This window comes from Polistes canadensis, unplaced genomic scaffold (assembly GCF_001313835.1).
Source record: "Polistes canadensis isolate GaletaPanama2010 unplaced genomic scaffold, ASM131383v1 scaffold_23, whole genome shotgun sequence".
Classification (NCBI taxonomy): Eukaryota; Metazoa; Arthropoda; class Insecta; order Hymenoptera; family Vespidae; genus Polistes; species Polistes canadensis.
In genome coordinates, this window is record NW_014569570.1 from 510612 (window position 1) to 568749 (window position 58138).

General features: G+C 28.6%; 8 protein-coding genes across 22 annotated transcripts; 4 read left to right on the top strand and 4 right to left on the bottom strand.

Moving 5' to 3' along the window:
- Positions 1–1227: 1227 nt before the first annotated feature.
- Positions 1228–8310, bottom strand: LOC106783618 (AP-3 complex subunit delta-1). 2 transcript variants are annotated; one of them, XR_001381333.1, is made up of 15 exons: positions 7582–8310; positions 7325–7420; positions 7078–7206; positions 6566–6976; positions 6013–6086; positions 5355–5798; positions 5050–5277; positions 4806–4968; positions 4488–4670; positions 3964–4387; positions 3536–3804; positions 2645–3214; positions 2128–2553; positions 1827–2039; positions 1228–1760 (listed from the first exon to the last, which is right to left on the bottom strand). XR_001381333.1 is itself a non-coding variant. In XM_014742309.1 (14 exons), exons 1-14 carry the CDS (start codon positions 7675–7677, stop codon positions 1947–1949), a joined length of 3606 nt encoding a protein of 1201 aa, XP_014597795.1. In that variant the 5' UTR covers positions 7678–8310; the 3' UTR covers positions 1610–1946. The 2 variants fall into 2 exon arrangements, 1 of the variants encoding a protein (XP_014597795.1); XM_014742309.1 differs by having other exon boundaries at positions 1610–2039.
- Positions 8311–9775: 1465 nt separating this feature from the next.
- Positions 9776–10873, top strand: LOC106794082. Its single transcript, XM_014761503.1, has 2 exons — positions 9776–10003; positions 10095–10873. Exons 1-2 carry the CDS (start codon positions 9887–9889, stop codon positions 10575–10577), a joined length of 600 nt encoding a protein of 199 aa, XP_014616989.1. The 5' UTR covers positions 9776–9886; the 3' UTR covers positions 10578–10873.
- Positions 10874–11635: 762 nt separating this feature from the next.
- Positions 11636–14859, top strand: LOC106783630 (metaxin-2-like). Its single transcript, XM_014742333.1, has 4 exons — positions 11636–11860; positions 12108–12687; positions 13310–13447; positions 13883–14859. Exons 1-4 carry the CDS (start codon positions 11815–11817, stop codon positions 13920–13922), a joined length of 804 nt encoding a protein of 267 aa, XP_014597819.1. The 5' UTR covers positions 11636–11814; the 3' UTR covers positions 13923–14859.
- A 2780-nt stretch (positions 14860–17639) lies between these two features.
- Positions 17640–22475, bottom strand: LOC106783624 (CTD small phosphatase-like protein 2). 3 transcript variants are annotated; one of them, XM_014742322.1, is made up of 9 exons: positions 21302–21654; positions 20938–21197; positions 20552–20786; positions 20028–20168; positions 19667–19910; positions 19003–19571; positions 18578–18934; positions 18409–18504; positions 17640–18336 (listed from the first exon to the last, which is right to left on the bottom strand). In XM_014742322.1, exons 3-9 carry the CDS (start codon positions 20762–20764, stop codon positions 18271–18273), a joined length of 1686 nt encoding a protein of 561 aa, XP_014597808.1. In that variant the 5' UTR covers positions 20765–20786; positions 20938–21197; positions 21302–21654; the 3' UTR covers positions 17640–18270. The 3 variants fall into 3 exon arrangements, with proteins under 3 accessions (XP_014597808.1, XP_014597807.1, XP_014597809.1); XM_014742321.1 differs by lacking the exons at positions 20938–21197; positions 21302–21654 and adding an exon at positions 22134–22475; XM_014742323.1 differs by lacking the exons at positions 20938–21197; positions 21302–21654 and having other exon boundaries at positions 20028–20396.
- A 674-nt stretch (positions 22476–23149) lies between these two features.
- Positions 23150–26571, top strand: LOC106783631 (E3 ubiquitin-protein ligase UHRF1-like). Its single transcript, XM_014742335.1, has 8 exons — positions 23150–23472; positions 23832–24430; positions 24513–24867; positions 24959–25141; positions 25218–25374; positions 25461–25659; positions 25774–26187; positions 26257–26571. The coding sequence occupies exons 1-8, from the start codon at positions 23389–23391 to the stop codon at positions 26474–26476; spliced, it is 2211 nt and encodes a 736-aa protein (XP_014597821.1). The 5' UTR covers positions 23150–23388; the 3' UTR covers positions 26477–26571.
- A 681-nt stretch (positions 26572–27252) lies between these two features.
- LOC106783632 (protein CutA homolog) lies at positions 27253–28370 on the bottom strand. The gene is made up of 6 exons (XM_014742336.1): positions 28123–28370; positions 27955–28014; positions 27807–27852; positions 27683–27732; positions 27571–27613; positions 27253–27438 (listed from the first exon to the last, which is right to left on the bottom strand). Exons 1-6 carry the CDS (start codon positions 28290–28292, stop codon positions 27352–27354), a joined length of 456 nt encoding a protein of 151 aa, XP_014597822.1. The 5' UTR covers positions 28293–28370; the 3' UTR covers positions 27253–27351.
- A 4758-nt stretch (positions 28371–33128) lies between these two features.
- LOC106794087 (RING finger protein 207-like) lies at positions 33129–38565 on the top strand. Of its 11 annotated transcripts, none has more exons than XR_001382494.1 (10): positions 33151–33298; positions 33436–33668; positions 34663–34811; positions 34921–35705; positions 36041–36385; positions 36478–36760; positions 36841–37260; positions 37319–37616; positions 37695–37896; positions 38123–38565. XR_001382494.1 is itself a non-coding variant. In XM_014761516.1 (10 exons), exons 2-10 carry the CDS (start codon positions 33457–33459, stop codon positions 38149–38151), a joined length of 2697 nt encoding a protein of 898 aa, XP_014617002.1. In that variant the 5' UTR covers positions 33187–33298; positions 33436–33456; the 3' UTR covers positions 38152–38565. The 11 variants fall into 11 exon arrangements, 10 of the variants coding, with proteins under 10 accessions (XP_014617003.1, XP_014616998.1, XP_014616997.1 ...); XM_014761516.1 differs by having other exon boundaries at positions 33187–33298; positions 37342–37616; positions 37698–37896; XM_014761514.1 differs by having other exon boundaries at positions 33191–33298; positions 37342–37616.
- Positions 38566–40543: 1978 nt separating this feature from the next.
- On the bottom strand, positions 40544–43436 carry LOC106794089 (speckle targeted PIP5K1A-regulated poly(A) polymerase-like). 2 transcript variants are annotated; one of them, XM_014761520.1, is made up of 7 exons: positions 43066–43436; positions 42679–42851; positions 42245–42481; positions 41954–42163; positions 41667–41881; positions 41382–41602; positions 40544–41132 (listed from the first exon to the last, which is right to left on the bottom strand). In XM_014761520.1, exons 1-7 carry the CDS (start codon positions 43214–43216, stop codon positions 40597–40599), a joined length of 1743 nt encoding a protein of 580 aa, XP_014617006.1. In that variant the 5' UTR covers positions 43217–43436; the 3' UTR covers positions 40544–40596. The 2 variants fall into 2 exon arrangements, with proteins under 2 accessions (XP_014617006.1, XP_014617007.1); XM_014761521.1 differs by lacking the exon at positions 42245–42481 and having other exon boundaries at positions 41954–41967; positions 42675–42851.
- Positions 43437–58138: the final 14702 nt, after the last annotated feature.

Genomic DNA, 58138 nt, shown 5'->3' on the forward strand with positions numbered 1-58138 from the left:
AATTTCATGCAGAAATAATATTATTTTTTTTGCTTCTCTTATCTAGTCGATCAAATTGCGTTTTTGTTTTACTACTTCCATTTAATTTTTTGATAAAGATCTTAGATACACAATTAGTTACATGCACAGATTGGAAGTTTACAAAAAAAAAAAAGGCAAACAGATGAGGTTGTAAACAAAATATACAGTAAGAAGAGTAGGATCTTTTTTAAACCGGTAATCTATTATTTTCAGGACAATCAACGTAAAACATTTTAATAATAGTATAGAACTTGATAGTCATAGAAACTCACATGACTCGTTTTGATGATTATTTCTTATTTTTTTTCTTGAATTATTTAAACACCCTATGAAACATTTCACATTTTATTATTTTGCAATTAATCAATAACTTTTAAATCTTTTTATTTGATCGTTGCTTTCATTGAAATTATATATAAATTCGATCATTGATTAATTCGTTTTCTTTTATTTATTTTCTGTCGATTTTTATAATATGTTTATATGTAACATAGAAAGAAAAAGTGATAGATAGAAAAAGAAAGATAGGATGAGTAAAAAATTTCGAAAATATATTAGATAATTACACATGTAATTATTTTCTCGACGTAGCAACGTTACAAACATAATTATTTTTAACTTGTTCTTTCCTCTATGTTGTGTTCTAATAATTTCATTATTTCTTTTTACAACGTTCACACATTGTAATAGACGTGATTCCATTTTTAGAATAAATGAAAATCACAATTTCTAACAAAAGCATGATAGGTATTTTAAATGCAAAGAGAAAAACACGAGTACGGTGTTTAATTCGGTTCGAAAAATTTCGCATCTTATTTATTCTGTTTCTTTTCTTTTGGATAAAATTCTAAAATGTTATGTAATTTTGTATATCATGCATTCTGATTCTATTTTAGCGAATGAATCTTTAATAAGAGATATTTCGTTATCATATTAAATCAAATTAGAGATAGTGAGAGAAAGAGAGATAGAGAAAGAGAGAAAGAAAGAAAGAGAAAAAGAGAGAAAGAGACAAATTTTTGGCCAATAAAAGAATCTTTGTAAGCATAGATTACAGGCATAAGCTATTTACATATTGTTTCTTATCTTTTCTTTTTTGTTTTTTTCTTCACTTACATTTTATATAAATGGTTTAAGATATAATTTTTATAGATGTATATGAAAAAATATTAATATTATAATATTATTATAAACATAATATCGCGCATGCAGAGAAGTTATAATTATTATCGCCACTAAATAATATTATTATATTTTATACATTCTCACATATGCATGAGATGCAACATGACAATATATAGAAGATAGAGATGATATCTTATAATTTTTACAAGATGTCAAAATTCTTCTTTCTTTTTTCTTTTTTCCTTTTTTTGTTTTTTTAACTTTCTTTTCTTTTTCTTCTTTCGTAAATAAATTTACAAGATCAAAGAGGCAACAGTACAAAAAGTAGACGACTCCGAAATAATATTCAATTAGTTTCCAATTATTTCCTTACTTTTTGTATCGATGTCTTTTGAATTGGTGAATAAATTTGTTCTTTTCCCTGTTTCTTTTTTTCTGTCCTTTTTGTTTTTTTGTTTTTTTTGTTTTTAGAATCCTGATAACCCCACATATACATGTATATATTTGTATGTATTTATCCATGTATATATGTATACATATGTATAACTCTTATATATGTATATTTAACAAATTTAATAATTCTAAATTATACAGTGCTTAGATAATAACTCCATCTGAAAATATGTAATGATTAATGAATTAGCAGGTGAGATTTTCCTATAATCATTGTTGTCTCATACATAACAGATCCTGGAAAATATTTCTTCGCATAATGCAAAGGTTTGTTGATTATGACTGTAATGAATGATAGGAATCATTAGTTGTTTTATCTTTGTTTTAAAACATAGGTACAATTTCTCTTATGTCAAAAGCCTTGTTATCTCATCCGCAATTCCTGATAGGAGAGAGTTATTGTCACCTTTACCTTCGATCAACAAATTACCTGTCGATTTCTAAAACATTGAAATAAACATTAGGGCTAACACATCGAAATAATTAAAATTAATTTTTAAAGTAATATAACATTCTATTAAAACTTACATTATATTTTAATAAAAGGCACACATGATGTCCTTTCAATGAATGACCATACAAAGATGCAGTATCATTTATTTGTTCCACGAGAGTGAGATTACATTTGCAACAGACAGTATTCAAAACTGCATTAAATTCCTGAGACGAAAGAATTTCTTTTCTAATTCTAGACACTAGTTGACCGCTTTTAAGTAACTCCGTTAGTATGTCCTTGTGGGACAAATGTCCAATCATAAATTTACTGCATGATAAGTTTATAGTGAAATCAAGTTTTTCTTGTATTGTTCCATCCAGATTTTCCAGCATATACGTTAATGTTCCTCTCAATTTTTGAGCAAACGTTACATCGGATATTAATATTGTAAATTGTGTCTCTTTACTTGATTGTGGAGGTAGTTGGAATGGTAGTTTCATTCCATATTCTTCACCATCCTGTAAAAATAGAAAAAAGAACATTTAAAATTTTCATTTAACAACACAAACAAATTATATATCTTAATAATAATAAAAGACAAAAGATTACATTTTTCATTAATTTCAATGTTGACGTATCCGTAATATCGAACCTTATTTCTTTAACAAGCTTTTGCCCTATATTAGTAATGAGTATTGATACAATTATTTTACTAGTGTCATCAGCAACTTGCTTTAATTCATACATCATAGAAATAGTTTTATTCTTAGATAATTTTTCATAAGCGATCAATGGTTGAATGGAATTCAAACTATTTTCAGTAATAACTAAATCATTCCTTAATTCTGGCAATATTTCTTTGGAGGGCGTAGATATACCAGCTGTTTCTTCATAATCGGACGATTTTTTTTCTTTCTTACTTTTGGATTTTTTGGATTTTTTATGTTTCATATCGTCATCCTTGACTTTTTTATGTTTCTCCTGATTCTTAGATTTCTTTCGCTTACTATCCTTTCGTATATCTACATTTTCTTTACTATTCACTTCTGTGTAATCTTGAATAGAGGAAGAACCTACTTCTTCAATATTATCTTCTAACCACATATCAGTCATATTTATTTGATTATCAGCCTCTTTTTCTTGAACACATTTACTCTTTCTTTTAGTTTTCCTATGACCCTATTGATACAAATAATAAAATATATATTATATTCTCTTTTATATACGTCATATGTAATTAAACAATCATACATTTATAATATATACAAAATGACTAAAAAAAAATAAGGGATTCATAACTTCTAAGATAGACAGTTTTCGCCAAATGATAAAAAAAAAAAGTCCTAATAAATATGTATCAAAAAATGAATATCTTCAAAGTTAAAAACAATATTTTGTTTCAGTTAAAACAAATATTTGATGAATATTATCTACTCTAGAAGTTATAAACCCTTCTTTTTTATCACCCTATATATCAAGGAAGGAAAAACAAAATATTACCTTATCTTTTTTTATTGTCTTCGCTTCTTTTACTTTCTGATTTGGACTATTCTCTACTACTCTGTGTTCCAAAACCGGTAATCTTTCATCCTCTCTTAAAGGCATGTCTAAATCGATATTTAAAGCTCGATGAGGATCATTTGCATCGATCATATCATAATCATCGCTATCACTTATTTCTGCTCCTGGTGGAAGTTCACCAATACCTGTATTTACAACTTGCATAGGATAACCTTCTTCATGTTCATCTTCCGATGCAGATTGTTTATCTAATAAGAAAATAATAGTAAAAAAAAAAACAAAAAAAAAAAAAAGAAGAAGAAAAGAAACAATGCATAAAAATAATAACATAATAACGTATCTTAATCGATAATTAATAATAAAACATACTCTTGCATAATGTTAATGTGTAAAAGAGAAATATTTACTTTTTTTCGATTTCTTTTTCTTGCCATGTTTTTTATGTCTCTTATGATTATTATCCACATTCATATTGTGATATTTACTGGTATCAGAATAATTCGATATTTTTAAAGATACCGGTATGTCTAATTCAGCAACTGGAATGTTTTCAAAGTCTTCGTAAAGAGACGTTGAATTATGATAAGAAGCGGAGTTTTTAAATGATCCTTTCAAATAATGAGGATTATTTTGCTGTTCCAATTTTCTGGCCTCTCTTCTCTTCTGAAGTTCTTCTACCGTAAGTTCATTAGTTTCTCGTTTCATAAAGGAATTATTAGATTTTTCTGATTTAACAAATATTTCGTTCATATCCATATCTTCAGAATCAGAGCTCTCTGATGGTGGATCGTTAATCCACGAATTTAAATCTAAATCATCAGGGATAGGTACCTAAAAAAAAATGTGTATTAAAAAATTAATTAATATTAAAAGAAAAAATATTTATAAAATATATTTCCTTTTTAAGAAAAATAAATAATATATTGTATACCTTTCTTTGAGCTTTAGGAGCGACCGGATTAAGTTCACCTTCAAATGCTTCCATTAATTCTTCAGCCAAGCCAGGATTTTCTTTCAAGCATTCAAATAAAACTAATGCTGAACTAGATCTTTCTTGAACTTCCAAGTCACCGCTACACACAAATGCTGCTATTTTATCTTTCAATGAAAAAATCTAGAAAATCAAAGAAAGATTATAAATATATTGGTTACGTTAATGTTTAAATCTAAATGCAATCATTTAATGATATACAATGATTTTATGCATAAAAAATAATATCCAATAGATTCATAAAAGAGTATAATTTACTTGTTCCATCGTTTCGCTGTCACCTTCTTTCTCTGCTTTAGATAATATTGCCGTAGCAAGTTTTAAAATATTATGCACATAAACTGCTTGAATATGTCCTGGCAAACTGGATGCTTGTGATCGCAACATCGATTGCAAAGTTGCTAAAGAATCTTCTAGTTCGCTATTGATATTATAAATTTTCAAATGAAAATTAAAATATGTTATTAAATGAAAATATTATACTATATATATAATTTATTACCTAGAAAATTCTCCACATATCCAAGCAGCTGCATATAAAACTTCAGACATAGTAGCTCGTGGTTGACCAGTCAAAAGATAGGAATTTTCAAGTAGTAAGGCACATTGGTGAACTGCATATTTACGTATAGCTTGTACCCGGATCGCTACATCAAGTAATTGAGTGGCTACTAATGGTCCATGCTTGGTGCCTTCCATTCGTGTGAGTTCCACCAATACAGATATGTACCTATAAATACATAACTTATATACAAACTTCTCGAGTATCCATTTAATTATTACCATAAAAATATATTATTAATTTACCATTCAAAATATGTTATAAATTGGTAATTATTTTGAGAACAGATTTGTATGATCTTTGATAGTAATTCATCTCTGTATGTAGTGCCTTCAGCTTTGTCCATGTGCACCATTAATTTTTTAACTATTTCCATTAAATTCTTCTTAGATACCATTCCATACAATAAATCCAAGGCACGCAATCTTATACTTTCATCTTTATCATCGAGACATTGCATAATAAGATCTTTATGAGCTTGTACGCTTTTAGGATGTGTCCTTAATATTTTTGACATTGCTAACAAGCCCAAATATTTTAAATTTTGATCAGAATCTTCTATTAATATTCTTAATTTCTGCACGCAGAGCTGTATTGAATCTGAATGATTTGGCATGCCAGACGATATAGAAATCAATACAGCTATTACAGTGTTGATGCACTCATATAGTAAAGACATAGCAGATGTACTAAAAATAATAAAAATAATTTTATTAATGATATTAATAACCTACTCATAACACTTATTAATAATCCTTGTTAATAAAAGCTATAGAATAGCCGAGACAAACATATACATATTTATATTATATAACACATGGAACTATTTTACTCGCTATGATAAAATCTAAAATTATTGGGATATATGGGAGGGGAAAATATCAATATAAATACGTTAAATACCTGTGTATCAAATTGGTAAGGGGTTCTATTAGCTTTTTGCCAAGCCTAGGTTCTAGAGGTGTCAAGGCGCCAAACTGTAAATATAATTTTAGTTGCAATCTAAGCAATATGTAATAACAAACAATATAAATATTTATATATATATATATACATATATATATATTCTATAAATCATTTATAGACAACACAGAATAAAATCAATAATGACGATACTTTTATACTTCTACCATATCTTTACTACTACTATGTGATCTAAATTAAATATATATCAATGCTTTTTTTTTATATCAAAGTAATCAACTAGTAAAAAAACCTTGAAATCAGGTCAATTAGTGGTTGAGTAAGTCGCCGACCCATTTTCGGCTCAATCAGTGTTATAGTGGAGAACTGAGCATGTGAAATAAGATCAACATTACTAGGCTCGAAGTTAAAAATGATATATATAAGTATATATGCATTCATTGATAACAGCTCTTATGTCTTTTTATATCAATTTTAAATCTTTCTGTGTGTTTAATTGATCAATCGATGTAATATTACAGAACAGACTTACCAATTTGATTATTTTAATGAGCATCCAATTATTAGTCGACGTTGTCATTAATTTGAAAAATACAGGCGCCAAGCTTAAATAATTTTTTGGATTCTTCCTTGCTAACTCGCAAACTACATTGACTGCAGCAGACTGTACACCACTGTCAGGATCTTCAAGTTTTTCTTTCAATCTAGGAAAAGCAGGCCTTAAAGCTTCTGGAAATCGCAAGAACACCTTGTACATCATTAAAACTGCTTTCTTCCGTAAATATGGCTTTGTAGATGTTAATAAAGTCATTATATCATTAACTAAATCACGTGCCAGATCTGGACTTATAAAACAAGATAAACCACTAAGAGCCAATCCAGCGTCGTATTGATTTTGACTATTTAAGTCTTTGCGTATCATGTTTGTGGTCAACATTAAAAGCTGTAAGAATTAAATTAATAAATAATTCTTATTCACACATTTTAAAATGAAATTATTTATTCAAAGCTATTTGTATGTCGAATAACGAATAGAAATCATACCTCTGTATCTGCGTGAAAGCTTTGACTACCTGCTAAATATCCAATACGTTTATAGGTGAATTTGGCAGATGACATGACCTCAATTATATTAAATCCAGCCCAAGTAATATCGTAGCCTAACATTTGCAACTATAGAAATATAAGTAGTGTTAGTAAGTTGTACTATAGATTTTAATAGAAAACAACATAATTATCTAGTTAGAGATAAAGTGATACTTTCAAATTAGCATATGAAACCCTCACTTACATATGTTAACTTAGCAACTGCATTAGCCTTTACCGCAATATTATCCTGGCGTAATTCTTGTTTTATTTCTTCTATACATTGTGTAATATATTTTGCCTAACGCGATAACAAACAAATTCATTATAAAGAGATTTTTTTACCTTTAATTCAAAATTATTACAAAGTTAGGTTAAGTTACGTGTCATTTTTGTTTTTTATAAAAATAAAAAAAAATGAAATATAGACAAAATTATATATAAAATTTAATGAATATTTACCTCATTCTCTTTGTTATTTCTAATGCCACGTACTAAATCCGTCAAATTTTTGTCGAACATTCGTTCGAAATTTCCTTTTACTTTACGGAGAGCCATAACTGGTATTTAACTGGTTAGATACTAGAACGAACTCTCTTGATTACTCGTAAGGTTTCTTTCTATCTTTCCTTAATATTCCGAGTTAATCGGATAAATTGCATCGATTGCATTACCGTACGATTAAAAGTTCTTTACACTTCGCACAAGCAATATCTCTCATTTACATTTTAATTTGACAGGTAGGTGGATATGAGAACTACCAAAAGATCATACCTATCATATGTATTACATATGTAGTACCAAAGACTTGTTAAGAATAGATGTATACCCGGTGTTTACCAACGAAATTCACGACAATTTTACGAATATATTTGATTTTTTATTTGATTTGTTTTATTATTATTATTATTATTAATATTTAATTTTGTTTAAATTTATTTTTTTTCTTTTATTTTTTCAATACCAGATTACTGATTTATTGTTAAACGCGTGGACAATTGTTAATAATAAGTGTGCGCATGAATTTTTGATTGATTAATACCCAATCTCTCAACAAGCTTATCTAATAGTCGAATGATGATAACCCAACACTCCCCTAAACAGATCATTCTCGTAGACAAATTAACATTGATAAATTAACATTCTTACTGCGATGATAAAGTAGATTATTATTACAAATATCTATAGATAGATACATAGTTTCGTGTCAATCTTTTTTTTTTTCTTTTCTTTTCTTTTATTTTTATTTTTTTTTTTTTCTTGGTCACTCGAAAATATCAATTGAAAAATAAAATCTACGTGAAAGATGATAAAGTTCACGAGAAATATGAAGACATTTATCTATTTCTATTTTTGTCCTTTGTCCTTTGCTAATATTTTTTTTTCCTTTCTTATCCAGAGTAAATCTCGAGCCAACTTGAAGGCCTATAAATTTGAATGCAAAGAAATATAACTTTTTTTGTCGATATATATCGAACTATGCATTACGATACATAATCTTAAGCATAGATTGGTCGATAACTTTAAATTTCATTGGATGATTTTTAAAGCTAAATACTTATTGAGCTATAAAAATAATTTGTGTTTAATGTTATTAAAATAATAATTTCTATTTAAAATGATTTATACATTTTCAAATTTTTTTCTCCAAAAATCAGTCTTACCAATAAAGACACATAAAATGAATTGAATAATCATCGAAGATACGTCGATTTATACCAACTAATAAAAATTGTGTTGCACAAATAATAAAATCATTAGATTACTTCTATGAATATATAAACATCTAAATAAATTCTATGTACGTATACGCATATAAAGAAATTCAATCGAAATTTTATGTTGGTACTGTTCGTTTGCAACCAATGGGCATGCGTATGGAGGAGGTATCTCCTATGGTTCTCATTGGTTGAAACAGCTGGCGCTTTCTTACTCTTGTTTGACGTAACATACATTTTTTTTTTTTGTAAAAAGACTTACAACTACTAACTCTATACGTAAGAAGGAAAAAAAACAGAATAAGATAAAGCATTCAAGTATTAGCGTAGAAATTCAAATGTTTTTTATTTACAGTCAACCACAAAATAAATTTGTCTACTATAAATATTGAAATCTTACAGTTTTATCTGTAACCTTGAGCAAATGAAAAGTGGGGATGGATGGAGCGAACAAATCTTCTCTCTTATCCCTCGAAAATTAACCAGGGAAAAAGGACCCTATTTAAATTTAAAATCGAACATAATCTACTTATATAAAGTATATTAGCATATAAATTTAAATCTTATTTAGTTTTTAATAACTGACATTAAAGTTTAAATTAATCAATATTCACAAAATAAGATCTCAATAGTTATAATTATGTATTAAGAAAATAAAATTGTTTTTTTATAATTTCAATATATATTTTTGTTTGTATTCCTCATTTCATAAAAACAACATATATGTATGTAGATTAATAGTTATTTATTATATAATATTAAAATATAAATAAAACACTACACACAAGTCATTAATTTCAAAAACTCCGAATATTTATTGAATGAAATAGGATTAAAATGATCTGATCAAACTAGATTAATTCTATCCATAATTGTCCATAAAAGATAAAAATGATTAAAGAAGTAGCGCTAATGTATCTTTTATAAATGGACTTTGTACATCCAGCTCAATTTAATAATTTGCATCTTTTCAGGGACATTGAAACTTACAGTAGAAAAACGTAGTTGTATTAAACACAGTCGTATAAAATAATAAAGTTTTATTTAAAATGAAGTTGATATTGTTTAGCAGTGTATTTTTAGCATGTAATTGCATTATTTTATGTCAAGATGTTGTATTTCCAGATAATTATGACAAATTACATCCAAATAAAAATAAAGCAACAGTATGTGTTACTATACTAAAAATATGATATACTCTATAAAAATAAATTCATTATATTGTGAAATGAAAGAATGTATTATTTTTATGTTAAGGTAGGGGATCGTTTAAGTGGATCAATACCGAATGATTGTCCCAAAAATATGGAACTTTATTCTATTGAAGGAGATAATGTTCCTGTATGCGATTGTAAGGCAAGATTCTTATACCTTCCTTCAAATGATTCTTGTTATGAAGCTTATAGACAAGGACCTTGTCCTCCGAATTATTACGTTGCTCTTCCTCAAGGAGAATCAACTGCACAATGTGTTAAAAATCCATGTTTACAAGATGGTTTAGTTAAATACAATAATATATGTTATCCTGTTAAAACAAAGGGTGGTCCTTGTGAGCCCGATGTGCTAGGTATCAATGAAATTACTTTTCAACTGGAATGTAAAAAAGCCGATATTGCACCTCATATAATAATTGGAGCTCCTTTACTAAATAAAACCAAGGTAGAACCATGTCCTCCAGGCTCTCGTAGAACTACACGTGGCAAGTGCAGGAAACCAGTACCCATGTATATTTCCCATTAAATTCAGAATGCAACAATGTTACATAAAGAATACTAACAAAATAATTTACTTTTTACTGAAAAGGTGAAGGTTTTTTTACTACATCTACAATTCTATTAAATCGTAGATATTATATGAAATATACATTTATGTATATATTAATAAAGATATTTTATGCACTTAATTAATTTTTTACAAGTATCTGCAATATTTGAAGAAAATTGTTAAAGTTGTATTTACTTGTAAACTTTTATACTGTTAAAGTTATATTTGTTTTTTATTGTATCAAAAAACGATATTAAATAAGTTTAAAAAAATAATTTGAATTATCAATACAAAAGTTATACCAGTCATTATTATTCTCCTTAATTATTTCTTTAAATTATTTTACTATTAATTATCGTTAATAACATTATCGATGCTACTACTTATACTCGTAACTGTGATAAAGAAAATGAAAAAACAAATACTTGACTAATGTAGTGCGTTCCGGTTTTTAGATTTGAATTTTGTTAAAACTGGAGGTATTTAAATATGTAAAAATTTAAAGAATAGAAATTATTTATAAAGGCTGTATAAACAATTTGTGGATATAAATAATTAATAATATGTTTCATGTGTGTATCTGGTGCATTCAAGCAATATCAGTTAAAGACAAGAAAAAACTTTTACTAATACAAATATTTAAATTCAAATTAGAAACAAAATATTAATGTTAGACATTAACTTGTATTTGATGTGAGGCAATTATATCTACAATTTTCAAATTATTCTTTGATGGATACTTCGTTTGGTACTGTAACTTGTGGTAAAACAAAAATCAACAATGATAGTAAATAAAAAGAAATACATTGATATATAAAAAATTGCTATCCTATTTATTTAGATTATATTATTATTAGTTAATTTATAAATATCTTTTCGAATATGATTGTTCTTAAATATCGATTCATTTTATTATCGAAATTCGAGTGAAAAACTAATCCATCTTACTTATAATACTTTATATGACGTATATATATATATATATGTATTATTAAAGATTGGATATTAAAACTTAATATTATTCATTTCTTAATTATTAAAAAACTGTTTTAATTTTTTTATTAATAAAGTGTTTAGAAACTAGTTGAATATTTTTCTGTCTGGATACTTACTTTAGATCTGTGTATGTTCTGTGCGGTTCTGTTACTTGGGTTGATAAGTAAATTCATATATAAAGTATTATTCTAATAAATTAATTATATTTAACTTCAACATGCCTGGTGAACTAACAGCAGATGCGATTACTTTAGAGCTTGGAGGTAATTTTTATTTAAATCATTTTATTAAACTGTTATTTATTAACCATTTTAGTTAAATTATTTAAATCTAACCTCACTTTATGTTACATATGACTCATTTATAAATTGTATATTTACTATAATAAATTAGTCTCTGTTTTCTACTTATTTATGTTTTTTAATAACTATTGATTGAAATACTTTATGTTATTAATAATTTCTAATAATATTTATTGATTAAGTGTGTATATTTGGTATCTTTTTACAGCTCAGGAACCATGGCCTCAAATGATACAATTGTATCAACCATTTGAAGTAGAACAAATATTATTGCCAGACAATGCTAGTTGTCTTGCCGTCCAAGCTTTTCTCAAAATGTGTAATTTAGAGTTTCAAATAAAATCAAGAAGGGATGCCGAATATATGTCACCAACCGGTTCTTTGCCTTTCATTAAATGCGGTGCATTTGTATTATCTGAGTTTGATAATATAGTGTCGTTTATTTCTAACAAAGGAACAAGTTTATCCAATCATTTAAAACCTGAAGATAAATCAGATATGAAAGCTTATATTTCATTAGTCAATAATGTTTTTGTTAATGCTGAACTTTACATTTGTTGGGTTGATCCAACAACATTAGAAGAAGTAACTAAACAAAGACATGGAAGTGTTTATCCTTGGCCTCTTAATCATTATTTAAATTGGCAAAAGAGAAAGCAAGTTATAAAAAGGCTCAATGTACTTGGTTGGTATAATAGAACTTTAAAGGAAGTCGCTGATGAAGTTCAAAACTGTTGTGTGATATTATCGGAAAGATTGAATAAAAGAAACTTCTTTTTTGGTAACGAGTAAGTAGTTTTAATATATTATACACTAAACATATAATTCCATTTTCATTTTTATATCTACTAAAAGTAACAGAATTATAATACTCAAATATAACTTGTAAGACCCACAGAATTTGACGCTCTGGTATACGGTCATATAGAAGCCCTTTCCAAATTCCATTTCTTCCCATCCACGCAAGAAATTTCCACAATTATTCATACATTTCCTGGACTTATGGAACATACTTATAAAATCAATAATATTTACTTTAACCAAAAGTTAGACCAAAAGAAAGAAGATACACTAGAAAATGATTCTCTTATAAAAGACTTTGAAATAATAGAAAAACCATCAGAAGATTTTTTGTTGTATAGCTTAGATTCTCTTGAATCTCTTCCTTCATTATCAGAAGATTCATTCATTCTATGAATATATTATTGTTCATTTATATATATAAATTATCTTTCGAAATAATACATGTGTGTGTGTGTGTAGAAGTTTGTATTGAAATATACACATTTTTAAAATCCACAACGCGTTTATAGATTTTATCTATTAATTCTAATATATTCATAATATTAATAATATTCTTTATTGTTATTTCTATAATAATATTAATAATTATTATTATTAATTATTTAGAAATCCAAACGAATTGGATGCCCTAGTTTTTGGGCACATATTTACGATTATTACAACACCTCTTCCAAACAACGTACTGGCGAATATTGTTAAGAATTTTCCATCGCTCGTGAATCTCTGCAAACGCATCGAGAATAGGTATTTTCAACGTTCGGATGATTAGATAAGGCTACACTCGGACTGCAAGTATATTGAATTGAGTTATACTGATTATAGCACAATGAAGTTCCTATGTTATGCAACAGATGCTACTAAAGATGAAAATATCAGTAGAAATATTTGCAATATACAATAAAAACATTCATTTATATATAATGAATATCCATAAATGGATATTACATTTATTGCAAATTTTATTATTACATCAATAAAATACATGAAGTATAAAATAAAATCGAAAAAGAGATATTAACATCAATATACTTGAAGTTCGAGTTAAAAGATAATATGATGAATCACATATTGTAATTGTTAACAAGATAGCTGAATATATATTATTAATCACACGTTAGTGTTGAATGTAGAATAATATTTAGTTAATAGATAGCTTATAACAAATATAACATTTTTCAGCATTTTTCCCTCTACAAACATTATCAGTCTAATAGATTAACAAAACGTTGGAGGCGAGAGATAAGTGACACATCTAAGGAGAATTGCAATTATTGCAACAATATATAAAACTTATACAAGGTGTTTTTATTGCTCAGCGAAAAGTTTTTTCTTTATTTTTGTTTTTTTGTTTAGGTATTATTAAAACATTAATTATAGTAATACTCTGTTCTCATATTAAAAAGATGAAACAGTTATTTTCTATATACCTGTGTATAATGTTCATGCTATTTATACCGATATTAAGTATACAACATATTTGCATCATATATAATGCTTATAATTTTGTTGATAATAGTTAATAATTAATAAGTAAACAGATGATAATAATGGTATAATTTTAAATAGAAAATTTGTCTAATCTCATATTTTTTAAGCTTTCTTTTTAAAATATATACTTTTCTGTTAATCTCAATACAATTATTGATAAAGGACAGGTAATTACTATTTAAAGTGTTATATATATTGTGCTTGCTAATACTATGTTTTTAGTTGAAATACAATATGCATCTGTTAAGCATGTTTTTAAATAATAGAACAGAGTAATATAATTCTTTTTGAACAAAAATCTTTTTTCAACAATTTATTTAACAAATTTATTTTATATTTTTCTCTAGTCAATTTTATTATAAATCATTTGACGTTTAGAATTATGTTTAAGTAATATATGATAATATTTAAATTATAATCATAACGAAACTTTAATATATATTCTGTCATAACATATAAAGTAATGATTTTTATAAATAATATTATATTTATTATATCAAATTCTTTAATCTGGTATTGGAACTATTATTATCAAGTACTGGCATTAGTGTGTAAATGTATGTTACATATTACCGTTTCCTTTGTTATTTCTTAAAGATTTAATAATAAAGATAAAAGAATTTGAAATAATATTAACAATAATGAATTATTCAAAACGAGACAATATAATTAATATCTTAGAATAATATTTATCTGCAAAGTATGTTGAAATTTTTGTATCTCTTACATGACTTTATTTATTTTCTATGGAGTTTACCATTTTGGGAAAATTTTACAAATAAAAATTGTGTACATTTAATATTTGTGTCACTTACCTGTATAGTAAACATGTATAACAGTTAACATTTATTTATCATTAGATACATGTTTCTTGTGTCCAGCGTTTCTGTTATTCTTATAGATATTTGTTATATATTGTTTTAAATGTTGATGTCATTTATATCTGACTTTTTTCAAATGCATACATAAACATTTATTATTAAATTTGTTAGAATTAGATATTGTTGAAGAAATGTTATGTTAAATAATCATGATGGTGTAAAATATGACATTGAATATAAAAAATATAATAAAAATATCAACTTATATTCAATATTATATGTATTATTATTATTTTATTAGAATAATGATTTGATAATTAATCTGGTACAATGAGTAAAATATATTTTGTGCTATTTAATAATTAAAATAATATCAAAATAAATGACCTGTTAGAAATAGATATACATTAAAAAGAATTGATAAAACACATTTTATGCAAGGAAAAAAACATAATATTATACATATTTATACTAAAAGGAAAAAAAGAAAGAAAGAAAAGATAATATTTTGTAACATAATCGAAGAAAGTAATCTTGTGTATTTATCTTTTATCTTTCAAATGAAATCTTGTCATTTCAAATTGAATTAGAATTACGATCAAGAGACTTTTTGGCTTAAATTCTTGCAAAAACATAAGGTAATAAACAATCCTAACACACACATACACAACATTTCTTTATTTTGGATAAAAAATAAAAAATATTTAAAAAAGAAAATCAAGGTTTTGTAAAAATCAATTCATATATCATGATTATTGGAGTATGACATTTTCTAAAATTTTATTATTAGCATTAAAGATTCTCACAATTATTTTCTAACATTACTGGTTGAATGTACTGCTTTACAGGTAGTTAATATTGGTATACATGTTTGTATAGAATAACTCAAAAAATATGCAACAATTGATAATGAAAGAATATATAAACTTTTGATGTATATGAAATGTTAATAAATGCATATGGTAAGCATATATTATAATAATATGATTGAAAATTGATGCAATTTAAAATTTGATGCAAACCATGTGCGTGTGGTTATTTTTTGTATGGAAATCATAAAAATTTCCAAGACAATACATTTCTCGATATAACGTTATGTATTATCTTTGTTTTTTTGATACAGATTATAAATTACATATGATTTTATAAACCTGTATTTACCTATCGTGTATAATTATATAATTATATTACACACACACATACATATAATTATATAATTACTAATATATTCTTATCCATAATGTATTCTTCAAACAATCTTCAGGCTATAATACTTTATAGTAACAATGTAATTAACCAAAGTTTTTTCAGTTTATTAATCATTATCAGAGTTGAGATCATATTTTTCACGTAACTATGATGAGTATGTCATTTTTCTATATATTTATAAGCAAATAGTCTCCAAGTTGATATTTTGTCCTTTATTGAAATAACAATGATTTCCCATAATGACTTAAGCTTAATAAAATACATTTATAGTAAAACTATTTTAAAATGTTCCCATAAAAGCTTTTACTAAATTTGTGAATACGAATTACTCTCATCTTTAAACAACTCTACTGCCAAATATTTGTAATATAATTAACATTTTGTACTTAAGGTACATATTTGATAGCTCATTATTCGTCTCTGAATATTGTACTCTATAATTTTTACTCCCACCATTTTGCACGTTTATTGTAAATTCATCTGTATCTATTATAATTATAAGTATATACTTAAAATGTACTTAAAAGTTAAATGCAATGAAAATAAGTATAATTGTGTATATTTGGAAGTCAGAAAATGTTTGGAGATTTATTCGTCTATGTTTACATGCTTCTAAACAAATGTTCTTGTATTTACTATGAAAAGTATATGTATGTGAAAAATAAATGACGCTATTTATTCATTGTTGCAATGCCATTAATTCGAGAACAAGAATGAAGGAGAAAAGAGAGTTGACATATTAATAGAAAGATTATAACATTTCAAACTTTTCAAATATCATTTTTCTTATTTTCACACACATTGTCTTTTAGAGTAATATTATTAAATATTAATTATAATTAATATAATTTATATTATTTTCTCGGAAAAAGAAAACAATTTGATAATTATATGTTCTCTTTTCCCCCATATTCATAAATATAGTTTCGAATTATATTCTGTATAATTATTACTCATTACTAACTTTGATAAATTATATGATTTACTAGAATAACAAGAGTACATAATGAACAAAACAAATTGACGCAACAATAATTACATCATACTTTTAGGAAATATTTTATATGTAGAATATATCATATTTTATAATATAAAAAGAATAAAAAGAAATGCATAGTTCCTTGAAAAAATAAAATCATTATTTTCAGAAATTTTATTGGACTTAAATAAAAATGCATTATATATAAAAACTATTGTTATAGAATACTATTACCGAAAGGAACTAATTTTATAAATAATGTAGAAAATTAATGAATTATATATATATATATATATATATTTATATATTGTATATAGATAAAGTATTAAATATTATTTATGATATTGTTAGACATATTCAAATAATGAAATTAAACTAAATAATAAAATCAAAGAAATAGAAATAAAATTTAAAAAAATAAAATTTCAAAAAAAGAATAAAAAAAAAATAATTTGTAAATCTGCATTACATAAGATCGTAATTAGTAATGCTAATGTTGCGATACCACTAAATTATTAGAGAACACAGATCTGATATATAAAGAAATTTGTAATCTTGGTGCAACATGAAATCTTCGAAGATATTCTTAAATTTATGTTGTATTTGTATTACTATGTAACGGTAGACATTCGAAAGTGATTCCATTATGGAACTGGAAAGATGAACTATCTCTTAAGATTGCATGAAACTGTTCAATGTCGTTCACTAATATTTGTTATATTTATGGATAAAGATAATTAGTGAAATATCAATAAACTTTTTTTGTAAAGTGTTCCTTCCATTAGAGAAACAATTATCCTTTAAACAACAAATAATGTTTATAGACCTTTCAGGTCTATGAATTTCGTTCTATTCTTCATCAGGCACACTCTCTTAAGACATTGCATTGAATATAACGTTACACGCGTAATGTGATATACGCGTATAGAATAATCGTTTGCTTTTTTTCACCACGGATATACACATTGCACACATGCTTTCACGCACATCTGAAGACTGATAATAGGATTTATTATTTTTTTTTTAATCCTATATTTCAGCCAGTACTAAATTTTTATATGGTACCTTAATTAATCTGGTGGTAAAAAACTGAACAATCGGAATTGTTCTCTAATGTGTGGTCTAACATCTCCACCCTATAAAAAAAAAGGATATAAATTTATTTCTTACATATATTCACGCGATAATACACATAAAACATAACATACCCAATTAACTAAATTTTCTAAAAATGGTAATAACTTCATTAGTTCATTATCTGAACGGTCAGCAAACCAGCTTTCTATAGGGATGCCATTTTCTAACTGTATAAAAAAAACAACAAAAATTTAATTAATATGAATTTGAAGATAATGTTAGGAAGAAAATAAAACTTACCTGATATCCAAATGCTTGAGGGCTATTATCGATGATCACAGTTTTAGATAAATCTCTTCCAAGTATAGATAAATCTTTAATATAATTTCCATTAACACATACACAATGTTCTCTGAATAAGCGATATTTAATTAATTTTCTTGTTGGGTCCAAAAGGTTCATTAATTTGTTTGCGTATACTCGTTTACTTGCAGTAAAGAGTATTACTTCATATAGCGCTGAAACGTGTTCCAAAAATTCTCGAAAAAATGGTCGTGTTCTAACAAACACTGTGTATGTTATATCTTGAAAAACTACTGGGAATTGAAATGCTGCATCAGATAACTCTTGCAAACTACAATGTACGAGAGTTTCATCCTACAATAAACAAAAATTATTATTATAATTTAACAGCTGGTTATCTGTAAAACAAAGGTATTACATACCAAATCTAATACTAAACTAAATTCTGGACTACTTCGTGTTTTAAGAGGTAAAGCCGGACATCTGGCTCTCATTGCTGGTGTCAAAGGTGGTAAATGTTTAATAAAAACATATGGATCAAATGGCTCCCATTCTTCTTGTACTTGAGTAACCATATTTTCGACATCACAAGTTTCTACTATCTCTTCGCTACCAACTTCCATATATTCGGCGTCATGATATTCGCTGTCAATATCTTCAGCATCATATTTCATATTAATGTTATCATTAGTATCAGAAGGATGATGACCATCTATATCATATACACTTGCAGAAGTATTATATTTTGGAGTGGAAAAATCCACAGTTCCTTCAAATTTGAATGAATTATTTTCAATGGTATACTGACTTTTTGATATACTACTATTGTTCTCATTGTTATTGATAAACGGATATTTTCCACTTCCAAAATATTTCTCCGATGAATATGTAGTGCGAGTGCTATACATTGATGTTGAGTTCATTAAGCTATAATTTTCATCAGATATTTCATTTGGTAAACAAAGTGCGGAGTAATGCAATGACAGAATATCTGCAAAATATAATATTATTAAGAAGATTTAAATTTATATATATGCATTATAAAAATCAAAAATGAAATATAATATAAATGCATAGTCATTGCACCTGTATTTCTATTTCCTTCGTCATCAAGAAAACATGTAAGGTCTAAATGAGATCCTAGAGATGCTGGAGGCATTAGATCAATCAATGATGATGTTCCTGCGGGTGAAAATTTAAAATCCTGTGATGGTGTTGGTGTACAAAACAAATCTGTATTTAAACTTGACGAATGAAGTGACAAAATCGCTATATTCCAGTTCTCCTTGGATTCTTCAGAAATTTTAGATTCTACTGTTTCTTTCGGTGGCTACAAAAAATAACATGTAATTCTTATGTTATCAATGAAAGCAGGTTTAAGATAGAAAAGTAATATCATCAAAATAGAAAGGAACAATAAAAAAATGTTTCCTCATTGTAAACTTACTAGAATAATATCCTTCTGTGTAGTGCGATGTAGAGGAGTTGATGTGACCATGGATCGTTTTATACATTTTCTTCTACGAGGACCCCTCTCACGTCTACTAGGCGAGGTTTTGGCAAAATGTAAAACATTTTCTTTACAAGCCTACGGAGACAATAATCTTGTTTGAGAATACTGATTATTAATCCGCGTATTAACCAAACGGCTTCAATTGTAGTTTTAAGTAATTTGTTTTTCTTTATTTGTTTCAGCGAAAGAATGTTTTTAATTATTTAACATTCTTGTCTATCTGACAGTCACTCATTAATCATTAACCATTAAGTGTTGGTTAGTTAGTAATTGTGAGTTAATAAATAGTGAAGAATAAATGACCTGCAAAGATCATTTGTGATAAACAGATGAAGATAATAATGTGTTTTAAGATTGCAATGATAAATATTAAAAATTGATACTTTAATGTATAGATTGTAAAGTGACTACACATATCTTAAGCTAAATAATGTTTAACATAACAATTTTATACTTACCTCTTTTATAAAATTTGGAGATCTATGTCTCCACCAAGTTAATCTGCTGCATTTGCGTAAAGTATTTATGCGATGATTACTGCTAGAGATGAATGGTACTTTCCGTGGAGATGCTGTTTGCGCTCTGCCACTAAACGTTTTGCTTCCCAACCCACCGCTTATGTATAAACGGCCACGCAGTCTTCTACTCACATGTTCACTTCTTAACCACATTTCAAAAGAAAAATTAAATGTCCTAAAATAAATAATACACTCTATTATTTATTATACTTAGGAGTTTGATATATTAAAATCATTAATAACTATTAATATTTCTTATGCTTTATACTATATTACAGTTATCAATAATTATGAAATATTAACTAAATTCAAGCAGTTATCCTTACTCTGCTTTTTATAAATCTAATTCATGCACCAAATCAGCAAACAAGCTTTGACTAAAAATATTCATCTGGTTGCATGTACGATTACTGATTCAGGAGTATGCTATCTTTAGCAAACAGCTTTATACATCAGTAAAGAGAATGCTTCAAGCAAGAACATTCTGGATAATAGCAATGTTTTATTAACCACCCATGAAGTTCTTCGTTAATGTTAAATATACATTTTAACAACTTCTTTTAAAACTTGACAATACGCTTGACCACTGTACAAAATACAAAAAAGTTCTTTTAACTTTTATATTGAAAGAAAAAAAAGGAAAAAAAAAAAAATTATTTTAAATAAGAAATTTATTAATTGCACACATACTTCCGATTAATTTTTGTTGGGAATATTTATTTAGTTGCGTTGAAAATAGAAAATAATAATCATATTTTCGTTCGTATTATCGTCGTTTAATTTTAATTAATTATCTTACTGTTGTGAAAATGTCTGTTGAAATTTGTCGAGCCGCCAAAGTTTCTAAACGATATAAAATAATAACCGTTCTTTAACTGAGAGAAACAAAATTCGAGAGATAAATTCGTTTAATAAACACTTATTAATTAATCAAGCACAGTAATTGACACTTTATATTTTTCGTTTGTTTATTATGTTTGTATCGATTAGAAATTGCGCGGGAAACAAGTTCGATTGTTCGAAAAAAGAAGCGTCCAAGATCTGTGGAATTTTGTCGCGCGTATGCATATACCTATATGTACATATATACTATGTATATATACATATGTAGATATACATGTATATATAGATAACATTCAAATGTGTATGTTGACACATACACAATTAAGAATACGTATTCATACTAAGGCATATATCGATTTGCATAAGATGTGATGCAAGGTAACGTTCCCATCAATTAAATCGAAATAATCTATACCTATTAGCAGGTAAAAATTGTTGATAAATGAATCTAAATAACATGTAATAGAGGAAACATTTTTGTCGGTCATCGCCCTTAACGAACTCATCTTGGCTACATACAAATCGATCGAAAGTTTGAAAGTGCAATACTGCGCCGCGGCATCGGCGTCGGCGTTAGCGGCGTTACTACTAAACGAAACTATCACCCAAAAATTTCCCGCGAAAATGTTACGACCTTGAGGAATTACGCTAAATAGAATTTAAATATTTTACTACTTACCATATCCTTTAATTCATCAGTACGCGCACGTCAAACTTTGACTAATCAACGATGTATCCACTCCCCCGCGAGTCCCATTCAAAAGCTTCGTTCGTGTTCACTTTTCATCCCCTCGAAACTAAACAAACATGGCCACAGTATCGCTCGAAAATACTCACTGGTCAAATGTACTACACAATTTTATTATTTATCAATATGTATTATCTAAATTTCACTGATCTATCTTACATAATTATTATCTTTTTAATAACTATACACTTATCATTATTATTTATATTGTTTTTCTTGCCTTGAATTCGAAACTATGTTGTTCCGGTTAATAATGCGCCATCTACTGGATATTTCATCTCGATCTTGTTCTAGAACGATGCGTAGTAGCGGCCATTTTTTTCAGATGCTCGCCAGAGAGAGAAAAGATGATATATAATATATATTATAGTTTTCTTTTAATATATTCTAGATCGTATCTTACTGTTATATAATTATTCATTTTTTTATTACATTAAAATCAAATATTTGACCATCATTTATTCAATAATTTTTCAATAAATATGGTAATATATTTTTAATCTGCTAAAAAATATCATGAAAAATTATACATTCAGATGCATCCAACGAGTCAATATCGTTTTATTTCTATGTATTTATTATGTTGTGAGAATATTATCACGCGTGCGCATTAACATATTTCATACTATTCATTTAAATTCTTAAATGTGATATATACATTCGTGTATTTACGAACTGATTGCATGTATATATATAGATACGTACGCAACATAGTACGTTGTATGATACAAAGTAAATATATATATTTATACAATCTGTAATCAAATTAATTCGATTAAAATATTAACATACATATGAGTTAATATTTAAGTTATTTTAAATTATAAAAATTGTATTCACTTGATTGTAATATATTAAAAACAGCTTTAATATTCTTTATACTTAGTAATGGAAATACACCTTTTTCTCTATCCAATGCTAGGTATAATATTATCACGTGACTACCTTTCCGTACATTGCAACGATGATTTCCCGCCAAATATAGTTGCACCAGACGCTAACAAGTGGTGATTTTGCTGACAGTAGTGAATGATTGAGATATGATCATTGTTCTGCTCTTAAGAGTAGAATTTATCTCATTGAAATTAAAACACGTGAATGTTGATTTATTCAACTTATTTGTTTAAATTAAAGAATCGTTAATTATAATCGTTATATTGTAAAGACGTTAAACTAAGTTATCAAGATGTATGTTAAAGTAAGAACAATGGATGGTAAACAGGAGGTGATATTAACAATTTCTAAGTTAACCGAGGTTGAGGATTTCAAGGTATGATTTTTCAAATTATTACAATGAATGAAAATGTTAAAACAATTTAATAAATATATGTTTTGAGTATAATAATTTCATACTTTTAGTCTATGAGGTTAGAAGAGAATTTTTGTCTCATTATATTATTATTATTACTTATTGTCTTATTATATTTTGAACTTTTATAAATAATAATTTAATATATCTGTATTAATCTTGTACAAGATTTACAATAGTTTGGTTATACTGTTCTGTAGCTTTTAAAAGAGAATGTACTTTTTTAGTTTGTTCTGTGTATTAATTTTTTAATATATATATGCACAAACATGCATGTAGAGTATGTTGTAAAATTAAAAGAATTATTTTCATATTTTTAGCGTCAAATACAAAAGGAGTTGTCAATAGAAGTTGCTATGCAAAGATTGTTCTTCCGTGGCAAACAATTAGAAAATGGTTATAAATTATACGATTATAGTATTAATTTAAATGATGTTATACAACTAATGGTAAAAATTAAACAAGATAATGTAGATAGTAAAGATAACAAAGATAATAATAAAAAAAATAGTAACAGAGTAAAAGAAAATAATGAAGAAGTTATTGAAGATGTAAATTTAGAAGAAACTGAAAGTTTATATTATAAAACTGGAGACGCCGTTGATTGTCTCGATCAATTGCATGGAGCTTGGTTTGAAGCAATTATAAAAAAGATATTTAAAAAAGAAGATAAAATTATTTATAATATGCAATGGGAATTTGATAATCAAGTGCCTCCATTTAACGTACCTGAAGCATCTGTTAGACCGCGTGCTAGAAAATTTATATCTGTTGAAAAATTGAAGATAGGTGACAAAGTAATGGTTAATCATAATGTTGACGAGCCCAAAGAAGTAGGACTTTGGTATGATTTTACGGTTTCAAAAATTGAGAAGAAAAGAAAATCACAAGAGTTGATTGGAACTTTACACATCGGCAGGTAATTTCTCAATTATTTTTATTCATATGTTATATTATTTAAATCTGTATTAATATGCATCTATCTATTTTTATACGCATAGAGACAATCAACTGGAAGGCCGCAAAATAAATCCCAAAGATGGTGTATATGCTATAGAACATCCAAAACTTTTATCAGAAAGAACACAGGAAGATGAGCAACATATGATAAGTAATGGTAAACGAAGACGTGTAGTGGCTTCGTGCTCTTATTGTATGGATGAACCTGATAAAGATTGTAAAGAATGTGGATGTAGAATTTGTAGTGGTAAAGAAGACGAACATAACTTACTACTTTGCGATGAATGCAATTTTGCATTTCATTTACGTTGTTTAAATCCACCTTTAACATCAATACCAGAAGAAGATTATTGGTATTGTCCTGAATGTAAAAATGATGAAAATGAAATTGTTAAAGTAGGTGATTGTTTTTATATAAATGTATATCAATTCGTTTTAAAAAAAAATAATACAATATTTTAATATAAAAATATTTAATTTATTCAAGGCAGGAGATAAATTGAAACAGTCCAAGAAGAAAACTATTATCAATGAAAGTAGTAATAAAAGGGATTGGGGAAAAGGAATGGCTTGTGTAGGTAGAACGAAAGAATGTAGTTTAGTCCCACCAAATCATAGAGGTCCTATACCAGGTGTAGAAGTTGGTACATGTTGGATATATAGAGTTCAGGTACATAAATAATATATATCCATACATATGTTTAAATGTATGCGCATAATATAATGTTATAATCTTTTTATTGAAGGTTTCTGAAGTTGGTGTACACAGGCCTCATATAGCTGGAATACATGGACGTGAAACTGATTGTGCATACTCCATTGTTTTATCTGGGGGTTACGAAGATGATATCGATAATGGAGATGAATTTATGTATACTGGTTCTGGAGGGAGGGATTTATCTGGTATAAAGAAATTCTGTTTATTTCGTTATATTGATAATTTGTATACATATACATGTATTTTTGATTACTTTCTATTCTAATTGCAGGAAATAAAAGAACTGCTGAACAAAGTTGTGACCAAACACTAACAAGGATGAATAAAGCTTTAGCAGTAAATTGTAATGCTAAACTTGATCCAGTAAATGGAGCTACAGCTGAGGATTGGAGAGGTGGTATCCCTGTAAGAGTTGTACGTAATTTTAAACTTGCAAAACATAGTAAATACGCACCAAAAGAAGGTAACAGGTATGTACAATATCAAATCTTCTTGATCTCTCTTCTTATTTATATTTTATAATATATATTATATGAATTTATATAAATAATAATACTATATATTGATTATTATTTTGATAATAGATATGATGGCATATATAAGGTGGTCAAATATTACCCAGATACGGGTAAAAGTGGTTTTCGCGTATGGAGATATTTATTACGCAGGGATGATCCTGCTCCTGCTCCATGGACTCGGGAAGGTCAATCAAGAATAAAATCACTTGGTTTAAAACCATTATATCCAGATGGTTACTTAGAAGCAATGAAAAAGAATCGACCAAGTAATAAACGTGCTATTGAATTGGAAGATGAAGGATTACCAAGCTCTAAAGAGACTGTACAAGCCAAAAAGAAACAAAAACGTGACATTTATAAATTAGACACTGAACTTATAAAGTTTATAGACGAAGATATTGCTAATGCCAAAATTTGGAACGAATGTCGTTTAGCTTTACCAAATGGAAAGACTGCTTTTCTACAACGCGTTTCAGAAAGGTATGTATTACAACGTAAGCCTTGGTAAAAGTAAAATTAATTCATTAAATACGAGTTTTTTCTTTACAGATTTACTTGTGTTTGTTGTTTAGAAGTAGTTAATAATCCTGTAACTACACCTTGTGCTCATAATATTTGTCTTACTTGTTTAAAACGAAGCTTTTCATCTGGAGTTCACAATTGTCCATCGTGTCGTCATAATATGGAGAAAGATTTTAAAATGGATGTCAATGAGTTTTTAGCTTCTGCATTGCTAATGCTTTACCCAGGTTATAATGCTGGTAGATAGCAGAGTAAATATAATGAAACGTATAAACCACAGATATAATTAATTCAATTTCTTGCTTTCACATACCATAGAATATACTAACGTATTATATGGATCCAAAGATAAAAAAAAAATGTATTCGATGAGATATTAGGACAAAATTATTTTTATATTATTAGTTGAGTTGATTATACACTATTAAAGTAATTGTGTATATCATATTAAAAATATAATTATACATACTATAAAAGATTAAAACATGTTGAGGAAGCAAAATTTTTGACAATTATATATTTAATAGTCATTTATATATTTGGCATCGCACAATTATTACAAGATTGTAAAAGTAAAGGTGTTATTGATTTAATAGAACATTAATTGTTAGGAAAATAAACTTTATTGAATATGAACTAATTGTTCATGAATATTGAATATGAAATACATGAAAATGTGTGTGCCTTATAGAACTAAAAAAAAGAAAAGCAAGTTTGAACTACATAGTATAAAAATAAATTGAGATTCTAGAAATGGTTTACTTACGATTTATTTTTACCATTTGATTAAGTGATTGATAGTGAAACTACTTTATAAGCAAATTTAAGTTAATATTATTCATAAGACGATTTATATTGATATAAGAAGATAATATTGATGTTGTATTTGTTTTGGTTTTTGTTATATTAGTATATTCATATAGTGAACATTACAAGTATCATCAACATAGTTTTAACAATGTTTTATTACAATACTTAATATTAGACAGTAAAAATTAATCATTCCATAGTCAAATATTCCTCATTGTATTACATAATTTTTATTTATTTATATATTTATTATGTTTCATATAATCTCATATAAGATAATATTATATTATTTTGTAATTAAATTAATAACAATTAAACATCATCCTTCTGTTCTTGTTTATTCATAGGTGGTACTGTATCACTGATCCACTTTAGGTATTGTTCATTACCATTTTGTATCTGAAAATTAAATTTTGTATTTAAATAATTTATTTATGGATTTTATTTTATATATAAGAAAAACTATAATATTTATTTATATAAAGTAAAACAATCAATGAATAAAAGTAAGATCGGATAAATTTTACTTACAGGTAAAGAAATTACTTCACATACTGTGTAAGGATGATTTTTCCTAAATAAAAAAAAAAAGATTAGTTGATTTGTTTCTATGTTACATTAAAGCAACATAATATCAACTTACTTAACATAATCTGTCAAAGCATCAACTGTATCTGTTCTCGTTTTTATCATCTGCATATAATCATTAGTAAAATATAATATACAGTATATTTTTACTTACTAATAATTATTTTGATTATTCTTACCATTAAAAGTTCCGAATCTTCATTTATTTTATTTTCCCATTCATACCTATACATGTATAATTAATCAATACAAATTAGATAGTTTTTACAGATACAAAATATACATGCACCAACACGTAAACAAATATTTTATTTTATAAATGCTTACACTGAAATAACTTGAGGGATAATATTAACACAAGCAGCCAATTTATTCTTTACTATATCACTGTGGATACAAATAAAAAGAAATATTGTTGTATTAATTTAAATATAATTTTATTTAATCATAAACATATAAAAGGGTAACTTTTTAAATTCAATACAATGATCTTACTGTGCCAATTTTTTAGCCACTTCTACGTTTGGAACGGTAACATATGCGACAGAATGTATTCCCGTATAATTACTCATTGTTTTATTACCATAAACATAAAAATTTCTTAATAAACTAAAAATCATCAGTAATGTTAGAACAAATTTACCGGCCATTCGAAGTATTTTCATTAATGGTAACAATACAAATGATCAGAGGTTATCAAATACAACGCTAAAAAAACACCATCAAAAGAAGTTTTAATTGGTTAATAATAAACATTGTAACGTTTTTATCCAATAAGAATGCGGATTATGACAACCAATGAAAATGTAGAAAAAAATTACAAGAAATTACCCGATATGCACTTTGCAATTTGAATTTTGTTAAAGATGAGAGACGTTCCAGTTTTGTATACGGTAAATATTATTAATTATTATCTATAATTCATATTAATTGTTATAATATAATATTGTTCCAAAGAGATTAAACAATATTATTAATATCTAGATGTTAACAATTAATGCTGTACTATTTTTACTTTCCGCGGATATGAATATAATAAAAAAATTCAAATTCAAAAACATTATCTATACATATAATTAAAAAATAAATAAAGAAAGAAATAAAATAAATTCAGATAAGATAAATAAATTAATAGGTAAATCAATAAATAAATATTATGTCTAGTTATATATATATAATGTCGTTTGTTTTATTCGTTTGTTAAATTGTTCCGTGATAATACATAAAATATAACCTAAAAAAAGGACATTAATTATTACTAAACTTGATAATAATTTCTCTAATAGATTTAAATATACTAAGTAGTAAATATTTTAAATATATTTATGTACAAACTATATGTAATCATACATGTTATTGTTTTCGAAAAATTCGCGTTAAAAAAATTCTCGTATTTGAAAAAAAAAAACACCCGAAAAAATGTAACTCCTTTTTTCAATCTATTTTTACATGTAGAATCAACCCTCCTACTCCACTCTTATTTCACCCCTTTGTTTTACCAATACAGATACATCCTATATATATAAAACATATGAACAACGTCCAAAATCTATACTACGAAAAGATTAAGGAGAGAAAAAAAAGATAAAGAGTAAAAAAATATTAATAATAGATAAATTAAATAGTAGATAAAAAAATGTAAGTATTTATATTATTCTTCCAATCATTACAAAAATATCTCTAATTAGTTAGTAAGAAAAAAGACTTGGATTATTTTAATGAAAAGTAATCAAATGAATACGCGGAACATACCCGAAGAATCTCTTTCATTTTTTGTAGATGAAAAAAAGCGCGGTTTGAGATTTATATAATATTAACGACGCATATATACATGTACATATACAAAAAATATATATATATATATATACATAAAGAGAGGTAGAGAAAAAGAAAGGGAAAGAAAACAAAAAAAGTAAAAGCTGCGATGCAACAGAATCGTATAGAAGAAAGAAGAAAAGGGTCGCTGGCATCTTCGGTTAACTAAACGGATTATAACTATATCAAATAATGGGCCGCACGTTCCACAGAAAAAAAGGGAGTAAGAAAAAGAGAGAGAGAAAGAGAAAGAGAGAGAGAAAGAAAAAGGGAGGTGCAGCCTATAAATAGAAAATATACTGCAACTTCCGTACGACGAACTCAAAACCGTAATTTTGCTTCCTCGTTAATGATGCTTTCTATAAACTTACGAAATGCAACTACTTTACGTATACAAATGCATTTGACTATACAGTCGTATTGAATGCATAGAAAATGGCGCCCAACGTAGAATTTCTCTATTTCCTATTTTTTTTTTTTTCTTTCTTTTTTCTTTTTATTTCATTTTATTCACCACTCGGCGTAGTTATATCTTATTATATCATTGGAATGTATCGAATGGTCTGAAAATGGTACCAATAAGATATTATTTTTCTGTATACTAATTTATTTATCTTTTATGTTTAATTTTATTCTGTACTCGGCACAGTTCCATTTTACATCATTGGAATTTATTAAATGCATAAAAAGAAAATACGATTATAATATAATTTGTATATTCCTTTTATTTCACTTATTTATTTATATTATTTTTTTGTTTTACAGAAAGGTGGAGAGAAGATATCTTACTAATGTCACGTTGATTTCAATATTTACACTTATTTCGGCATTGAAAATGTTGGGTAATTGATTTATTTTTTTTCTCTAAGAGGAGGAATAAAATAATAATAATAATAATAATAATAATAAAAGCTTCTTCCCGCTAACGATCTCCTTTGAACTTTTTTTTAGGAAACAAGGGAGAAAGAAAAAAAGATGAAATAGAATTCCTTTCGTAATTATTCGGTGGAAGGTTCGAGCGTTTGGCACGGTATCAGAAATAGGGAGAGAGAAACGTTCTCCAGCTGCACCAGATTTCTCTCCGATAATGATTATTCGAAAGATCAACATCTGTCATCTGGTATTTGCTGCTTCATCGCTAGCGTGCTCGCGTATTTTGGATTACATAAGCACATTTACCTATTTGGATAGAAAAAGTATGAAGAAAGATTAAGAAGAAGAAAAACTAGAAGAAGAAAAAGAAGAAGAAGAAGTATGTATAGCAAGAGGGAATGTAAGATAAATATTTTATTCCAAATCATTTTTTATTTTACTGAGATTTGATTGATTTATACACATAACTTATTATATTTATATATATAACTTAATTATAGATTTCATTTCAGATAAGTAAGGATTATATAAACGCATTTGTAGAGCTAACACTTTGGGATTGAAATCAATGAAATTTAGAGATTACTTTTTTTTGACATATATAGACCCCATTAGTTATTAGATTTTTCGTACGTTTAAGAGGCAGGTGTATGGTTCGAGCAGAAGCATATTGCGGTTGCCAGGAAAGGAGAAGGAGGAGGAGGAGGAGGAGGAGGAGGGTCGTAGAATTGGCGCCCACTGACCCGTTGGAGGGTCAGCAATTTACTCAGGGCCGTATAATATTTTGGTATCATGTGTACCCATAAGAAAACTCGATTTATTTATATAATGTCTTGGTGGAAGAGATCGTAAGGTTGTTTATTTTCAACCTTTTCTGCATTTTACGCCACGATACCGGAAACGATAATGTCAAAGTTAAAAAGAGGGCGTGAATTTTTCAAGGAAACGATATTGATCCGCATGTACGATTTTATTTTACTTTCTGTTTCTTTTACTGGTATATATATATATATGTGTGTGTATATATGTATGCTTGACGGCTTAATATCTGCAACAGAAATGTGTAAAATCTATCTAGAGAGGCTGTTCTTTATCGGAGTAATAACGGATCGCGAGACACACATATATGTATCCATAAATATGTATGAAATGTATGCGTCTCTGGTAATACTTCTGGGATTTCCACGGCGCGAGCAACGATGTAATTTAAAATCTTGCTAGAGTCTTTTAAAGATATCCCTTCAGTTGCAATAAACACAGAGGGTACGTATAGTATAATATTACAGTACGTTTGAGGTCTCGACGTAAAGTATTTATCACGCGCTTCATTTAAAGTATTTTTTAAAGAGACCATACTCTTGTATTATTTGTATTACAATCCAGACGTTCTATTTTAATATCTCTTTATTATTTTCCATTCACTCCAAACGTTATTAATTATTACAAATTCAAAAATCAACACGAATAAATTAATTTATTATTTGTGTTTCATTCAGAATATTTCCGTTTTTATATCCCTTCATTATTTTTCAGTCACTCTAAATGCTATTATTAATCACGGATGCGAATGTCAATAATGATGAAATTAATTTTCAATAAGAATATTTCAATGAGTAGTTAAATATTAACGAAAAATAGTTAACGCGGCGAAAGGAAAAATTAGCATAACCGCATTAAATGCGCGTGGCGCATCCACAAGTAGGCAGCGCCCTTAAGGACCTCCTTTTATAGGTTAAAAGGGCAAGACTATAAGGGTCGAGTAAATCGAGAGCAAGACAAACCTGGTATAACATTTTAGTCTTACTATATATATATATATACATATGTATGAGTATTGTTTGGAAAGTTCGTAACGAATAACAAGATGATATTTACATGTCTTTAATTATTTTATCATTTATTTTTTAATACTAAACTTTTATTACGAATTTTGTGGATACTTGCTACTGTAGGAAACAACAAAACGTCAGACATAAAGAGCTGAGAAACACAAAAGAATATCCGAATTCATATATATATATATATATATATATATATATATGTATGCTTATATATTTGTATATGTCTTATGTACCTATATATATATATACTGTCTATGTATATTCACATGATCTATTTCTTTTTTTCATATGCGTCATGCACGCTGGATGCTTTCACCAAACAGCAAAGACTCGTCTCGCTACGTTACTACTACTTTTATTCAGGTAGATTCACGCACACTATTATATACATATACGTAAGTCGTATATAGAGTCGTGTGTCTGCAGGGGTGCGGAAAGAGCTCAGAGGAAACGGCAAGGGGTTGCTGTCTCCTCCTGCGCACTCACACGATTTCCCTGCGTGAACGAGCCTCTCTCTGCACGTACACAATCTTGTCCTTCGCATAGGCGCGGCTCTTTCGAATTATTTCTTTTACTTTTTTCCTTCAGTCAAAATATATACCTTTTAAATGATATTTATTCGCGATGAAGACGAGATTTTAATATAATACAATTATCGAAGAAACTTGTATTTATTTTGTCTAATAATTGTTTCTTATTGCAGTGAAAAAGGTTTTGCTTTTTGTTTACGAAGATGCTCGAAAAGATTAAAAACAATTGCAAAATTGGAAAGAGGAGGAAGATAGGATCGATCAATAACTGGAGTTTGAATCTAATCTAATCGATGTTAGAATGTAAGAAATAAATGGAAGCATCTAGAAATTAATTAGAGAAAGGACGAGATATGGAAGGTCTGTAGGAAGAACGTTGACCGGTCGCTGAGAGGGATCCTTGGGGTGGTGCATAGCCGGCGCCAATGGCCCTTCAGGCGTTGTATGCGTGCGCCTCCTATGCGGGTAGAGGGAGAAATTGGTGGGCGCTCCAATGACGTCAGGGGCGATCGTCAGGCGCAAACGGGGTTGGCACCGTACTACGTCAGAATGACGAGCCGATAAACCATCCCATCGCGATTCTCTGCGGCGGGCGGACCAACGGTCTTGGAGGTAAACATCTTTCTTAATTTAACGTATTTTATATAAGATAAGAGATTCTCTATAAGAATAAGGAAGAAAGTCTTCGTGGATAAAAATTAGAATGTATATTCCGTCATCTCAAAAGTTGAGAATTTGTCTTCTTCTAGGTGACCGTCGGTTCGCAGAGGATGGCGAGCTCGGGGTCGGTGGCTGTCGACGGGGTCGGCGAGAACAATGCCACGTCTGGAGTCGATCTCGGTGGTCCCAAGAATCCACTGATCTGTGGTGTCTGTCATGACTACTACAATGAGCCTTGTCTACTCTCCTGCTTTCATACATTCTGCGCCCGCTGCATACGTGGCCCTCACCTCGACGGAAAAGTCACCTGTCCCAGCTGCGGGTAGTTAACAACGTCTGTTATTGCATGGCCCTACCCTTAGGATATTCGTGGGATCTACGCTCATCCCGAACAAGCAGTTTCTGCATGCTTCGTGCTGGCCTGCTGACTTTAAAATCGCTGTGTACGTTGCAAGTAAAGTAATCCAAAGTACTCCCTATATTTATTATATTTTGTTCATTCAAAAAATCACCGAGCTTTCTCTCTCTTTTGACCTTTTATTGAAATAATATATCTTAATAGTTCATTATATACTTTAAAGATTTTTCTATTTAGGTATATATTGCACTCTTAGAACATAAGCATTGTCTTTTTTTTATCGATTTATATTTATTGTTGCTTCTGCATGTTAAAACTGTTCCATTGAATATTCTTAATATTCTTCTACAACAAATATTTAAATACTTCTTTTGCAGTATTTGTTTAGGTATTACCTGATTGTAGCACGCCCATGAGATGTTTACTTACATTCACGTATTGTGTAGAGCAGAGTAAATACAGTGTTAATCGATACTCAATCAATGCATTTGGTGCTGCATCTCAATCAGACTAGAGAGAAGTGTGTGGAATTCATTGTCTGCTACCCTTATTGTCTCACTATCTAATTGCATGTACCCATTCATGATGTCACAATGGCATTCTTTATTATGTGCATATCTGTGATTTATTTCATGATGTAAGTGTGCATTCATTTTCTCTTACAATTCTTTGATCAGCTTTTAATCCCATATCTGGTTAAAGTTCATCAATAATATTGAAGTTTGTGTTTAATTCAACTTGAAAGATATGATTATAGAAATTAAAGTTAATAATGCATGTTTTATTATTTGTTTATAGAATTGTTATATATATATATATATATATATTTGGAGATTTTTGAAAAATTGTATACTTCAAATAATATTTTTCCAGTTCGCACAAATTCTACCTATTGATTGTTCTCTTCTATTCTATATTTTATTATTATTATCAAATATTAACAGTTTTATATTTACAGGCAACAAACACAACTTAAAGAGGGAGCACAATTACCACCACTGGATCAGTTAATACGTCAACTAGTAGAATTAGCCAATTCTGAAAATCCACCATGTGCCAATTGTGATAAACGAGACAAATCTACTATGTTCTTCTGCACAACATGTGGTATTTTCTTATAAAATTTTTTATTATTATTTAATGTTACTTTCTATATATACTAGTAAAAATATATCATAGCCTATGCGTCACTTAATATAGATTTATTAATTTATAGGACAAGCTCTATGTACTCATTGCAGAGAACATACACATCGTGCAAAAATGTTCTCCACTCATGAAGTGGTGCATATGAGCAAATGTGCAAAGGATACTCAACGTCGTTGTCCTTCTCATGGGGAGCAATACATCATGTATTGTCAAAGCGCTAAATGTATGCTTTGTGCAACATGTTTCCGTGATACACCAGCAGATGCTCGACTACATTGTGTGGACATCGAAAGCGCTTGGCAACAGGCTTCAAAAAAAATGGAAAGAGCAGCAAATTCAATTTGTGAATTACAAGCAGGCGTAAGAGATGGAGTTTTGGCATTAAAATCACAGTTGGACGAATTACGTCATAGCCTAGATTCAGAGAAACGCGCATTAAATTCATTTTGTCAAGGAATGCAAGAAGCAATTAATAAAACTCATTCTTCCGTTTTATCGGAACTTCAACGTCAATTTGAAACTAAGGAAAGAATGGTTCGGACTCGATTGCTATCCTTGGGTAGTGCACTTCCAATATTACAAATGCATTTAATGCTGTGTACAGCTTTTACAAGTGGTGCGACAAAGTATCAATTTCTTGAACTCGCACATCCTATGCTCGAAAGATTGAGTCGCGTAGCTCAACTTGGACACCCTACGAGACCTCCTCTACTTGCTGCCCATTTGAAGACAAACTATAGAAGCGACTTTGCTCGTACGTTACAGCCTTTTATTGGTCAGGTACAAACACCAAAAGAATCATTGTACGATCAGACTCACACGATGGGCCAGCAGGAACCGCAGGTTATACAGGTACTCATAAACACTTCATTATGCATCGATACCTATTTTTAATTTTACATTACAAGTTTGTTTTTCACTGCATTTCTCGCACACAATTCTGTGTAAGTACTTTTGTTTACAGGATTTACTATGATGTTTGTTTTGAAAATGTCGTGGTAGCTTGTAGATAAATTAGAAAGAAACTTTTTTGTAGCGCGTTGGCTACACCAGGCTCTCAGTGTGTTTTGTTCGGTAATAGAGAACGGTAGTCGGATATCGTAGTCAGTGAACACGATTACTGTAACTGTATTGTGGTAAATCATAGTAAGCTTTATCATTATATCAGGAATACATTTTTCTAACAGAGCAGCAAGCCTGCTCAGAGAATCCAGCCGAAGAATGGAAGTGACGGTGGGCCGTTTTCCAACCATTGTCGCACCTTCGATACTCAATTAAAAGAACTAAGTCAACAACTGATGACAGTGAAGGAACGTTTAGGAGAACTCCATCGAGACGTCGCACTACTTAGAAGAGCTAACACACCGCCTGTGGGTACGCGTTACGAGCATGTGGCGAGAGATTGTCGTGTGTTAGAACAGCAATTAGAACATCATCAGTTAGAATTGGAACGGTTGAGGAACGTGTTTGATGCTTTGTGGGAAGAACAATTGTGCAGAATTCATATAGAGAAGGAAATCTTCCATTCTCAGGTTTATATCTCGAAAATTTATATTTCAAATGCTATTCTAATAATTCTTTTATTTTTGGATATTCTTTAAACAATGAATTTATTTTTTTATAGATGGACGATATTCTATCTTTAAGAAGTGAAGTGAAGCAATTACAAAGTCTTACACAACAATTGGAACCGTTTGTGAAATCGTTTTCTACAGGAGTTACTGCAGGTGAAGTGAGCATGGCAGCTTCGGATGCTTCCAGTAGTCAACACCTGCAAGCTTTATTAGATCATATAGCGCGCTTGCAGATGCAGGAACCACCTCAACCGCAAACTCAAGCACCGACTAAGGATCATCGTCATCCACGAGGTACTATGACCAGTGTTGACAACGCTCTTTACATGAAGGGTATAAAAATAATTCTCGACGACTCGACTTAACTTATCGACGATTTCTTTTTAAAACGATAATACTTTTTGATTCTCTAGAAACTAAAGAAATGCCGACGCGTTGTCGGACACCATCGGGTGTTGGTGCCGTATTAGACTCGAGCGGCAACATAGTCGTATACGGTACCGCTAAATCTTCCGAACAAAAAAGAGGAGTACTGAGAGAGCTTCTTGAAAAAGCTAGAACAAAAGAGGATCGCAAGAAATCACCAGGAAGAGACGACGGTAGTCGGGATCGTAGTCAAAGCCGACGTTCCAGAAAGTCACCCGATGGTACGAAACCTAAAACACCACCAGGACATTCTTCGAGTAGCAAGGTTCGATCGTTGTATCGTTCCTGGAAAGGTGCAACCGGTGATACGTCAACTGAGGCACTCGACCAACCAGAAAGATGTACGGACGGTCAACAGCAGCAGCAGCAACAACAACAACAACAACAAGCGCAAACTCACCAAGCAGGTAAAGATATAAGATCTTAAGTTAGAAAGTTGTAAAGATTTCATATAGAATTTCAAAGCTTTCTATCGTCGCCGTCAAAAGGTGGTGATGAGGGGGAATATCAACGAATTTCCGAAGCTTCTAGCATGGGCGAGGCCAAAAAACGAGTCCAAGCGCAAGTACATCCTATACCACCGGACGACCAAAAACTATCCAGTGGAAAAAGTACAAAGGTGTATCCGGCTAGCGACTCCGAGGATGTCTTCTATGTGGATGATAAGGCTCCTAGTGATGTTCGAAGACGCAGACGTGCCAGCTGTGACAGCCTAAGTACAACCGGTTCTGGTAGCAGAAGATCGAGCATCGTTGACGGGACGGTAGGTCAATCCTCACAGGATCCCAGGAAAACATTCGTTCTTTTGATTGGATCACCTACGACGTCATCTCTGGTGCAGAAGCAGCGTTCCTGGGAAACCTTCCCTCGACCAAAGAGCAAAAGAAGCGGACCCAGTGAAGGTGCATCCTCCTCCCTGGGACAGCTTAAAAGAGCAGACAGCTTTGAGGGTCACGAGGAAGCTGTACGAACCTTGGTTGCAGCAGTACAGGAGACCAGATCGCATTTACGTCAACACCTTATTCATCATCATCGTCATCATCGTAAGAGCAAGACGAATTAAGGATTATAGGGAGTCGAATTATCGAAAACAACACTCGCCCTCTTACGAAGAAGGAAAAACAAAATAATTAAACCCAATTATTGAAACGAATACTCCCATTTTTTCTTTTCTTTCTTTTCTCTCTCTCTCTCTCTCTCTCTCTCTTTTTATTTTTCTCCAAATTTTCTCATTTTTTGTTTTACTTAAATCAATTTCTTGATTTTTAGACATCTCAAGAAAGAGGTTTTCAACGTAATATGTTCCGATGACGATTCTCAAATCAATTCAAAGTGTGCTGATGAAGAATATAAATAAAAGCCTATAGAGAAACATTTAGAATGATATTGTCCGAGAGACTGTAATCTTTTTGGTGATTATATACTTGTTGTTAGTCGCGAGACGTATTGTTGAGAAGAAGAAAAGAAAAAGAAAACAAAGAATAACGTTTCGTAAGTTTTTTCGAAGGATTTTGAAGCGTCTCGATAAATATATATGTATATATATATACACATAACATACGTATACACACACAATATATGCAAGATATAATACATAAAAAAACATACACACGTATCATATACGATACATACATACACACACACACACCCATACATAGATACAGGTGTACACCAAAGACGGAATATATGGAGACACGTACTACATAAAAAAAGTAGAAAATGTTTTAATCCTGTCGAATTCGCGTAAACGTAAAAGATAAAGTTGGTCAAGAAAACTCTTATTGCTCGAAACGTTACTGAGAGGTATTTATCAAAAAAGAAATTGTTTCAACACAACGACAAATCGGTATTTTCTTTTAATTGTTTAATTCAACCCTTTCATCACTTCGATAAAATAATACGCGTTATAAATTTGATTCGTAAGATTAAATATGTCCCAAAATAGTAGGATTCCAAATCGAGTGTTGAAAGATATTTCTGTAAGACGATGATAATTCTTTTTATTGATATCCAACTTATGATTGGGACATGATTAAAAATATCTTATATAATTCAAAGTATTAATAACGTTAGATATAAAGAAAGAGAGAGAGAGAGAGAGAGAGAGAGAAAGAGAGTTTAAAATGGTGAAAGGGTTGATATATTTATTAAAATAAAATATATGACACAGTTAGTGTTTATAAAAAAAAAAAAAATAAAATAGTCTAATAGTAAGTCATATTTATCATTTTCAAATATTTTTACATTTGAATTTGAATTATTTACAAATGATGTTTCGAGTATAAACTTAGGCCACTTTTATAATTATCGATTCGTATGTAAGATGAATAACATTGAGTCATTTATTATTGTTAACTTTTATCCTCTCAGTGGCGGTTGTTGCATTTAGAACGTTGATTAGTATTACTGTAGAAGATACGTTTACGAAGAAACTGTGCGCGCCATTGAGCTTGAGAAGTTAACATTTTCCTATCCCTCCAATATTAAACAAAAATTTCATTTGATCGCGACGATGAAAAGAAAGAGATAAAGATAAAAAAGAAAAAGAAAAAGAAAAAAAAGAAGAAAAATGAGAAGAGAACGTGCTGAAGTATCGACAACACCATACTCATTGATATTTTATTGATATTAATAATAATATTGTTAAACTTATAGAAAAGCTGCCATATAAAATTTGATAGCAGTTCGAGGGTTGATAAAAAAAAAAAAAAGAAACAAAGAAGAAGAAGAAGAAGTAAATAAAACGTTTAATAACGGTGCATGTCGATTATATCAGTCGAATAGAAATTATAAATATGAAATAAGTGCGCGTCGCACAGTTCGGTTGGTCGGGTAAAACAAGTTAGTTAGTAAACAACACTGCCAGCCACAAGTACATTACGAATTTAATTGAGGGTACTCATCATACGAAAGAATAGCCTAATCCGATAAGCGTACTCGTAATCGATAATCGTTGATTATTATACCGGAATTCATGTTCATTGTTCATCCTCTTGATTGAGGTGAGTCGTGCGATATGAGGATTCTTAACGATGATATATTTATTCGTCGTCATATAAAAATAATACTTACGCATACTTACAAGGAAAAAGAATATATATATATATACAAATACACGTACATGCATTAACAATCGCAAACCTGATCGCAATAAAAATCATGGAAATTGTCGCCCGGAAGTATTATTATGATTAAATTAATAATTCGAGGAATACAAAGTTATGGTTTTCCGTGAAGGGGCTTTAAGGACGTTTTAATTATAGCAGATGTACACGATAAGTATGTATGACAAGAAAAAAGTAATGCCGAAATGCTGATAAAGTAAAATATACAAATTAAGGAATATGTTGTTTCTGCATTGATCCAAACTCATTGTTTCAAATCTTTGTAATTTCTTTCCCTCGCTTTTGAGGAGGTACGTATATCATTTATTTACATAGAACTTTTTTGTTCCATAGTTCTTTTTAGCTAGCTTTGTTTTACATATATAGTAATAACAACGGGGTCATTTTTATAAAATTTCATAATTTTGTGTTTATACAGATAACATATTTTGCCCATACACGTTAGTGTTTTCGTAAATATAATTTGGGCAAATTATTTTCTTATGCTTTAACGTTGTTATCGCTTTTTTTTAAATGTAATTTCTATATATACATGTTAAATTAAAAAGGAAATATATCTTACAAATTTTTTTATAAGGTAATATTATTAATAATATTTACATTTGGTTTATTTCTCTGTTACATAAGATTTTTATTGGTAATAACATGGTTAGCTTCTCTATTTAATGTATCGCTAACATCATTTTCTTGAATATTTGTGATCGTTCTGTCATCTCGAGTATTTTCCGTGTTTGTATCTTTATCAAATATTTTTAATACATTGATACTTAAATTTGGTGATTCGGGAAAGTTTAGTATCGATAAAATACCCCATTTTTTAGTCTGTGAAGCTTTAGTATTTTGAAGGTTGCTAATTGCTACTGACATTAATGATTGTATGCGTTGTACTTCATTACAACTAACATTTTTACTAACATTTAATTCTGTTTCAAATGGATTGCATATATATAATGCTGTATTGTGTATTGATTTTATTGTAGTACCTGTTCTCAAACAAATTTTTTGAACATTAAAATCAAAAGTAGCATAAAATTTAAAGAAATCTATTAAAAGAGCACTTAAATGCATATTATTCTTTCTATACGATTTCAGATAATTTGGCGTATAATGCGTATATATCTTTTTCATATTATTTTGACCATTATTTGATATTTCTGTAAAAAAATAAATAAAAAGAATATTATTATATATAAATATAAATATATACAAAGTGTCTCGGCTAAATGGGATCACTTAAATATTGTCTTTTGTATGAATTGTATGAAAAAAACTTTAAAGGAAAATGTTACACTATTGCAAAGAAAGGAAATGTAACAGTAAAAAGAATTTTTTCAATAACGGAGATATTTAGGTGATCTGATTTAGTTGAGTATCATACCAAACTCTTTTATAATAAACTTTACCTGAAAAACTTGTTATAGAATTTATGGCAGGTAATATCTCAACTTGTTGTAAATAAAATATTACTAATAGAGTCAATGAAAAATTTGTAATCGTTTTTCCTGGATGAATAGAAGTCAATTTATTATCTTCTGCCCATTTTCGAATTGTAAATATGAGTGGTCTAACTCGATCGTCTTCTTCACCATATAAAAATAATAGCTCCGACATATATGTGGCAATTCTATGAAACAAAAGCCAAGATTAAAAAATTGTTTTTCAAAGAAAGTAATATATTTGAAACTTACGTATTACTCATACTCAAGTCACACTCCGTGTGCGTAAAAAAGTTTTGGAATTTAATAATAGGAACCCTCGCATTAAAAATTTTTCGTACGTTAAATATACCAGGTATAATATATTTCATGGCATCTGCTAATACTCCCATGAATGCATGGATATGCTGCTTTTCATCAATATTAGTTGATTTCCCATGATATATCAATCTGCTGAATGTATTTTCCTACAACAAGATAATTTATATCTTATATTTGTTTAAATAGATATTAATAATTTATTAACGTCGTATGCTTACCTTTTTAGAACCATCTGTAAAAAGAATCAAGTCAAGATCAGACTGTCTCTTTCCATAACCATTAATAAAAGAACCAAATGGATGTATAATTATGTTTGGAAAAAAACCTTTGAAACATTTTTCTAATTGTACAATAGTTTGAAATTTTAATCTTATCTCTAATTCATCTAATTTGTATTTGTTATATAAAGTTATCATTTGTTCCGATATCTATAAAAACTAAATGTGCATTAGAATAAATGTTAGAAAAATGTCAAGCATCGTTGAATTAAAAAAGAAACAAAATATTACCGAAGATGAATTTATAATTGCATTTCTAATAGTATCCTGTTGTAATATTAAAGAATTACACAAATGTATTTTTGGTAATTCATAGGCATATTTTAAGTTCATCTTGTCTTTTTGTACTTTACGAAACCATAATACGTTTGTTCTACTGGGAATATAAGTACAATCATCCATGAATGCTGCATTCGAGCAGACAGTTTCAGCAGTTTGTATATTTTTAAATTCAATTAGGACGAATTGCTGAAATCCATTTATTTGTTATTATTAGTCAGAGCAATTTAATGGATTTCTTTAACGCCATTGTTGTAACTTGAAATTATTTAAAGTTTATGTAATATCATTTAACATTAATATACTGAGAAAGATAGTTAAATGCGAATTTTGAATAGAAAGAAAAACAGATTTAAAATAAAATATTAAACTAATATCTAACCTACATGTTGTTTTGGCAATGTATAAAAATACACTTTCTCTACAAGACCACCCAAGTTAGCGCAATAAAGTAGAAGATCTTTGCACGATTTAACTGATGCTACTTGAACTATTATACTTCTAGATGCTTCGGATTTTCTTCTTGTTATATAATTTTGTAAAGTAAGTCTTCCTTTGGCTGTTTTGGAAAAAATAATACATTAGAAATTGTTAACCTTAAATAAATAAAATTCGTAGTGTGTGATAGACATGAAATATAAATAATGAAATAAAAAAGAATATTTCATGTCCACATACACAGTTATAAATAATCAATAAGTTTTTATAAATAATTGCACCACAATTGTAATTAAAACAGTGCAATCAATTGTAGGTTATGTTCATTTGCTTACCCATCCCCGAAGACATGTATTTTAATGAAAATTGTTCATTTTTTACTGTCGTTTGTCTTTTTTGTAAATCTAATTTTGTTATATTAACACAGAACCTATAACTATTATAAATCATTGATGTTGCATTCATATTAACACGATATAATGCCATTTTAAATTATTATACAAAATTTGCACGTTTTAGGATTCCTTCTAAATGTAACTTTGTACAGCTTGCATTACATTTTATTTAATATTACTTATATTATTTAAGATAGAATTGTTGACAGTTTTTATTTCAGTTACGATTATTTAAACTTTTTAACAGCATGTGTATTTACATTAAAATACTTCACAAAGAGTAAAAGAAATATAAAAAAAAATTATCAACATGTAGAGTGCATATAAGTTCATTCAATTAGAAATTACTTTGTTTTCTAACAGATGGCGCCTCTGAACCATTTTTTCGGGCGCTCGATGTAAAAAAAAAAAAACAGAGCTACACGCAATCTCGTATTTAAAATAAAAAATAAATCCGAACTTGTATGTCTGTGTGGCCAGGTACAGAGAAAAAGAAATAAAAATGTATTATTCCTTTCTTTTTTTTCTAACAAAATAATACGTAATTTGTTAATAAATATACGAATTATATATATATAAGCGTGTTCATTAGTATTATGTTTAAAGTGTCGGTAATAAATAAACTAATTGTCGACAAAACTGATAGAACGAATTGACTTTCGATTTATATGAAAACAATTTGAAATTAGAAAGTGACAAAGTGATGGATCATACATGGGATCGAATAGAGAATCTTCGGAAGGTAAGAGGGTCCATTTCAAAGGCCATCACGGATAGAGTTGCCAATTCGAGAGATGACGTAAACGTGGACTCTACTCGTCTCGTTCTTCTTTACACGCGAACGGTAGAACGTGCTTTCCTTTGGTCTCGTGGTTTATTTGTTTCTTTAGTTCTTTCCCTCACGGCTTGTGGACGTCGAGACGGGTGGKGTTAGAGAAAAAGGTAGGCGTCTTGCTTCAACATTCGAATGGCCGCGCGCTACGTTTTTCTATTTCCCTCTCTCTCTCTCTTTCTTTTTCTATCTCTCTCTCTTTCTTTATCTTTTACTCAATACACGTAAGTGAGATTACATATATATATATATGTAGTTCCGAGCTTATCTCAACGGCCAGTCACATTCGTCGTCTCATTCCCTCCCTCTCGCGAATGTTCACGGAGAAGCACGAAGCACCCGAGAGGAACTCACTCACATCAGTTCAGTCTGGAGGCTCGCGTCGACCACAACGGGCTAATATATTTTATTCTCCGCGACTTTCCTAACCTTCTCTTCTTTTTTTCTTCTCCTCCATCACTGCCGTTAAATTATCGTTTTAAAAATCGTTCCTAAATATTAGAGACGGGAGTTTTATGTGTAGTGTATCGCCGACAACGAACGAAAATCAAAAGATCACAAGAAAGAGAAAAAGTTAAAAAAAAGTTACTCGATATTACGAGGATTGATGGTTGTTTTAGATGGACGACAGTTTAGAAGAAATTTATCGATGAAAGAAAAAAATAAAATCGATTCTAACGTAATTTCTATATTTCTTTCTCTTTATTTTTAAAATAGAAATATAACATCTTCGTCGATCTGTTCTCGATCTTTTCGACGAATAAAATCCCGCGTTATTTGACATTTTTAAAATCGACCAATCATGAAAGCTAATTGGAAACATCGCGAAATTAACCACGAATAATAAAGTTCAGTGTTTAGCAGTGCGAGATATATTATTTGAATACGAAGATATAAAGTGAGATAAAAAATAGAGACGACATTATATAAAGAGAAATATAGAAAAAGATAAAACATAATGTTTGACAATAGTTGATAATATATCGTTCGTAGAGAACATAAAGATGGATGATTTCCAAAATTGGCGACACTCTATGACGTGACGAACGGAATCCAAAAGTGGAAGTCGTCGAACCGGTGTCTTCGTATTGGTAGACAACAAAAAATAGACAGAGAGAAAGAGAAAGAAATAAGAAAAGGAAGAGGAGAAGAAGAAGAAGAAGAAGAAGAAACGAGAAAGGTAGAAAGAAAGAAAGGAAGAAAACAGGATCATTGGGATGTCGACGTACGCGAGGTGGACCTTAAGGTCGTCGAGGACGAGAAACGAAAGTTCGATAGGTCGACTAAGACCAATTTCAAAAGTCCAGTATTTTTCGCGCGCTTTGCGTCATTGACGATCGATCGATCGATCGATCAACCAATCAATCGAGCCTTAGACGAATTATTTCGTACCACCCCTTAACTCCGCTTTTTTTTATATTTCCTTTTATTTTATTTTATTATTTTTCCTTCCTCTCTTCTGTTTCGTTTCTTTCGTATTTTTATTATTTTCCCCTTAATTCCAAGTTTTAATTTAATCAACGGGACGCGAGTGAACTCGATTATTCATCGAGTAGAGTTTACCCCCCTCTTCACCCCACCTCGTCACGTTCGACATTGTGCCGCGGGCATCCTGGAATCCTCATCGATTTGTATCTTCTATTTCGAAGTTTCGGCGTTAACGGAACAGCAGGTAAAACAAAATAAAAAAAAAACAAGCAAATATATTTTTGTATCGTTATACGAAATTTTTATATTTTTTTATTGTATTCAATTATTTTGGTATGGTCGTTTGAAATCGCTAATTTATGTTTTACGAAGAATAAAAATGATCTACGTATTTTTACGAAATATAATTTATCATTAATTAATTTTGTTACTCTTTAAACACGTTAAACATATGAATATTTATTTAATCTCATTTCATATCAATCGCAATATTTAAAATTTGTATATAGATCGAGATCACATTGACTGATTTAACCGCAAAGAGATCAAGATGGCGCCATGTCGTGCACGCGCGCGTAGAAATTCTATGGTTATTACATTCTCGTAAGACTTTCAAGGGCGTTGCCGATATATCTGAAATATATAATATATTTAATATCAAAAGTCAAATGAAAGGATCAACAAAAGATAGAATAATAAAAAAATAATTTAAGCAAGAGAAAAAAAATAACCAACAGATATCATCTCTGGTATAAATAAAGTTCCATTAGCTTTTTTTAACATTTTCTTTGTTTTTTTTTTTCATCTCTTATATCAAAATGCATAACATTTTGTTATAAAAACAATTTCGAAGGCAGGACATTATGGTTAAACGGGAAATTGCGTATAGGGAATACATTTTCTCCCGTTTAATCATAACCAGTGGCGTAGGAAGCACGCGACAATTATGGTATCTAATAGTCGCTTTAATGACGATGGATTATTCAATGGAAAACGAGCTCAAGGCTTGTCGTCATCATCATCATCATCATCATCGATTCGACATTATTATCATCATCATCATCATCGTCGTCGTAGTTGTAGTCGTTATCATGTTCGTGGGCGAGCTTTAACCAAATATGCAAGTGCCCAAGGATCGACAAGCGACCTACGCTAAAGCTATATATATATATATATATATATATATATATTACATATATATATATAATAGGTATATACATATATAGGTATATCAATCTCGTGCGTTAGACAAATCCGTGAAGGAGATCGCGTTCGTGAAAAGCGAAAGTAATATCGGAAGAAATAGTTATCCCGGATTGGTGTTACGTAAGTTAATAAAAAAATAAAAAAGAAAATAGTAAAACCAACAAAATTACGTATTTACCTACTCGTCAAAGAAAATATCCGACTTTCAATGATGCGTTTAAACTACGTAAACGTTACAATAAACGCATGATTATTTTTAATGAATGCTTTCCAAATTTATTAGCTGGATTCCAAAAGAACATAAGTGTATATGCGGGAGTTGATATACGTTGAACTTGAGACCTAATAAAATCGAGGAGAAGGCATTGAAGTCTCTACTGGTGGTGATTTCAACGCCTGATAATTTTCTCCGATTACATTCTACGTACCGATTATACTTATATATAGATATAGTTAGATATCCGACACACACACACTGTAATAATAAGCAAGATTCGCAATCAATATTCCAACTCTGTTCTATTTCGCATACACAATATTAGGAAAATAATCGTATATTTCAATTTACAAATTGTAGCTTGTAATAATCGACTCGTGTTCAATTTTAAATAGGCTTACGTGTGTTCTCAGAGACCTTGAAATTTTCGGTTCCCTTGTTCTTTCGTTTGAATATCAAGAGGGTCGGATCAGCCAACCGCGTGACATCTGTTTCCGTGAACAAACTTTGCCCTCATGGTTAATTCATTTGATTACCATTCTTCTTTTCTTTATTTTTTTCTCCTCCCACATATTATTTGAATCAAAAAATAACATCGAAATATGATCGTAAATTATATTAAATTCATAAAAAAAAAAGGAAATAAAATAATTTGTTTAGATAAATCGTTGATAAATAGATAAATATATTATAATATGATAAAGAGTTATTTGCCAGAGATTTATTCGATACAGCCCTGGCCGTGATAGTAACAAATCGTGTTACAGCCCTGTAATAGAAGCATCCTAGCGGTACGAAGACATAGAAGAAGGTGGAAAGGCAACAGAATCTCGCGAGATGTCGATCCGACACCATTATCGATACCAAACTCGAGAATTAATATTTTCTATATACGTATCAAAGATATATTATCGAATAGGAAAGGGAAAACAAAAATGAAAAGAATTAATTTAACGTGCCCGTTCGATCGCAAGTGCGTGCAAAATGGCGGCTGACGCTCGACTTCGATCACGGTGGTCCCCTCGTTTACGGTCGAGGTCGTGTTGTTCTCCGTTTTTCTTTTTTTTTATCTTCCCTTTAATTTTATTTTTCTTTATCTTCTCCTACTACTAATTCCTCTTCTTCTTATTCTTATTCTTTTTTCTTCTTCTTCTTCTTCTACTACTTCTAATTTTTTTTCCTTCTCTAATATTTCTCTTCTACTATCTCATTCTCGATTCTTCGTTTATAAAAAGTGAACGTTGCGTTAGGCTCACATTTATGGGAGTTAACTCGTGTGTTTGCTTTCTCACGCGACGATACTACGATAGTGTTTGAGAATTTCTACTAACCCTTCTAAAAACGTGTTGGTATTGATGTATACGTAAAACGAATCTTTCAATGTGTATATATACGTGTGTGTGTGTGTGTGTAACTACCGGCATTACTATCAGAAACGACCTTAACCCTCGTGGAATCTCATGCCGTTCTGTTCTCCGATCTTTACAATTAATGTGTTCAACATTTCTTTTCATTTTAAAGAACCTATCTGTCGATTATCTTAAAAAATGTGTTCTCTTTTTATAGACAATAAAAAATAATGATTAAATACGGTACGTTGAAGAAAAATTCTCAATTTTTTTTTTCTATCGTACTTTAACAAATTAAAATGTTTTTTTCTTTTTTTTTCCGTGGTAATAATAACGTAACGATAAATGTATGTGATGTAAAGATAAAGTAAGAGAAAAAAGTATATATTTTATTCTTGTATTTTTTTTTTAATCTTTCAATGTTATTTGCGTGACAACATCACGCATGGACAATGTTTGCGCGGACGACCATACTACTATTCATGGAAGTTCGACCCAGTTATTAATAAGACTTTCTCTTTTATTTTAGCCATGGACTGGCGGGGGTTCGTGCTGACGTATCTGTTGGTGAGTAATTTGAAAACAGTCTGTTGTTGTTGTTGTTAATGTTAATTTTTCTATCGGGTTAAACGTTTTAATAAATGTTCCAATGGTGTTCTCTCAACACAATAACATTAGAAAATATTATTATATTAGAGAAATTTTAAATTCGTTGTTATTTTTGTATCGAATTTTCATAATTAAACCTTAAATGTTAATTTCAATTTCTTTTTTGTTAATACAGTCAATGTATGCTATACTATATATATATGTATTATACATACTTATATATTTACTCGTATACGTATAATAGACTTTCTCTCATATCGCTCTTCGTGCCAGAAACACGCGTGCTCGGTTAGTGTAGTATGTTGGTCAGGAATGTCGAAGATTATGTAATCCTTTGTTGGTACAATATACTACAAATGTGTCTTCCTTTAAAGAAGTTTCGTTGTACCGAAAAAAAAACCTTCTATGATTTTCGGTTCACGAAATTCGAATCTTTTCGAAACTAACATGGTACACATAAAATATATAATTATTTCAAAATTGTTATACGTAACTTGAAAATTTCAAAATAAATTAATTTATTTACTTTATAATTATATATATATGAATAATTTCAATCATTGATTTATTTTATCTTATATTATTATTATTAAGAATATAAATATAAAAATATATATAATATTAGATAGTAATGTACATTAGAATATAAAATATACTTTAAATGATTGTTAATTAATCGAAAAAAGTGTATATTATAGTTGAAAAGTACGCAGTATAAATTCAAAGTACCTTCCTCTTCGAAATCCACCAATAGACTGGCACAATGTCCTCTATGAAATTTCTTTTATTCAATGTTGTTTTTATTACCTTCCGAATGAATAAATTCTATTTATTACGGTATTTTATTTTCGTTATACATATGTAACCCCTCCCCAAATTCATATAAACAACAATCAATAAAAGAACTTTCACAGATGACAATGTGTCAGTTTATTGATTGATTTCGAAGAGGAAGGTACTTCAAACTTATACTACGTGCTTTTTAACTATAATATACATTTCCTTTTATTAATTAACAATTATTTAATCGATATATCGAACGTTTTCAAGGTACGTTACATTCCCATTTATCATTCCATAAATTAATGCATCTCGTAATAATTATTAATCAATATATCTCATACACAGTTTTATAGTGGGTCCTTTCTTTCACTTTTTTTTTTCTTATGGTTCTTTTTTTTCATGTCGTTTCATAATATTTTATCGTTATCATCGTTTAACAAATTTCACTTAAAAAAATATATATAAATAAATAATCATCATCTTCTCTGTGGATAAAAAAAAATGATAAAATTGATAAATTAATTAAATTAAATATATTAATTATTATTATATATATTATACTGTATTATTTTTTCTTTTTTTTTTCTAGATAAAATAGAATAACACGAAAGAATTTTTCCAAGATATTATTTATAAAAATCCAATATAGTAGTAATATAATATAATATAATAAGTTATATGAAATTGATTACCACATCAATGAATAATATTTTAGCAAAATTTGTTTGCAGATGATTTAAAAAATATAACGAAAATCGAGAGTACGAATATAAATGAAAATAATAGACCGGTGTTTCGAATTCTATGAAGTAGTTTCGGTTAGTTATTGTGTCATCAGTGTGCAGTCGTGGGATCGTTCTTTCTTGACAGCTACCAGCTGATTTAATGTCGTTAACTTATTCAACAGTCGGAGTAATCTTGTTTCTTTTTACGTAACATTCTTTAATAATCGACAATTACGTTAAACCTTGTCGTTTACACCAATTTGAACTTCGGAAAGAAATTATTTTAAGTGTATTCGTTTATAACAACTAACGAAATAATCGATTTTCTGTATATTTTTTTTTTTGTTACTATTTCGTATTAAATTTTGTAATAAAGATATTTCGATATTAATAATTACATTTTGTAGAACTTAAGTTTAATCTTATATGTTTCTATATGAAATGTATGTGTGTGTGTATTGCAAATACTTAAAAATATCAAACGACACGTAAGAAAAAATCGAAAAGAAAGGATCGCCATTGATGCAATCGACAATTACGTTAATTCGATTAAAAGGCCAGATTATTTTTATTCGTGACACGCAAAGATTGACTTAACTATGCTACGTAGAGAATAAACGAGTAACTTATTACCGTTCGAATTTTTACGTGCCACGAATCTTCATCGTTTACTCTTATTTCCATTCATAATTAATTCATTATTTGCATTTAACGGGTATATCTAGATAAATCATCAATTCGTTTGATTATTTTTCTCGGATGATAAAATTATATTAAAATTTTGTAAAAAGAAAAAATAATATATAAGAGTAATGCAATAAATGTGAAAATATATTTATACATTATCGGGTAAAATTACTTCGACCGATTTGCAAATTGATAGAAAGTTGGTTTAAATCGAAGTCGTATCGCGAATTTTTTTTCTTTTCTTTTCTTTTTTATTAATATAATATTTTTACACAGGAAATATTAAAATAATTTCTTTCTCTCGGGCAAATGTAATAATTATTTATTAATCATTACGCGATTAAATATCTCTGATCGTTAGCTTATAATACAGGGTGTTCTGTTATTATAATACAACCGAACGGAAGATGATTTTACAGGGAAAAACATTACAAGTCAAAAATGTAGAATAAAAAATTATTATGTAAGGTTTTTTTTTTTATTATTATTTTTGAGAAAGATATTATCCGTAAGAAAAATGATTATATAATTCGATACAATAAATAAATATTAAATTCAAACAAATTCAAATATATTTAGTCGAGTACGCGTTTATAATTCTCGAATTTCACGATAGGAAAGGAACGAAAAGAAAAAAAAACAAAAAAAAAAAGAGTAAATAAATGAAAAAAATTCTACGAATTAATTCTAACGAATTAAAATCGAATTTTCGTTACGATTTACGCGCATGATGAAATAGTAAAAATAGTTAAATAGAGTGGCAGAAAGGAGACAATTTAAAATGGGGTATAACCAATGTTTTAAAGAAATACAAGTAGATAAAGAGAGAAAGATTATTCGTTTGGAACAACCACGCCTACTTTTACTCGGTGTTCTTTTAAATATCGGTTCATGATCTAAAATAGCTATGTATGTATATATAACTGTAATAGATACAGTTTACCATTGCAATTCGTTTTCACTGCAATTCGCGAACGTTTCACTGGCGACCAAGGATAAAATATTTACTTTCGTTACCGGAAACATTACTTTTTCAAATGTAAACACCTTTTATAGGCGAATAATATAATTTCATATACGTAAAATATTATATTCACATATACATAGAGAGAAAAAAAAAATACATTTGTCATATTTGTGATTGACGATCAAAGTGATTATTTGAATATTAAAATCAATTTGATTTATTTTTGATAAAGTTCAATTAAAATTTATTATCGTGAAACATTACAAAAAAAAAACTAATGAATTTTTTTTGTTGATCTTAAAAAACACATATTATTTTTTATCAAATGATTAGTTTTTACATTTAAAAAATGTTAAACAAATTATACGTAAGTATAAATGGCACACACATTAGAAATTTTTAAATTAATAAATAAACACAATTTGTCAAAAGATTAATTTTTTGAAGAATTGGGGGGGTCCGGTGGTGGTGGTGGTGGTGGGTTGAGGAGGAAAGAGTAAATAAAACTTTACTTTTTAAACGTGAAAGTTCAAACGATTTGTATAATATATGCACAAATGCATTTGAATTTCCGGTATAGAAAATGACAATGACTTTTTCTAGCTAATATTGGTCAAGCCTTTTTAAGAGAAGAGATGAACCAATAGAGAAATTGTTTGCCCAGAAGAAAGAGAGAAAGAGACAGTGTGAGATAGAAGAAAAAAAAAAATAAGAGAAGTTTATTTAGCAATATAGAAGAGTCTTGTTTAAATAACATATCATTCAATCTTTGTTTGTCATTTTTTACGAGCTGGGTGTCAAAGTAACCGAATAATAAGTTTATCGTTAATTAATTTTCACTTTGAAAAACAAAAAAATTGCAATTCTTTCATTCGTTTCTAATTTTCTTTTTATTTTCTGATAAATCACAAAAAAAAGGGTATACTTTCTTGATTGGTAACAAATGTCGTGCGACATTGCTTATGCTAGGTATGACGTCATGAATGCACTTATAGCAATTGCGCAGGCACGAATAAGAGTTATTATAATGTAACCAGGATACTTGTATTATAATACAAATATATGTAAGTATATTCTTATATGTAAATGTATATATATATAATGTAAGTGAACATATATGTACAATTATATATACATTAAATATAATAGATGTTTGATTAGATCTTTTTATAGTTGCATACCACGTATACATGTATTTGTATATTTAGTAATAGGTGATATTTCAAGGATTACTCATGATGCCTACGTATTTTTGATATTTCAACTTGTTCTTAAAGAATTTATATATATTTATTGAATTATTATACACGATAGAGATGAATCGTTAAAATACATGAAAATTCATTGCTTTGAGAAAATTGTTTAAATATAATTAATTCAATATATTGTTTAACAAACATTTCAAATATTTATATTCAATATATTTTATATTCATTATATATTTTATATTATATTCAATAACACAAAATCACGAAAGAGTTTATGATGATTAAAATAATTAATCAATTATTATTATTATTATAATAAAAAAGAACGTTTCTGGATGACAATATCGTTTTTTTTTTATTTTTTTTATTTTTATTATTTAATGGATTGATGTCATGGACAGAAAAGCGAACGTGAAAAATTCTTAGAGAGATGAGAAACGAGATTTTCTTGGCGTTACTCGTCAAGTTTTGCCCATATAAGGGCCAATCAAGCTCGTTCCATCCAACTGGAATCCGATCATGGACTGACCTTCCACAAGAGTTCTTTCATGATGCGTGAGAGTATCTGATCTCGATCCAGGTGTTCGGGAACCGAATAAATTAGTATTGGGTTACATCTTTTCCCTTAGTATCGGGGTACAGGTACATTACAAAATGTATATCCGATTAATTTTAAAATCGATCGATGAATAAAAGATGATCGGTCATTTGAATAAATAAATGTAACATAATATATACATTTTATTTTATTTTTTTTTTTTCAATTATTATACTGAAAGACAAAAAATATTGCGCAAATTGCGAACCCAAAAAATGTTCTTTTTATTTATTTTTGTTTGTTTGTATACTTTTAATAAAATTTCTATTCAAAATATTTTTTATTTTACTCAGTTGCATATACGAATTCTTTTTGTGTTTTATCATTCGTATTATATATAATTTAAATAATAATACAAAATTAAATGATATATATATATTGCGTTTGTTAAAATTAATGAGGAAACATATTTGATACGATTTAATTTTTCTTTTTATTTATATTGAAAAATAATGTTTCAAATTAAATTACAAAGATACACATAAATGTTATATTTGAACAAGTATATTCGTTAATTATTAATAATTTTGATTACAGAAAAATTGAAAGTAACTAGTAACATAAACAACCGATGTTACATTATTTTGTTTAATTTTCGTATGTGTATGTGTTTTATATCGAGATTCGATATAATATGATCTATAATAATATAAAATAAAATAAGATCTGGACGTAGAGTATAAATAAGATTTTTATATGGTTAAATGATCAGTATACTAGTTAAACCACTTTCATCTAAGTCAGTATAATCAGGTGAATTCTTTGATTTTTCATATCCGGTATTAAAGATCCAGTAAATCTGTTGTAATTGACAGTTATTTAACATTTCCCATATATAAAAAGACATTTTCTTTAGATTTGTCGGTTGATCCAAAGTGTTCGATAACGTAATCGATAATATCAGATAACTGGCGGAAATGATTTATTCTTTTTTTGTATTATATTCTTTTTCTCGTGGTCAAGCATCAAATTTTGATTTGAACAATTTGGATTCGGTTGTCTTTTACTGACAACGGATTTACTTGCTTTCTTCTTAGTCACCGATTACACGCTCACCTAAGTTGACGCGATATCGGCAAGTAGTAACACGAGTTTACTACTTGTTACATCGACGATACCTAAATTGGAAAACTATTTTTTTTTTTTTTTTTTTTTTTTTCACAAAAATAAAAGTAAGAGGTAAAGAAAGACCTTGCCACTTTTAATCGATCTAATACGTCGATATATTTCATCGTAAATTACAACGACACGATTGACGTTGTACGTTGACAATGGACGTGTATTTTTAATCAATAATAATGTCATCATCATTATCATTTGAAACCCGAACAAAAATTGTATATTATCAAATATAAATAATATTTATTAGATTTAAAATTAAATATATTATACATTGTATATGAAGAGAAGAAGGATTTTGTTTTATTTATTTATTTATTTATTTTGTTGTTTTCTTTTTTTTTTTTTTTACTGAAAAAGATTTAAAATCGAGATTAATAAATAAAAGTTTTTTAATATAACGATTATATTACAAAAAAAAACCCCCATCCACGGTGTGGGGTTAGTAAAATCTACCTTACCGACGGAGGATTTTTCTAATAACCCTTATTCTACTTTTTATTTCGTAAAGTTAACACTAAAAAAACTTATACCACGCGTGGTCAAATGATCGCGTCCTGTAATGTGTAAAAAATTAATTAATTAAATGTACAATTATTTATTTATTTCTAAATAAAAGAAAGTATATTGTTTATTATATTCAATTGGCTAAAATCTCATTCTATGTTAAAGGTATACGTTTTTTTTTTTTAATCCTTACTTTATTAATAATGTGGTTGTTGTTTACTCGATTGATTTTTCACATCTAATACTAAATTATATTTCATAATTAAAGTTTTTTTTGTGATTTCTTATACATAATTTTCTTCTTCTTCTTCCTCATTTTATTAAGACTTTGTCTTGTTATAATAGTTCTTTTTTAATTGCTATTTCTAGTAACGATTTATTGATAGTATTAAAACGAAAGAAAAGGAAAATGTTTTCTACTTGAATTTCTTCGATAATATATGTAATTTTCATTTGACAAAATTCAAAACAATAATCAATAAGTAAACCAACATTATATTATTTTACATTAATATTAACAACCACGTATACATACATCGATACGACTACATTGGTGACGCATATATGTATCCATAGTACTCAAAGGGTATTATTATGTTTTTAACTGTAAAAGATAGAAAAGAAAAGAAACAGAAAAAATTTTGTAAGAGAAAGACAGACAGAGAGAAAAAAAAAAGAAATTGTTTGAAACAAGGAAAGAGATTATGAACAATTTTCTAACGTTCAAGAGAACTTATCTTAAATCCATCATCATACTGAAGTTCTAAGCAATTTGTCATTTTCAAATCGTCTTGTATGAAAGTACGGCATACGTTTAGAGATTATAGTTAAGTATGTACAACTACTACATCTAGTAGCCGGTTTTATTCTCTTTTTATCGTCTAGTAATGGAACGGGATGCAATTACGTTATACCTCGTGTCCGTCGTCACTCTTAATCTAAGAATAAACTTGGCGCTTGGCTTGTCTTTACTTGGGTTTGCGTGTTTTACCGTAGTATACGCTAATTAGGAAGACGATTTTACTTTTAACTTGTACGATAAAGAAGAAGCTTTGCCACCTTTTTTCTCTTTCTTTCTTTCTTTATTTATTTATTTCTATGTTTATCTCTTTCCTCTTCTTTTTCATTAGCAACTGGTAAGATGTTAGATTCTGCGAACCCTTTCGTACTTTTAAAACCCTTACACTCTTCTTCTTTACTCATTTACATCCTTGAAAAACCAGCAAGTAATATTTTTCTCTATTTTTGTTGATTCATTTAATTTTCATAGATTAATTTCTGGTAAATAATTATTCACCGGGCGTGTAAAAATTTTCATGAAAGATTTTTCATACGATAATAGAAGATAGAAATGTTTGAAATAAAGGATAACCAATAAAAAAGAAAGAAATTTTTGTAAAGCGTTGTACGAGAGTGATATTTTTAATTACGTCGATACATTAAAAAAGAAAAATTGCACGATATTATTATTTAATTTATTTATTAATGAAAAATTGATATTCTCTAACATATAGATCGATTTAATAAGCTAACCGATTTAATAGTCAACGTTTAATTTAACACCCATATCTATGCATAATCTTCTTAGTGATATTTATCTCGTTCGATTATCGTAAATTGGATGATGTTAATCGTTTCGTAAAAGGCTAGTTAAATCGGTCATTTACGTCAAGGTCGTTTTAAAACGAAAGGGAAAATCTTACGTATAATACGTAAATATATATATACACATATATATATACATATATATATATAAACTCGTATAAGAAAGAAAGGATAGTATATCTATAGATCATTTGACATTTTCAACGAAGACTTTCATCCAATGTATGAGTCATTTCCTTCTTCGAGATCGATTGAATGTGGAAAATGGAAAAATAGAAAAATAGAAAAAGTAAAAGTAAAATAAATAATCTTTTTCACACCTATAAAGTTAATACATATTCGAATTTCTCTAAAGTCAATGAATTTATTCGTTTGGTGGAATTTACTTTAAGTGAGATTATGTCTCGTTGCATCGAAAGTATCTATACTAATCTTATCTTGGAGAAATAGATTTCACCATTGTTCGAAGGAACGAACGACACGGGTATTAAAGTGGGCGGTCGTTTCATCGAATTATTTAGAAAGTAGGTTTTCGTACGTGTTGTGTACTTGGGATTAAAATAAAATCATCCCCATTTGAAAATTTTATCTTCCGTAAAATAAAAAAACTTCTGCAAAAAAAAAAAAAGAAAATGAGAGATGAATGAAAAATATGGAAAAATCAAAGTGAACAAATTTGAAAGTTCGTGATTAGTTTAAACGGTAGCTCGATGATTATGATAACCTTATGATCAATTTGATTGAAACGTTAACCTGTAGTTCGATGTTGTTAACAATCTCAGGTTTTATCCGCCTCCATTTCGTCATTGATTTCGCTTGAAACCTCTGATGATGTCACGTTGCCAATTGTGGTAACTCGTTCTTTAGATTCTCTGAGAATAGGTTACTGTAATAAAAAATTATCACTCCTTTCTCTCTCTCTCTCTTAATCATTTGTTTTATGAGATACCAAGTATCTACAATTTACTTATCGTATTTTTATTAACACGACTAATCGTGTATCTGTCCATATCCTTATAATACTAATTATGTTAATGTATTATAGAGATTTTAAATTTATTGTTAATTAGAAATATGAAAATATAATTAATTAATATAATAAAGTGTATATATAATATAATAATATATATATATATTTTTTAATCATTAGAATGTTTTTTAATAAAATTATTC

Coding starts and splice junctions, on each gene's coding strand:
- LOC106783618 (XM_014742309.1), bottom strand. CDS start 7,677: ATGGCTCTCCGTAAAGTAAAAGGAAATTTCGAACGAATGTTCGACAAA. Junction 4,671..4,805: donor ACAGCGAAACGATGGAACAA/GTAAATTATACT, acceptor TTGATTTTCTAG/ATTTTTTCATTGAAAGATAA. Junction 2,040..2,127: donor GCCTTTTATTAAAATATAAT/GTAAGTTTTAAT, acceptor TCAATGTTTTAG/AAATCGACAGGTAATTTGTT.
- LOC106783624 (XM_014742321.1), bottom strand. CDS start 20,764: ATGTGGTTAAGAAGTGAACATGTGAGTAGAAGACTGCGTGGCCGTTTA. Junction 19,572..19,666: donor CGAAGGAAATAGAAATACAG/GTGCAATGACTA, acceptor TATATTTTGCAG/ATATTCTGTCATTGCATTAC. Junction 18,337..18,408: donor TAGAAAATTTAGTTAATTGG/GTATGTTATGTT, acceptor TTTTTTTTATAG/GGTGGAGATGTTAGACCACA.
- LOC106794082 (XM_014761503.1), top strand. CDS start 9,887: ATGAAGTTGATATTGTTTAGCAGTGTATTTTTAGCATGTAATTGCATT. Junction 10,004..10,094: donor CAAATAAAAATAAAGCAACA/GTATGTGTTACT, acceptor TTTTATGTTAAG/GTAGGGGATCGTTTAAGTGG.
- LOC106783632 (XM_014742336.1), bottom strand. CDS start 28,292: ATGAAAATACTTCGAATGGCCGGTAAATTTGTTCTAACATTACTGATG. Junction 28,015..28,122: donor GTGGCTAAAAAATTGGCACA/GTAAGATCATTG, acceptor TTGTATCCACAG/TGATATAGTAAAGAATAAAT. Junction 27,439..27,570: donor GTGAAGTAATTTCTTTACCT/GTAAGTAAAATT, acceptor TTTAATTTTCAG/ATACAAAATGGTAATGAACA.
- LOC106783631 (XM_014742335.1), top strand. CDS start 23,389: ATGTATGTTAAAGTAAGAACAATGGATGGTAAACAGGAGGTGATATTA. Junction 23,473..23,831: donor CCGAGGTTGAGGATTTCAAG/GTATGATTTTTC, acceptor TCATATTTTTAG/CGTCAAATACAAAAGGAGTT. Junction 25,375..25,460: donor TGGAGGGAGGGATTTATCTG/GTATAAAGAAAT, acceptor TTCTAATTGCAG/GAAATAAAAGAACTGCTGAA.
- LOC106783630 (XM_014742333.1), top strand. CDS start 11,815: ATGCCTGGTGAACTAACAGCAGATGCGATTACTTTAGAGCTTGGAG. Junction 11,861..12,107: donor GATTACTTTAGAGCTTGGAG/GTAATTTTTATT, acceptor ATCTTTTTACAG/CTCAGGAACCATGGCCTCAA. Junction 13,448..13,882: donor TGCAAACGCATCGAGAATAG/GTATTTTCAACG, acceptor AACATTTTTCAG/CATTTTTCCCTCTACAAACA.
- LOC106794089 (XM_014761520.1), bottom strand. CDS start 43,216: ATGGCATTATATCGTGTTAATATGAATGCAACATCAATGATTTATAAT. Junction 42,164..42,244: donor CAATTATAAATTCATCTTCG/GTAATATTTTGT, acceptor TAGTTTTTATAG/ATATCGGAACAAATGATAAC. Junction 41,133..41,381: donor TTCTATAACAAGTTTTTCAG/GTAAAGTTTATT, acceptor ATTTTTTTACAG/AAATATCAAATAATGGTCAA.
- LOC106794087 (XM_014761509.1), top strand. CDS start 33,457: ATGGCGAGCTCGGGGTCGGTGGCTGTCGACGGGGTCGGCGAGAACAAT. Junction 36,386..36,477: donor AGGAAATCTTCCATTCTCAG/GTTTATATCTCG, acceptor ATTTTTTTATAG/ATGGACGATATTCTATCTTT. Junction 37,261..37,341: donor AGCGCAAACTCACCAAGCAG/GTAAAGATATAA, acceptor CGCCGTCAAAAG/GTGGTGATGAGGGGGAATAT.